The 72,089-nt window shown below is 44.8% G+C and overlaps 1 protein-coding gene across 1 annotated transcript; it reads left to right on the top strand.

The window, feature by feature from the left end:
• Positions 1-34,818: 34,818 nt before the first annotated feature.
• On the top strand, positions 34,819-71,223 carry LOC116947177 (transforming growth factor beta-2 proprotein-like). The gene is made up of 7 exons (XM_032962640.2): positions 34,819-35,951; positions 50,498-50,661; positions 51,268-51,400; positions 52,944-53,054; positions 55,250-55,430; positions 59,164-59,317; positions 59,910-71,223. Exons 1-7 carry the CDS (start codon positions 35,618-35,620, stop codon positions 60,066-60,068), a joined length of 1,236 nt encoding a protein of 411 aa, XP_032818531.1. The 5' UTR covers positions 34,819-35,617; the 3' UTR covers positions 60,069-71,223.
• The last annotated feature ends 866 nt before the right edge of the window (positions 71,224-72,089 follow it).

Below are 72,089 nucleotides of genomic sequence, written 5' to 3'. Positions count from 1 at the left end.
CATTGGAAGGACGTTAATAACCAGTTTAAATAATAACTGGCTGTGATGTTTCCATCCTACCTGCCGATGTTAGCAGTTATTTCCGACTCTCTGAGTTACATTACCAGGTTAAATGTATTTACATACATTTAACCTGGTAATGTCTCACTAACACAGCCACCTTTGCAGTGGTTTTCTTACATTGACGTGCTAATCTTTCATTTACAGATTGACATGCTAATCTCTCACAATACAATGGCCACCTCTACAGCTTCGTAGTCGTGGAGGTATATCAGCTCTCCGATCTTACATTTACACGCAAATTCCATCTCTAGCCCTGCCCATTTACCCTTGGGCTACACCCATCTCTAGCCCCGCCCACTTACCCTTGGGCTACACCCATCTCAAACCTATATAACATCCTGCTTCAGCAGCTCTCCGATCTCACATTGACATGCAAATTCCATCTCTAGCCACGCCCACTTACCCTTGGGCTACACCCATCTCTAGCCCCGCCCACTTACCCTTGGGCTACACCCATCTCTAGCCCCGCCCACTTACCCTTGGGCTACACCCATCTCAAACCTATATAACATCCTGCCTCCGCAGCTCTCCCACTATATTTTTTCACCTGTTGACGATTGCTAGTGTTGCGATTGAAACGTCGTAATATTCATAATTTTATTTATTATTTTTCTATCTACGTGGCTTCACCAAAATACCCAAAGAATATGAATTTCTGCAGTCACGAAAGCTTTAAGTCACAATTTAACTGAACTGGTGCATGTTCCTTCCTCACAGCTTACAATAGTGCTGCTGTCATCGTTATTACTATCAGAAGCTTTTTGAAAGAAGTTGGCAATGAGTGGTACACTTTTAAGCAAAACTGCCTCTCTTTCCTCCTTTTCTTTTTCGGATTTCCTTTTGGAAACACCACTATTACAACGTTTGTGGTCCATATTTCAGAACTAGTATGCTATTATTTCGGTCCTTCAGTAAAGTCACGTCGATCGGTTCAAAAATTTATAAAAATAAACCAAAAAGATTTGAAACACGGGAGGACCAATACTTCAGCCTCGGCTGATCATTGTTTTCATCTGGTTGGCTCACGCGAAATTAATTTCGCTAAGACCAAGGTACTTTACAAGCCCACTGGCTATCAACAAAGATTCGTTCTTGAAGCCATCCATATATACAGACACAATTTCAACTGAGAGGATAGGTACAAACTCAGCAATCATTGGAAGGAAGTCATCACCCAGTTTAAGTCATAACTGGCTGTGATGTTTCCATCTTGTCACCTTCCAATGTTAGATTTATTCTACCAATGATGGGTCGTGCAATTCCAGTTAGAAAGGCTGTTAGAAATAGCCGTTAGGAAGGACTGTTAAAATAGCCTTTATCAAAAAAATGAAAGAAAGTATCTGAATATATAACTGTGGCGAACCAAGCAAGAAAACTGGTTGTGGCTTTTCCTACCAAGAAATGTGTTACGTACCTGCCTGACAAAGAGAGAATTATGTTGCTTGAAATTCAAAATATAACCTTTTTTTAATTGGCTGAGCAACCAACAAAGGTTTCTGATAAGTCAGTGAAATTACTTGGTGGAGACGATGCACATAGGCCACACCCCATCGATGGGATGGGGAAACAAGACCTCGTAAGAGCAACCGACAATTTGCATGTCAACGTTAGCATTTTCTTCTTCTGTGGATCTAAAAACAAATGGTCTATGGAAAAAATGAAATGGGGGTTTCCTTAATCTTTAAGTATGGATTGGGTCCCTTATATATGCGTTAGTGTACGACAAAATATAGCTTTTGGCATATTTTTTCAATGTTTTACAAAATCGCGGTGTATTTTTAATAATTTATTTGTCAACGGCTAACTAAGCTCTCATCAAACGATGAGCCCTCGGTCTCACTAGCTGGCTTTTTAGTGCAGATTATTTGGTTGTGAGGGCAGCTAGCTGGCAAAAATGGCAGCTAGCTGACTAATTTCTGTTAACAAGATGAATAATATGAGCAACTAGCAAGGGAAAATGGGCAGCTAGCTAAAATAAAGGGATAACTAGTTACGGTAAGTCAAATAACGAATGGCTTGCCATAATGACGCTCTTCAAACATTCCTCTTATGCAGAATGAACTGACTTGTTGGTGAATATTGTATCATGTCACAGCGTATTGTAGCATGCCAAATATTGGCTCAGTTGTACAGAAGCACTGCACTCTCCGAGAGGCTCTCGTTTGACGCTCGATGTATGCACCGAGGGGCCTGGGGTCCCTAGTGGTAATCTCACGCTTTAAGCACCGAAGGGCCCTAGTGGTCAGCTTATGTTTTAAACACCGAAGGGGTCTGGGGGCCCTAGTGGTGAGCTCACATTTTAAACACCAAGGGGCACCGGGGGCCTTCATATTGTAAACACTGAGGGGTCTGGGGGGCCCTAGTGGTGAGCTCACGCTATAAGCACCCAGGGACCTAGTGGTCAGCTTGCGCTGTGCCCGCTGAGGGCCCTGGTGTTCAACTTCCTTCGGAAGTCTTGGGCCACGCACCGTGCACAGCCCGAGGCTTGGAGGCCCCCTGGCAGTCCGAGGGCCTGGGGCTCTGGCCCTACTGGCCCGGTCCATAATCCAGCCTTGCCTGCAGTGGAACAACAACTGGCTGGCTTGGCATGGTTCTGGCGCCACTCAGTTGCACAGTAGAAAAGAGGTCTAAGTTGTGGGCCAGCCATCGCCGTTTCTCAAGTGCGTGGGAACGGAGCATTAATGTCTACTTCACAAATAGATAACACGTTTTAGTAACTCCACGCAGCATTTGCGGAGTAGCGATAGGAATGTAACCTTTGAGCGTGATCAAACAGATGCATTGGACGCTACTCTACCTGGCAACAGGATTCAAGCTGTTGTTGTAGCCACATGCTGCGTTGTGCCATTATGAAAGCGTGTAATGAGGCCACGTGCTTTTTTTGGGCCAAACGTAAATGACCGGCATAAATATTTATAAGTTCCTTTTCGTGGCAATGTGTTAATTTGACATGATTAATGCTCGCATTGACATCATTATTGCAAGTGAAATGTGTTCATATGCAATCTGTTAATATGAATACTGCATCAAGGTGACGGAAGTGGTCAAAACATTGAGTAAGCAGCTTCATCCACTCTTGTCACTTCTCATAATAGCACTATTGCCACTCATCATAACAGCACTATTACCATGCATCACAACTGCACTATTACCACTCATCATAACAGCACTATAGCCACTCATCATAACAGCACTCTTCTTACTCATAATAACAGCACTATTGCCACTCATTATAACAGCACAATTCTCACTCATAATAACAGCACTATTACCACTCATCATAACAGCACTATTGCCACGCATCACAAGTGCACTATTGCCACTCATCATAACAGCACTATTACAATGCATCACAACTGCACTATTACCACTCATCATAACAGCACTATAGCCACTCATCATAACAGCACTCTTCTCACTCATAATAACAGCACTATTGCCACTCATCATAACAGCACAATTCTCACTCATAATAACAGCACTATTGCCACTCATCATAACAGCACTATTGCCACGCATCACAAGTGCACTATTGCCACTCATCATAACAGCACATTAGCCACTCATCGTAATAGCACTATTGCCACTAATCATAACAGCACCATTGCCACGCATCACAACAGCACTTTTGCCACCCATCATAACAGCACTATAGCCATTTATCATAACCGCACTATTGCCACTCATTATGACAGTACTATTGCCACTCATCATAACAGTAAGGTGCCTTCTCTGCATTAGGGCAATTAGTGAGGTTGTTTTGGTGGGTTAAAGTGTGGCTATGCTACCCTCATCACTTGCAAATTAATTTGGTCTTCTTGGAAGAACAAGGTCAAATGACCTATGAAGGTTTAGTGAGTCATTCTGAGACACTATTTAGGAGGCAACAACATTTATTTCACAGTTACGTAACACCGTTACACACCGGTCTAAATACACCTATTCTCGCTCTTGTAACGCATAGGACTACAACACACCTATTGGGTTCCTCTTCACACTAGACAGCCCGGATCTGTGATCGGAACTTCCCTTTATCCCTCTCGGCGCGGCCTGGCTCCACCCTCGGCTGCACCCTAGGTCTAGAATCTTCTCGACGGTTCCAGGCTACACCGCACCTGTTCCCTCTCTGGCTCCACCTCCAACCACGCCTCTATAGATAACTATCTAGACGTACTCAGCTACTCCCCCCCGTGCCCCCTCGTTCATATTTGGCCCACATTACACGTCCTCACTCAGCCCCTACGACCAGCCGCCCCCCACTACACTCTTACAGTGGCGCACTCTGTGGTGATTTCTTGCGCGCTGGTGGAGGCTGCAATCCCCTACTCTGTCGGTAGGACTCGTCAGGCTTCCTCCTGCTAGCACCCAGTACCATGCCTCTAGTAGCCTACTGCGTGGTACTGTGTTAGCCTCTGCACTTGTTTCACGCCACTTGGCGCTATGCGCCATAGTGATCCATTTAATATCACTACAAAGGGAACAAATCCTCTGCTTGCAGTGTTGTGAAAACTCTGCAGAGAATCGACACCGAAATGTCTAAAATGTATTGGTGCACTAAGAATAACCGAAAGACCCACGTTTTACTTTGCACTTGGGTCACTGTTACTTAAGCCGGTTAATTGTGTCATGACGTCCACTTTCAGCCTGCGAGGTTCATTCAAATATTGGTTCTCAACCTCAAAACCAAAGCTCGAGTGCTCAGCTCGTGCTGTCAGAATGACCACAGGTCAAGGGTTAACTCAGACCATTATGCTTATGGAATAGATAAATGAGCACCAATAGTGGTTGGCCTGTGAGAGGTTTGTTTACCCCTGTCATGGGGATGTGGAATTCCCACTTGTCTATGGTCAGTACCATAATTAGGGAAATACTGACCTTTTTGGCATTATATACGTAACAGTTTAATATATTTTCTACTTGGATTAATATTTATCTTACCAATGTATTTCTCTCATCACAAGTAATTTTTGGGGGGGTTCCCCCCCCTCCCCCCCAGAATATTGCAAAGTGCAGTGATACAATTTTTTGTTAAATCTACAATTGTATTGATTTTCTCTCTGTGCTGTAACGATAATATTCCTGGAAATATTTCAGACAACATACTGAGAGACCAGTCACTCTTCGAAAACATCATAGTTTGGTTTTGCCTTTTCAGAAAGGTTACGGGGAAAAAAGAGTACATTTCAATAAACGTCTTATCAATCACTTATCAAAAATAAACATCACAAAAAACACGTGGTTACATATTATTTTCGGGACATTTCGTGAAAAGTAAGCCTTTTGAGTCGCAACGACTTTTAAGCTTCAGAGCCAATGTTTGCATTTCAAGCTGGCGGGTTGAAAGTTCAGGAGAGAGGAGCGCTGACATTAATAATGTGTGACCGGCTCCCCCTTGTGGCTAAACGTTGAGGCAACAGCTCTAGCGAGGACGCGAACAGCAACACTGCCAGTGAATATTCGCGGAGTGTGAGCGCTCCAGCAATATCAACTAACATGAGCACATGGACAGTTACACGGAGATAGAACATCGTCGGTGAAATGCCACGTGACCCTCGTTGGCTCTTTCAGGTGCAATAGAGGAATTGCCCCTCAATTACCCCTCAATTAACCCCTCAATTACCCCTCACATCCAATGTCCCTTCACACACACACACTGCGTAAAGTTGAGCTGCTGCCGTTTCTTCTATTAACCGTGGCGATCAACCGCCCTGTCAACTTGATCGGGCTTTTGGAGGTCAAATCTCCTCATTTTGTTACGACCACAGCAGCGCTGTCAGAAATTCGAGGTGGGGCCCATTGGGTGTTTTGACTTCTTCCGCACGTGAAAAGGATATGTCCAGAACGTGTAATCAGATCGTGCCGTGTGTTGGATCATCTGGACTAGCGGTTCCCAACCACTTCGAGGGTGCGGATCCATTTTCAGCCTTCAAAGAGGTCACAGGCCACCACACGCGACTACTAGTTATTTGAAATTGTACACAGTTTCAGTTTCATTTTATTTGGAATAACCCTGTGAGCCATTCGGCTCTTGAGGATGTTATCATTGTTTTCTTAATCTTTTCCACGGACCCCCCCCCCTCCCCCCCTGTAGTAGCGTCGTGAACCACCAGGGGTCTGCCGACCACAGGTTGGGAACAGCTCATCGAGATGTAAAGCTACATCATGGGACCTCCTTTGCCAGTACCAAAAAATGAGAATAGATTTTCCCATTTTTTCTGAATGACGACCGCTTGTATTGCGATCGAAACGTCGTGGTTTTTGGTTATTTTCTTTGAACCTATCGAAGTGAAATTTCGATTTAAAGCTTTCGTGACTGCAAGGATTCATCTTCTTTGTGTTATTTTATTTTATCAATTTATTATTTTATTCTCATTCTACGTGACTATCGAAGTGACTTTACCGAAAGGCCCAAAGAATAACAAAACAGGTGTTAAGATCTACATCATTAGACCTCCTTTGCCAGTGCCAAAATATAATTATAGGGTTTTTCCCCTTTTATTGGCTGAGAGTTCAGGCCCGAGTCACGTGTCACACGAGTTCAATATAACTTCGACATGGACGTCTTCAAACAAAATTGCCAGAAAGTTGTGGAGGGCAGCGTGGATGTGACGTGGCCACGTTCATTACATGTGCAGCTGCTGCTGCTGCCCATCGTGAGCTGTGTCTGTGTTCACCTCACTTTTATGTTCATTTCCACTCTTGTCCCTCACAATCCCGCGGGTCACGAGGGCCACGTGAAATTTCACAAATCCTGTAACTGTGGATGTAAAAATCTTTAAATCGGACCGTCACATTCATGTCAGGGTATGTCTAGTGTCTCCGGGTTGTACGCATATTTTTTTGGGTGTAATATTTCACGTCTTTGTTTCCACGTGCTTTAGAGAGTATTATTTTCAGGCAAACCATGGGAGAGCCGTACGGCCCAACTGAGAGCACCTACGCTGAGGGGATCCACTCGGTCTACGCTGTGGAGTAATTTACGTTTGCAAAGACCGCAATGCATTTCAATAGACAGGAATGTCTTCATTTCCACGAGGTAGGAGTCAATTTATGTACGCACCCTTGCATGAAATTCAAACACAAAATGTAAATAATGAACACATATACAATAAAACAATCATCTCATCACAAACAGCAAACCAATGATACCCTTCTTAAATTTTGATTTAAAGCTTTCGTGACTGCAGTAATTCATATTCTTAGCTCTTTCGGTAAAGTCACGTTGAAGGGAAACAATAAAATAATAAAATATATATGTTATGTGTTATGGTAGAAACGTCGTGAGAATTTTTATTGTTTTATATATACTTTATTGTTTCCCTTCAACGTGACTTTACCGAAAGAGCTAAGAATATGATACCCTTCTTGTCATAATTCGCCATGTACAAACATTTACCAATGTTGTCCTATACGAGTTATTAAGCGTAACAAAAAAATACTATCTAAAATGTAAACTTTTTTAAAAAACAAAATTCCCAGATTTTCTATGGAGCCACAGTGCAATGTCAAATTATAATATCCAACTATAATCATCATCGGCCGTGATCTTTCCGCTGCTGCTTAAAGGCCTCCCCAAGTTGTTGGAATCTCTCTCGATCATGATCCTGCGATGTAAAAATCCACCTATAGCACCTCCACACGAGCTGATAGCAATCGCTCCATCGAGTTAACTGCATCTCTCGCTTTCAGATGCGCTTCTGGAGCGATCGGGACCACTCTCCCTTCCAATATTAGGGATCCACCGGAGCTATGCACTTTTAAATCTAGATTGAAATCGTTTTTTTTCTTTCGAACTGATTTTCGTCTTTTGTTTGTTGTCCTTGCCCTGCGCCTCCGGTTAGTACGGTTGGCTGTGTACGGTGCGAACAAAGTTTCAACATGCATGCATACATATCCTCGGTGGTACGCCCTCTCAGACACGTTCCATTCTTTATATATGTAATTATAGGTATGTCGATCTCTCTCTCTTCTCATCCTCGTATCTGAATTATATAAATCGATTAATCTGTGTTTCACGTGCCAACATCGCCCTCTAGGCATCAGTGCACATTACAGAAGCACGGGAACATAGAGGGGCACATTTAATGTATACATTTATATTATAAGGCACTGTTAATGATAAATATAGAAACTTGTTTGAACGTGCTCAGTTTTATGTATGGAAACTCCTACGTAGAATTGCCATCCTGTAAACTTCAGTGATCCAACTTAACCATGAGATGGCAGTGTTGATTTTGAAATAACAAAAATTGCTTCACATTGAAACCGGATTATTTTATGCAAATTGTACTATGCATTACAATAAATGAGCGTCTCTGTGCTCAAATAATGGGAGGTCCCTGATCTCTGTTAATAGCCAACCTAAAGCCCTCTATAGTTGTGGCTAACAGACCTCAACATTGGCCTTTAGCTCATAACATATTGGCATACGTAATAATACAATGCATTGTTTTCGTTCATTGAAGGAACCTTATACAGGTTCTGGTCTCTGCTTTCTGTGAGAGTACAGTCATTACAAATGGAAGTGTGTTTGTCTTACGACACTGATAAGCACCGCAATATTCTATTCTGCACGGAGGGCCCAGGATGAATACCGTTCTAAATGATGTCGTGATGACGACGATGGTGGTGGTAACAATAAAACATACAATTGTTGAAAAAAGTCATTTAAGAAGTTATTTGGTAAGGAAGTCCTTTGCCGTTCCGGAAATGCAAATTTTCAAAACGATGTTTCATGATATACTGCAGCAGTGGCCAATACACCAAGCACTGTGATCCGTGGATCACATAATCAGAATGTTAATTTAGAATCCCATGAGCTTTCAAGCTCGTTTTCACAGATGTCCAGTGTTGGCGGGTTAGCAAATCACAGCAGTAAAAAAATAAAAATTAAAACGATAGGATTGCAAAATAGAGACAATGTAAGCAAGTCGCTCAATATAAATAAACGATAAATGCCCCATTATATAAGTCCAAATTAGCAATCTTGGACGAGGCAGCAAAAACAACAACAAAACAGTCCTAGACCACACCAAGATAACACCACACAGTCGTAGTACCTCAATAAAATGTCAAGGTCCACCGTGCTTCAAGATCCACCATCAAACTGACCGACAACTATTCGGAGAGAACCATGTGGTATATACTTCAGACGTCAAGAACTAGCGACGTCTGCTCGCAGAGGTGATTTTGTTAACGCGAATGCTTAGTCAGGGACATTTATTTGCCATCACTCATGACGACAATTGTCGTCTGCTCATGTTGAGTGAACACGTAGGCTTTTGCCACCAATATTATCCATCATAAAGTTGTTCTTGTTAGATCGCGTAAATATAAATGTGTCGTGAGCCCACCACCACCCCACACAGCCAAATTAGTGCGGTTTGTCACGTAAACAACACGTGTCAATGAATGAATACTTCAGCACGCCGGTGCGTTGGTGTGAAAACCCACAACAGGTTGGTTGTTTATTCTGATTTGTCCTGAGATTCACGACGAAATATTGTCCGATCCGTCCCTGGATTGACATCCGGGTATTGGCCACCGATGACGAATTGCAATAACAGTGCACGAGTTACGTTTGACAGAGGACGCTAGAAGGGAGATTTTTTGCGGCAGTTTTTGTTTGCTCAAAACATGTTCCTTACTTGGATACTCGGGCAGATTCAGATGGGGACATGCAGGCCAGGTGAGTGGCGAGATGTCAGGACATTCTGGTAGTAGAGGGGGAGACCGAGGATGAAGAGGAAGGATGTGGTGGAACGAAAAATGAGGACAGTGGATGCGACTCGAGATAGAATCGCACGGTATAAAGCCAATCCGACTTGTGGTTCATACGAATCTGAGTCGCATATACACTATTCAGGCTCTTATGCGAAATAGATCAAATTCTACTGGATACTCAGACGTGGCTTGAATACCATTGACTCAGATATAAAATATTATGGGTTTGTGGATGCCTCGTGAATGTCAAAATAGAACTTAGTCACTAACAGGTCCCTACAGGGTGGGCTGGTAGGAACATTGGAATTTTGCGCAATTTTATTACACCCAACAGCACGAGATTTCACTTCGTTAAAGTATTGAAAGGGGACGGACGGACGGACACATTAATCTATTGCAGGCTGGTACACTCAGTTACAACTTCGTTCCTACCAGTATAATTCAATAGGAATAGATGTATCGTTGATAGGTTAAGCAATCTGTCTACTATAATAATAATAATAATAATAGGGTTTTCCCCCTTTTTTCTGGCAACAAACCTGAAACCTTTTTACACGGAATCATGTCTGCATTAACCACAATACTTGTGGTCAAAATGCAAACAAAAAAACACACTGATAATATATGCATTGTCCTTGAAACTGATTGGTCCACACCAGAGACGGCTTTCTTTTGAGCCTCGTCTCAATTGGTGCTAGACCAGAGGACGCCAAAAGGCGTACAAGATCAAAGACAATACATGATCAAAGTAATGAGGACTCGGGGTAAGCATCTACATCATTAGACCTCCTTTGCCAGTACCAAAATATAATAAAAGTTTTTTTCCCCTTTTTATGGCAACAAAACTGAAACCTTTTTACAATGAATAATGTGTGCATTAACCACAGTACTTGTGGTAAAAATGCAAACAAAAAAACTCCACTCTGATGCATATATTATCAGGTGTAAGACCTGAAGACGACCGTTTGTGTTATGGTCGAAACGTCGTGAGAATTTTTATTGTTTTATATATATATTTTATTATTTTGTTGTTTCCCTTCAACGTGACTTTACCGAAAGAACTAAGAATATGAAATGCGATCATTGTTTAAAGCACAGCTTAGCGATTCGATCTTGTTTATTTGTTAAGTATTGTCTTTAAACATCGTACTTGATCTGCGCTCGTGTTCTCACTGAGCGATTGTCTCAAATGCCACTTTGTGCTTGCACCTCGAGACTTACTGCATGGGAGGTGCGGCATAAAACACAAAACGATGATGATGATGATGGAAGCCAACATAAGTTCTCTGATGAGTCTGGTCATCGCCACAGGACCGTGGAACTCCACCAACGGACTAAGGACCCCAACCTGTTGTGAGCAGCTCCGATTACTCGCTTGAGCAGGGAGTCACCTTTTATTTGATTTTTAAGCAAATCTGACGTGACTTTGATGCACCAGTATTTCGGCGCACGGTGGAAAATGCAACACAAGGCAAAATACTTCGAGGGCGTTATGTATCTAAAAGAAAAGTCCTGTTGATGTAATAAAACCCTCGTTGTTGAGCGCCGCTTTTCTCTTTGTTGAATTGAACACACGGTGCAATATTTCGGCTGAAAGTCTTGAAAGGTTAAGTCGGTTTTTTTTTTGGTCGTTGCGTGACTTGTAAATTTAATCAAATTCCGTTCGCAAAACCTCATGCCGCCACCCCCCCCCCCCCACTTCATACGTCCCTTTGACGGTTTCCCCTGTAACGCACACACACACACACACATGCAAAAGTGCTTCTTCCACACGTGGAAAAATACACCCGCACGCACGTGTTGCACATTCGCCGGATAGTGTCCACACATCAGCTGCACCACTGTTAAGCCGACACCGTTGGCACGTGCAAAAAGGCACGCCCGCACGTCTTGAGCATTCGCCCGATAGTGTCCGCGAAACCACTTGCCTATATGATGCATGCATTTTAAAATATATATATAGCCCACCTGAAATGGCTACAGGTTGGCCAGTTAGGCGGTTTGTCTGTCCATTTTTTATATGAAAGGATATGGTGCTTATTGCCCTTTTCGCTCGTATCATTGTCAAATAAACACGTCAGATCTTGTTCAGATTGTATGCAGCTGATATTGAGATGAAAACACACCGTCATTATTAACATATTGATGTACACAGAGTAATTAAAATGTATAATCTTCACGTGCAAAGTAATGAACAGAAAGGTGCAGGTACATTCCAACCAAATAAGGTGACCGGTGGTGCAGTGGTGACCTAAGATTGAGTCCCGGCCATGGCTAAAATCAGTGACAAGTGATGGCTGAACCGGTCCTGGCCCCAATTTGACCAGCACAGTGAAGTATTGTCAAACAGACCATCCTTGATTGACATGGCATGATACTAGACAGGCCGAGCTAAGGGGCCGTCCATAAATGACGTCACGCGATTTTGGACGATTTTTGACCCCCCCCCCTCCTCGTCACACGGCGTCACAAAAAGTCAGACCCCCCCTCAAATATGACGTCACAAAGCTCTGCCCCCCAAAAAAAATATATATGTATGAAACATGCTTCAAATCGCTTTAAACTATTGTCATTGTTGTGCGTATTTAATGTGGCGCTGCACTCTGATCTTGTAGCAGAAAACATTTATTAAAAAGTCTATTTAATGAAGTAGAACGTGTTGTCTACATTTATTTAAAGTTGCGCATTTTGATGTGACGTCACATTTCTCAACCCCCCCCCCCTCGTCACACATCGTCACAAATATCTGACCCCCCCCCTCCCCCAGGTGCGTGACGTCATTTATGAACGGCCCTAAAGGGCCAACCTTCTTGCCTGAAGGGGCGTCGTGGTGGCGAAATGTTAACTACCTCGCCTTGCGTTCAGGAGGGCGTAGGTTCGATCCCTGTATATATTTGGAGTTCGCGTGTTCTCTCCGTGGTCGTGCGGATTTTTCTCTGGGTCCTCCAAGTTTTTTTTTCCCATACACATTTTGAAACGTGCATTTCGAGTATTTGGCGTCTATGAAGTTCCACACGATAAGCGACTTCGTTGAGCTATCATTTGTGGCCACGTTGCTTCTGAAAAAAGAGCTACAAAGCTCAAGAGGGCCTTACCTGGTGAAATAAAAATTAGTCCAAGATAGTGTAGTAGCCTGCACGCCATACGGGGCTCCGTGGAGCCATCTCCTACCACGCGTCCACGATTCTATGATCCCCCAAGTAACTGGAATCACATCCAAAAAAGAAAGCCCGATTCCAGATTTGGAATTGTTATAATCACCCGGTTCTAGTTCCTATCATGCGTTTAGCTTGTTGTCCTTCACCCGATTAGCACAATTGGCTATGTATTGTGCGAAATAATTTCAACATACATAGATCACAAGAATGTAGATTTGCTACTATAGACATGCAACTGTCAGTGAAACACAGCAGACCTCATACTAGTTTGAGAAAGGAATGGCTTTGACTTACCATACCAGCAAGGATCCTATTACATAGGCTTCTCACAGTTGTCCTCAATAGCTGCAATGTGCTTTCTGAATTCCTGAAGAAGCTCCCAAAAACGTGGGGTGAAACGTCGGACAAGACGCCGAACAATATGCGGAGCAAAGCCGCAAGCACTACGGCGAAGTGATCCTGCAGGATATTCGAACGGCAAGTCGGTGCCCTGTGCCGGTGGAGGAAATTCTGAATTCCCGTCATGGGACCGTTTTCTCTCTCTGGTGCGACAGCCGTTGACTTCCCGTCATGTGGCACAGCTGCACCCCACGGTTTATGTCGGGGATGCGTTCCTGAAAGGTGCGACGACGAATATTTCGAAACGACGTCAATCAAAGCGACGTACAGTGGTGGGTGTGTGGAAGCAAAAGACTTCGAGGCGACGGATACGAGGATGGATGATGCTGCCAGCCACGTGTCGGTTGAGGCGACGCAAATCGCGTCGTGGTGTTAATAAAGTGACGACCTATTTATTGAAAAAAAAACATAAAACGAGGAGACGTAAATTGGGTATTTTCCAGCATAATGGTTTCTCGGGTTAGATCACGTAAAAATATAAATCTGTCGCTAAAACCAGCCACCAGCCGACACAGCCAATTAGTGAGGATTGTCACGTAAACAGAACATGGAAATTCATCACTAGAACAGCACACCGGTGTGTTGGAGAGCCAAGCCACAACATTCACAATCTGAGTACAACGTTTCGCCAGTAATTACAACTAGCTTCATCAGTTGATAGCCAGATTTGTGGAGAAGTTCTCCTGTTTCGTTCCTTATATAGAGGCGTAGATGTGGTGACCAAACTGCTGTACTCTTGCGCGAAGTGGGGGGGGGGGGGGGGGGGCAGGGATTTATGAATCATCGTACATTATGCATGTGTATTATGTGAGTCCATTTATCTTGTATTTCCTGTCCAATGTGTGTACTAAAATAGCCGCATCAACGGTAATCCCTATTGAAGAATGGTGGCCTGTATAGGTATGCATGTAAACCATGTATTATTTGATGATTCGCTTTACAAGCAACACTAAGTCGGTAGCTATCCGAACGGTAAAAAAAAAATCAATTTAAATAGATTCTCTAATTAGTCTTGGCCAGTAGTAACTAGTTTTGCACAGAACGTCAACATCAAAATCAATTGAGTGTCCTTGTTGGCACGTATGTTCTGCTCCTGCTGACAGTTGTATTTGGGAGTTTTTAATATTTCTTTGGTGTTCTTTTAGTCGTACTCAGATTGTAAATGTTGTGGTTTTGCTCACCAACACACCGGTGTGCTGTACTAGTGACGAATTTGCATGTTCTGTTTACATGACAACCCTTTCTAGTTGGCTGTGTCAGGTGGTGGCGGGTTTTAAGACACATTTATTTATTTACGCGATCGAACCCAAAAAAACCTTTATTATGGATAATATCGATCGCGAAAGCCTACGCCTAAAACCAAATTAGATATTACCCTACTAATTTAATCTGACTTGGAAATGTCATGGGCTGAGGTGAACCCCAACCATGATTTGAACTTACAAACTGGTCATAACAGAGATTGCTCTGCAGTCCTTTAATGATCATTGTGTGGAATAGGGGACAAAACAAACAGAAAAGTACTCTTTGGTTTCGTTCGGTAAAGTCACGTAGATAAAATAAAACAAAATAACAGAAAATAATTAAATCACGACGTTTCGGAGGCAACACAAGCTTCCGTCTTCAGGTGGAAAAGTCAACGCAGAATATCTGTGTCAGGAGCACACTCCCGTGCAGTGCAAAGTGGTTGTTACCCGCAGCAGCCTATCAAAAGGCTGCTTAACCCAGCCCTCACACCCACCCACGCCCCCTTACTGACTCCTCCCCCCTCCCTTAACCTGTATATAATCCCGGTTGTCTCTGAACTGTGCTCCTGACACAGATATTCTGCGTTGACTTTTCCACCTAAAGACGAAAAAGCTTGTGTTGCCTCCGAAACGTCGTGATTTAATTATTTTCTTTTATTTTGTTTTATTTTATCTACGTGACTTTACCGACTCAAACCAAAGAGTATGAATCCTTGCAGTCACGAACGCTTCAAATCTAAAACCAAAAAGTAACTTGCAATTTGTTTTTCCTGTCAGTTCAGATGTCCACACCTTCAATGCGATTCGTAGAACTTACTCACAATTACACGAGGAAATGTTAGCATGCGAGATATCGGCTTACATCTGCCCGTGGAATTACGGGAGTAATTTGTAACGCAAACAGCGTTTAACTTCCATAGTGCTTCAGCACTGCCCGCTGATTTAGTTGGGAAATTTGCAGGTCCCAGCGAGTTGCTATAGATGTACATGGTTTATATACAGAGGTCAAAGTAAAAATTTACTATTTGACCAAATGAGCATGCCGCAATGCCCATCTCCATTTGTAGCTACGAGCCTGTTGTTTAAAAGTCCACATTCCCATGGCATGGGGTTGTTCTTATCATTAGACAAACTACTGTTGTGTTCTTACAACTGTTAATTCATTTGCCTCGGATGGATGATGGGCAGAGTCATCTCGTGACTGGAATTTGAACTCGCAAACCTTTTAACAATGAGCTGGACAATCTTCCACGATACCACCCAGCACGAACACCCAAAGTTGGCGGGGTTTACACCCTCTGTTGCATTATTCATAACATCTGTCACACCTTCCCCCTGTATATATTTATGAATCTCTCCTACTCTTTGAAACTAAACCTATCTTTCTTTTTGCACATAAATCATGAGTATAAGTTCAACATCGCTGTTGTCTAAGCTGTTTTACGGTCATCATCGTAGCGGCTTTTGGCTAGCCATCAAGCAAAGAAGGTGACTGCATCGCTCGCTTTCAGACGCGCCTCTGCGGCCGTCTGGAACGCTCTTCCTTCAAATATTACGAAGCCACTGGAGCTATGCACTTTGAAATCTAGATCGAAAACTCATTTATTTAGAACTGCTTGTTGTTGCGTTTAGTTTGGTGGTTACATACCGTGCAAATGCAGTTCAACATATATACAATACATACATATAAACCTCCCTTCATATAGAAATGAATGTGTTTGGCTTTTTTGGTGTCATCGGAATCAGAATAATATTTTTATTCATATAGGGCAACGGAACAGCTTGGTTTCGAGGTGTAGTGAGTCACTCAGAGACACTAATAGTAGGAGGCACTCTATTTATTATAGCCATCACAGGTACAAGGAGTAACTACACTATGGTGAGGACAGTTAACAGGCTGCCTGACTAACAACGCCGAGGAGGTGAAAATGGTGGCGAAGACTCCAGCAGCATGACGGGTTCCACTCCAAACAACAGCCCCAAACCTTGCTAGGGGTCCCCCTTTTAGCCACCCAGCGTGGCCTCGCTCCGCCTTCGGCCACGCCCCCCTGCTAGAACCTACTAGAACGTTCCCGGGCTTGACCTCACATGCCCCCTCTATCACCTTTGCCCCACATCCCTTTCTCCGGCTTATCACGTGACCTATTGGCAGACCGGGCTGCTGCAACAGCAGATTCCCTTATCTGCCAACAACCAGTGCTATGCGCCATACTAACCCATTCCATGTCACTACAGAGGTATATAAATATCCGTATGAAAATTAGCAAATAAAATCTACATATTTTGTAAAAAGAAAAGAAGCCAGTTTTCCTCCATTGCCAAGAGTTCTCAATAAAATGAAAGTTACATTTCAGGGGTCATTATCTGCCCGGTTTAATTGCTTGTAGCTGCATCACCAGAAGTCGTTTTTGTATTCAAACGATGGATCTAAGCAGTGCTGGCTAAGTGATATAATACCGTACAGTAGCAGCGAATATAAGCGAAGAAAAATAAAAATTCAAATAATCTCCCTGCTCGAACATTCACTTTACGACTGAATTATATTCAACTAATCGTATCTGATTTGCTTCAATAAGGACCACACGTTGCCTTGGAAACTGTTGGTGGGATGTGTTTTTAGCAAGCACCAATCGTAGCCACCACAGTGAGCACATTGGCAAGTATAGGAAGCGGTAGTGTAGCGGTTTGCGCGTTGCTCTACAAACCCGGCTACCCAAGTTCGATTCCCGCTCGTGGCCAAAACGTGTGACGATTATCTGAACCGGTCCTGAGCCTCCCCTAGGTCGACTCAGCCTCAAATGAGTACCTCGTGCGGTGTGTAAACATTGCCGCTCCCGAGACAACGGCTCGCTAACAACTCTTGCCCTAAGAGACTGCTCAAGGCTACAAGGGGGATATTTGCCTTTGTTGTTTTGTGTGACGAGTATCCATGCCCGATCATCTTTGTCTTGCAAGTGCTGACGTTTACTCACTGTACCATTACTTATGTGTGGCTAGGGCAGCCTCGGGTAAGGCCAGGACCAGCTCTGATACCTCCTGCTACTAATATTGGCAGTAGCCGAGAACTGGGTTCGTAGAATAGTGGATTAATCAATGTGCCACCGCTCCGCTCATGAAACACACACACACGCGCATACACGCGTTCTGTTCGTGAGCACCTATTAAGACCACCGTGCATGGCACCCAAGAGGTTTGATGCCCAAGATACGTTTGTCTATCCACTTCCAATGTCCACACACACACACAGTGCACTGCCTTCATCGTTGCTTTTACAAACAAAATAGATTTCGGCTCACGATTGGACTTTTCTTTCTATCCCCGCTCGCATCCACTGCACAGTTGTGCAGGCCGCTTGTTGAAAAACAAATCGCGCCGTTTGTTTTAGCCACAGAGTCGTGCTAAAGTGCTTGCGCGTTCATACAAAAGTCTCGAAAACATTCTGTCTCGAAGAAGAAAGGAGAGAGAGAGAGAGTCTTAGTCAGACAATGTAAACAGTTATTTGCCATGGGAAGGGCTTACAAGTGGAAAGAAGTCCCCTTTCGAATCGACTTGTACTCGCACTCGACCGTGTTTCCAACACAAAAAATATCGCGCTTTTTTTTTCTCTCTCACAGATTAATTACGAGCGTTCCACAAAAAATGCACGGCAAATAACAATAAATCAAAAACTGACCCCCCCCCCCCGCAAACACCACGAAGACCCCCACACTTGGCTTGTAATTGTAAAGCGATTCTGGGTTTTTTTGTCCCTTGCCGCAGGGTCACTGGAACAATCTTCCTCCACGCCCCTTCCCCCCAACCACACACCCACACAGCCTTCTGGCCACACGGCTGTTGTGGAGAGAACCACCAGTTTTTGGGAACACGGTTGTTGATCCCCGAAACGGAGTAAGTGGTCATGCCGTGTCACTTCCTGTCATTTTCATTTAAACGATCCCAGGACAACTGCTAATTGACTGCCCCCCTCCCCCTCACACGCGCCCACCCCCCCTCTCCCCTTTACAACTGCTCTGCGTTGTTGCATCAGTGGCACACATGACCAATTCCATCGATCAGACCCCAGCGAGGTCAACGCTCCCGATGCCGCTGTATCTCACCGTGAATCGCCTTCCCCGTGCCAGGTCTTGCAACTGTTCCACGGTCGACACCGCACACCCAAGTGTCTGTTCTTACAGAGCTGCGCGTGACCCCGGTCAACGTGGGCAACGCCTGATCCGCCACGGGACAAAAAAAATAATAATTATCAGAGCTCGTGTCACGCCCGGTGGTGGTTTGGTGGCTGCTGGATGCTGAGCGGTAGCCTCTTCTCTCCCAGTGGTGGTTGCAGCCTTCGCCTCCTGCTGGCCCATCGGCGATTTGTGTTATTGTTATCCGGGGTTTCGCTACCTAGTTGCTGACACCACTGACCTCTGGGGTCTTCGTGTTGTACGACTGTAAGTTCCTATAAATGTGGACAAGAGCCCGATTGGGCACCGCTTTCAGATGGCTCTGACTCGCGATGTTGTCCCACAATGAGGCCAGTGAGTTCGATTTAGAGAGAGACATTGCATTTAAAATCCCGTAATTGCCTCTCCAAACGTTTAACTCCATCCCGTTATCTGCATACACAGGATAGCTAATTTGTATGCCGTGGTAAAAAAAAAAAAATGCCGATGTAAGCGAGATAGGCTTGCGTTTGGAAGATATAGCGAGCGAGATATAGGCAACAAGTGGCGCTCCATTTTGTCGGAAGGCGAGCCTAAAAAGTGCTTGCTTCCTGGCCAGAAAACTTAGCAACCCTCCCCCGCCAAAACACCACCCCAGCAATTACATACTCGAGCCTGTTTGTTGTTTTTTGATTCATAGTCTCGGCTGAGAACACGGACCCTTGTCCACAGCTACGCCACACACAACCAGGGCTCACTGTAAACAGCCGCATTTTTGCATCCTTGCGTGATTCCGGAGGCTCGCCATGAGAAGTGAAATATTCGTGTCACGGTTAATAATACTGCGGTTACTATTCGTGAGAGCATCTCTGCATGGTGAGGCCAACGCGCATCTACCGTCACCGTAGGTTTGCGCAGTCGGTGTCGGAATTTTCCTTGAATGCGTTGACGCAATTGTCTGAAAACAACAAAAAAAATATCGCTATAAAAATAATTCCCAGCCTTGCTTATGAAACATTGGTATCTTGGCTGTACAAATACACTATGTTTAAGGACTCTTAACGTAACAGTCAAGATAAATTGTCTCCCTGATCAAACGAATTTCGGGGGAAATGCCTGTCTCGCTTGCTGACCCTTAGCCAAGGGTGGAATTTCCACATTTCTATGGTAGCTTCCATATGATGTTTGCCAAAGGAATGCAACAACATTTTCATTATCATGGTATTATTTTCTTTGGCAACTTTAGAAACACAACAATGCACCTTTATCTTTGCCAAACTCATAACCAAAGCCTCCAATTGCATATGCGGTGACCAAATCGGCGGTGTGCATTGAAGAGAAGAGATCAGACACTAAGCTGCGTGTTGTTCAAAACAGAACGCATTACTGTAAATGTTCAAAGGACACCTGTGCACGAACTATCCTCTGACACAATGCAGGTGAATGACAGCATCCGAGCAGTTCGTGATTTTACAACGACTGTTTAAAAAAAAAAAACGTCTGTTGTGAATTCCCCCCTCTTACTAAAGAGTTTCCTCGCAGCCGTCATGCAGTCACGTTAGATTCCAGGAAGCCAAACGCGCACCTCCAACTCGGGCGTTTGAACTTGTTCCAATAGACGTTTTAGTGCTGGCTAAAGGGGCGGCTTGGACTCAATGGTGGGCGTGCACCCGTGTGGTCGCATCAATGCGCTTAGAAAATCCCTCATGCAGGTGTTAGATTTCCCATTGGCCCGGTGTCCCATTCTTTTCGGGAGAGCAATGGGATCTCACACAGACACACACACACACACAAATAAGGATACAACGATTACCTATCCATTTAGGCTTACAGACTGTTTGGTGCAAGTGCTGTTAGCAGCCGACTGATGATAGCGGTGGGGCACGTACGGGGACGCAAGCCATGCAGCATCAGTGCCGGCCGCATTCACCTCCTGAGAACTGATTGATATTCGCAGACTCTAGAATGTATTCTACAGCTTGACAATAGGCAGGCGGATGGGTAAAGCGTGGGTACTGCCACTTCTTCCAAGAGGGCCTGTATATATATATCACACAGTGGAGGCCTTTCCATCAGCTGTGCCGCGAGCAAGTAATTGCAGGGCTGCACCTTTATCATTCGACTATTTCGCATAACATGCATGTCGTGGATCGTGCTTGTAATTATACACTTTGGACGTGGAGTTTGTGGGTGATGCAGAGAGCATCATGTTCTCTGTGAGATTTCGTACGTCTGCTCCTATACTTGCTGTGCACGACACGATCACTGAGCTAACAAACAAGACAAAGATCCACCCTTGAGCCCCATACACTTGTAGGGACTGTTCGAGAGCACCTAACACAGCACGCAACGGAGTGATATGGTCAGCACAATGCCCAGCCACCCTCATCTCTCTCCATTGCTGATGATTACTGCACCAAGTACATTCGTGAAAGGCTGAGTTGACCAATGGAATGCCCAAGACTTGTAAAATACCACTTGGCACTGTTGTGGAATGACTGCGGATCGAATCCAGGCCACTGAGACTCTTAGTGCAGCAGATATGTGAATACACTGTGAGCGTGGTGACACAAGCATCGCATTTGACACAGAGATGGGGTATTTCCTCAGAAGGATGTACAGTTAAGAGGGCCATGGCAGATTTTGCCGGGGGCAGGTATGGCAGCTATTTTTTCAAGAGGGCCACCATCCGTGTAATTGTTTCCCTTAATCTGGTAGACTCGGTCCACTTGTGGGGTTGAAAACTTCATTAAATTGTATTTTTTAAATAATACCGTAATTGTACAAGGATGATATGAGATAATATCATTGATACATTTCGTATTCTATGGCAAGGCCGTAGTCATGGAGTCAACATTGGGGAGGACCAAATCTTCCAGGAGGTTTGGGGGTCCCCCCCCCCCCCCAGAAAAAAAATATATAAATTTGAAAACGAATTTCCTGCCATTTCCTGCCTAAAATATATTTTAAAAAATCACTAACCCATAGGATGGACTTTTTTTTTTTACAATGTCTAATAGTGTATTGTATTACATTGCTGTTTATTTTCTTTTTTATATTTTCTTGTTTCATTGTATGTAATGGCAGAGATTAGGGATTAATAAAGTACAACCATAACCACAATAATATAAACAGAATCTATTTTATAACAATATATTTGGGGGGACATTTTGAGCATATTTGAATATTGGGGGGGGGATGTGTCCCCCCCCCAATATATATTATAATTACGGCCTTGTTATATGGTTTAAACATATGAAATTTGATAATGTATGGAACAAAAGCACACGTGATTAAACAGTATATCGATCAATTACAAAAGTATTATGGGACCTTTTTGCCAGTATCAAAGTTTGAAAAATAAGAATAGAACACGTGCATTATCTTTGTACGGTTCGCCTTTTGGCATTCTATGGTCTGACACCAGTGAGACTAGGCCATAAAGCATGCTGTCTCTAGTGTAGGCCAATCAATTGCAAGGACAATGCATATATTATTAGAGCATATTTGTTTACATGTTCACCACAACGTACGTATGGTCAATGCAGATTTGATTCCTTGCAAAAAGTTTCTACTTGGTGTTTGAACATCTTAACACCTGTTTTATTGCCAGAAAGGGCAAAAACCTATTCTTCTTTTTCAATTACAATAGTTTGACATACTATTAAATGCATTGTTTCTGTAACAGGACATAAGTCCAACTTTACTCCTGTCGATTCCAAACATGTTGTATGGCATGTACACTCAACACGGGGAATAGCTTTAAAAGTTGTATCATCTCCTGTCGATGCCACTGGTTCTTCATATTCTACAGATATTAATGCCACCACCGCCATCTATTGCGCGGCGATTGAACTTACGACAATCAGTCCGAACAGGCATCTGGACATATGGACAGGTTTATTCGTATCTCTGAAAGTTCGTTGGTCGAATGTTCATAAGCAGAGGAGTCCCTGTACAATGACCACTGGGCAGTGGCAATGGAGAGCTCAATTACGTCAGATGCACTCTTCCCTGCAACAGTCCTTCTCGCAATTGCAGGGCATTAAGTCGCCGGCAAACTTTCGCACCTCCCGGAGGGAGTTGTCCAGCTTATTTCTCAGGAGACACTCTGTTATTCTCGTTCCGTGGCCACTCAGCTTGGAAGATGTAAGCTCAGCACCCGCGATCATTACCTGGGACCAGCAGCAGCGACCGGCTTGACACGCAAAACTCTCTTCGTGTGCTCGATGAGTTTGCTCCATTTGTCGGTAGAAGGTTGCCAAGTGCTCCTACTCTTCTGAGTGAAGAGCTCTCTGCGAGCCTGGTTTACACACTCCTGCCTGTCATACAGCAAGACCACAACCAGTCTTACGTGGACTCTGGCGAAGCTACCGAAAGCACAGAATGCTGGAGTTCCTTTGCTAAGTGTGCAGAGGTTGATCCACAGTGATTATTGGCACCTATCCAGGTGTCTATTGTCACTGTTTGGCGTGCGAATGGCCAACTCTTCAATTTGTCTAACGGTGTCTTTACCGTGGTCGTCACATTAATTCTCTGACCACAAAAACATCGGTCGGTTGACACCACCTCTGCTGCCTGTTTTTTGGCCAGCTTTTCGACTTGTCTAACTGTGCTTTGAAGTCAACATTTCAACGGATGAAGGACATCTTAAAAAAAATGGTTGCCACTTCCGCTCCAAGAAAAATCTGTGATGGCCCAATAGATAAAAAAAAATCGTTGGCCATATCCTAGCTGCATGCCACATTTCATGCTTGTATCCCCAAACCCACAATACCCCCTGGTATTTCACATATGTGCTGCACGAAGTAGCACAGAGTACAAGCCATTATTCTTAAGCTATCCACACACAGGGCAGCCTTGGCACACAAAGACAAAGATCCCCCCGTATTACCTTCATAGACTGTTGGGTTAAGTGCTGTTAGCGAGCACCTACGAATGCCGACACGGCACACGAGGAGGTGGGTGACCAGCACCACACACGTGCACATATACACACATCTGCACACGTATCCCCACGGGGCAGTCTTTGCACACAAATGGAGATGCACGCGTGCACGTGCACATACATGGCTGCCTGTATGTGGACGGTGGTTATCCGTCACAAGGCAGATAGCATGCGCCAAAATACAACATCATCTTGAGACATTTCACACAATCGTGATGGGAAACATATGCGAAGAAGCAAAACAATAAGCACTGGGAATTTGGTGTTGGGACAATACTGCAGAGGCTTACACAACACGATCAGCGTGTGGGGATTACATTGGACAGGGCGTTGCGGTTGGCAAAACAATGGAAGCGTTCCCCATCGAAAGGTTGCATTCTTTATTTTAAAGACCAATAAATGGCAATGTGGTCACGACAAAAAAAACGATTAAAGTTACGCCACTTTTAAATGTTTACAATTAACTTTTTGAGGGAATTAAGCAACCTCCAAATGCCTGTATCGCCACAAAAAACACATTTTGTATGCTTCGCAAGCAGTGTTTACACATGCAGTATGTAAGCATGCTGTAAAATCCTGTGAGGCGGACGGGAGGGGGAAACACAGCACACACGTGTTGGTAATTAGCTTCGGAACCTACCATTTTATTTCGGTATAATTTCGCTTTTGGAATCCAACCCTTACCCACATCCCACTCACCCCCTCCGCCTCTCCTTTCCCTCCTCTCAGCTCCGGTCATATCCCCACCCCAATGGTTTGTGTTGTTCAAGCACAACGCCGATGTCATAATATACAGTGCTGCCTGGCACGTGTGTTTTTTCGGGTCGTGGAACCATCCCAAGACTATTCGAGGCTGGGGCTGACACAGTGGGTGCACTTTTATCCCCCTCTCTCCAAAAGTATTTTAATCTCAAAACGATTCAGGTATACAACACATAGGATACCAAAGGGGGGTTGACATCGGCACAACCCACACATTACGGATGAGCGTGCAATGGAAAAAGCTTTCTGAACCGCACGTTGCAATAAACAGTGTCAATAAACTCTACGATCCTCTGGTGTTTTCCAAAGCTCTGATAAACCCCTGTAATCGTGCGTGCATTTACGTGCACCCAAACAAGTTCAATCCTTTCTGTTCGCACACCTGCCAATGGATAATAGGTTTAAAAAGTAGAGACATTACTCTGCAGGGCTATGCGGAGTCTAATAACCGGCCTAATTTGAAAGCATGGCATAACAAGGAAGGGTGTTCTTTCATAGCGGGTTTATTTTTCGGTTAATTTCCGCTGGAAGAGTGGGAGTGTGTGTGTTAGCAGGGCACATGAGCTGGGGGTGTATCGAGAACCAAGCTGATTCCTGGAAGGCACGGAGGAAGAGGAGGGGGGGCTGGGAAGGTTATTTAAAGAAATAAGAGCTAGGAAACAAATTGTAACATTAAAAAAAAACGAATGGAATAACGTTTGCCCAATTACTGCATGTACAATAATACATCCGTCCGCACGACGCTGTTGGTAACATCGCTCGATTCGCAATCGGGAGGTTGAGAGTTCAAATCATTGTCAGGGGTTCATGCAGCACGATTAATTCCTCCACGGGGTGAGTGCAAAAAAAAATAGCTGAAAGTTGTCAGAAATCAACAATGGCTGTCCTGTGGAGCCAATTGGCCCTGGATTTTCTTCAGCTGTCTCAAAGATGAGCGCTGCACTAATGTCCATTTGAACAGGAAGACAATTTGATGATCATAGTGTTGTTGTAAGCACGTATTATTTATCAACAGAACTGTAATGTGCAAACATATCGTCTTCTTTCCTATGGCTGCTGATGTAGATGCAGAGCAACAACTAGAATTTTAACATTTAGGTGGTGAAGCCCAGACAATCCGCGTCAGGAGCAGGCCCAGTGTATCACTACGATGCCTCCGTCGAATTCGTGGATCTGGGCATCTGCCGTTTGCAAACAAATCTACGTATTATAATTGCGAATTAGGTCATTATGATCCAGTATTGTCTGTCTTTTAAACACATGTATCACTGCTGCACTACTGCTATTACTCTACTGTCTGCTATTATCATCAGCAACAGTGGATCCAATAATTGCTGGATGATAAAAAAAAAATCCAGGAAAGCATTGTTGGGTTTTAATCAACTTTCGTGTGGGTGCTACATTTCGATATTTGATCAATTGCATATTTAAGGAGTGTGTTGCATGTGGAAGGAAACTTGAGTATATGGAGAAAACCCGTGAGGGATTATCGCTCAGAGGTCTGCACAGACAGGTTCACTAGGAATCCATTTGCTGTACTGCCTACTCATTGCCACTTGGCATGTCAGCATGTTTTTTTTGGACTTTCACAAATACATCTGTTCCGGCATCGCCTGGTTTTCCAAGCGCTGGAAAACTGGGCGTGACTTTTTCGAAGTCTCTCACATTACTCCACGCACGTGTCCGTCGACCCAATCATGATATTCGTCTTTATCCATCTTTCCATGCAGAAACTGTGTTTCACTGCTGACTTGCCACACGCAGCGCTTTTACTCATCTGACACCCCCCCCCCCTTGTGCTGCTAAACTCTGAAACTCATCACCCTCCGCTGTCCTCGAAAACTGATTACGACTTGCAGTCTTTCACGCCTGCGGTCAATCGCTTCCCATTTTTGGATCAGTGCACCTCGAGGCGGCGATTGTGTTCGCAATGGGTCTAGACGTTTCGTCAGCGACTTTTAATATAAATAAATGAAAGGCGTTGTGGGTCGGGGATTATGGGACTTTGCCGCAACTCCTACCGAAATCTAACTCTATCTCTCGCTGTATTCTTTTAACGGTTGCCATAGCCCTTTGCTGATGGAGAACGATGTTAATGGGCCTTCAAGCCGAACACTAAATTTGTTGGCAACGAACTAGGCTTTTTTTGCCTTTGATTCCTCTGGGTTGAACGAAAGAGTGGTGGGTTTACGAGTACAGACCTCGCAATTCCGCTTAAAACAAATTTCCCTGAATTGCCAAACTGATATCCCCTTTGGGTCCGCATACACATAGAGCCGTACGTAATGTTCACGCGCGCAGACTCCGTCGCCCGCTGAAAGGGGGCTCAAGCTTTTTTTTTTGCAGAGATAAAGTGATGTTGAATATGTACTGACAGCGACATCTATACAGTAGCCCGTGGAATGAGCGTTGAACAGGCAGCGCCTAACCAGCAAGGGAGCACTTTCACAACGAGGTTTCTGCAACGAAGCCCGCTTGAATCGTTTAGCCTGGCAGAGACCAACCTAATAACTCACACGTGGGCTCCCCTGCTCTTTCCTCCATAAAAAAAAACCCGCACCACAAACAAGCGCTAACAATTGCATTGATGAATTGCAAGGGCTTAAAATGTTTTGCAGCCTGAAGTGTGCGGTCTGCAGAGTGTCATCAGAGAGTACACTGGGGTACAGGACTCTGTTACAGGCTCAGGAACTTCATCTCTTCGAGGCTTTTCAGACTCCAAAATGTAACCTCTTAAAAGGCGTTTCACAATTCACTTTTCAGAGAATGCCACGCTTTATTCTCGAGAACATAGACAACGCTGCAATTAAGTCAAAATGTATCGCCGTTCCCATCAGCAATGGGGTAGTGTTCATGTCTGCAGTTGCCTGGCGTGTGTTCGTGCTGCACTACCAATGAGCAGCCACTCTAGCTGACCATTGGTAGACTTGTAATATTCCCAAGTCATAGTCCAGGGTAGATTTGCAGCACTAGAAGACGATTCCTGCATGAATCACCCGGGCTATAAATACACACAAATACGCAACATTGCATACAGTGAGGGAAAAAAAGTATTTGATCCCCTGCTGATTTTGTACGTTTGCCCACTGACAAAAGAAATGATCAGTCTATAATTTTAAAGGTAGGTTTATTTGAACAGTGAGAGACAGAATAACAACAACAAAAAATCCAGAAAAACGCATGTCAAAAATGTTATAAATTGATTTGCATTTTAATGAGGGAAATAAGTATTTGACCCCTCTGCAAAACATGACTTAGTACTTGGTGGCAAAACCCTTGTTGGTAATCACAGAGGTCAGACGTTTCTTGTAGTTGGCCACCAAGTTTGCACACATCTCAGGAGGGATTTTGTCCCACTCCTCTTTGCAGATCTTCTCCAAGTTATTAAGGTTTCGAGGCTGACGTATGGCAACTCCAACCTTCAGCTCCCTCCACATATTTTCTATGGGATTAAGGTCTGGAGACTACCTAGGCCACTCCAGGACCTTAATGTGCTTATTCTTGAGCAACTCCTCTGGTGCCTTGGCTGTGTGTTTTGGGTCATTGTCATGCTGGAATACCCATCCACGACCCATTTTCAATGCCCTGGCTGAGGGAAGGAGGTTCTCATCCAAGATTTGACGGTACATGGCCTCGTCCATCGTCCCTTTGATGCGGTGACGTTGTCCTGTCCCCTTAGCAGAAAAACACCCCCAAAGCATAATGTTTCCACCTCCATGTTTGACGGTGGGGATGGTGTTCTTGGGGTCATAGGCAGCATTCCTCTTCCAAACACGGCGAGTCGAGTTGATGCCAAAGAGCTCCATTTTGGTCTCATCTGACCACAACACTTTCACCCAGTTGTCCTCTGAATGATTCAGATGTTCATTGGCAAACGTCAGACGGGCATGTATATGTGCTTTCTTGAGCAGGGGGACCTTGCGGGCGCTGCAGGATTCCAGTCCTTCACGGCGTAGTGTGTTACCAATTGTTTTCTTGGTGACTATGGTCCCAGCTGCCTTGAGATCATTGACAAGATCCTCCCGTGTAGTTCTGGGCTGATTCCTCACCGTTCTCATGATCATTGCAACTCCACGAGGTAAGATCTTGAATGGAGCCCCAGGCCGAGGGAGATTGACAGTTCTTTTGTGTTTCTTCCATTTGCGAATAATCGCACCAACTGTTGTCACCTTCTCACCAAGCTGCTTGGCAATGGTCTTGTAGCCCATTCCAGCCTTGTGTAGGTCTACAATCTTGTCCCTGACATCCTTGGAGAGCTCTTTGGTCTTGGCCATGGTGGAGAGTTTGGAATCTGATTGATTGATTGCTTCTGTGGACAGGTGTCTTTTATACAGGTAACAAGCTGAGATTCGGAGCACTCCCTTTAAGAGTGTGCTCCTAATCTCAGCTCGTTACCTATATAAAAGACACCTGGGAGCCAGACATATTTCTGATTAAGAGGGGGTCAAATACTTATTTCCCTCATTAAAATGCAAATCAATTTATAACATTTTTGACATGCGTTTTTCTGGATTTTTTTGTTGTTATTCTGTCTCTCACTGTTCAAATAAACCTACCATTAAAATTATAGACTGATCATTTCTTTGTCAGTGGGCAAACGTACAAAATCAGCAGGGGATCAAATACTTTTTTCCCTCACTGTATGTATGATCGTTCAGTAGAAATGCCAAGGCAATCTATTGCACAGTTATTAAAACAATTACCTATTAAAAGAATCAACGGACTAAAAGTTCACGATGTCATAGCTTCTCACGTGAGACTATAGCGTGGCAGAACATCGGATGATGCAAGTTTGTGAAATACAGCCTACAGCCCCCATCACATTGCGGGCAAATGTGTGTTGAAGCTGGTGGGAGCGGTGTCAATGATCAGCCTCGTTGGAGGAGGCTTATCAAGGGTGCTGCTGGTCAGTTGGAGGCGTTCTTACTCCAACAAGGGAGTGGTAGAGGAGTGACGCTCACAACAATGAGCAGAAGAGCCTGGCATAAACATTAAAAATAATTGGGACAGTGCGGCGCACAGGTGGTGGTGGTGCATCTGCCATTCATCTGAGTCCGTTAACCCGGACCATCTGCTGTGTCTGTCCCATGACTTTCCGCCACTGAGCCTTCGACACTTCACGTTGGCCTCAAAGTGCACTTAGCCTGTCGCAAGCGCCGTGGTGACATCACTGCCGTTAAGTGGCAAGCGGCGGATGTTTGTTGTTGTTGTTTGACCTTTAACAATGCTCAAAACCATTCGCACATACAATGCACAAATCCCCCTCATGTGACCGTAGCATACTGTAAGGGGACGTGCTGTATGCAAGCACCTATTGATGTTAGCACTGCACCAGACTGGTGATGTGGCCGGCACCGCTCTTGGCCGTCTTTGTCTCCCCAACGCTGATGCTTGCACTGTGCATCGAGGTTGAGTTATTTTCAGGTTGAGTCTACCTAGGCGGGGCTCAGGGCAGGTTCGGGTAGAACGTGCCAGCGGTGCGCATGGCGAGGAATCGCAATCAAGATCACCAATATCAGTGCAATCCCACGAAAAAGTGTTATGTGTTTGGCCCGTGTGTGGAGGGAAACTGAAGAACACGGATACAACACATGCGCATGAGAGGGCAACGCTCAAAGCTCCACAGGGATACGTTCAATGCACAGGCACCTCCGATTGGCACGGTTTGCTGCGTGCAGCGGGAAAGAAGTTCAGCATCGATACGGTACATACAAAGCAGTCGGTCCCATCAAGGAACACGAGCTCTCGTCGATGAGCAAGAACGATCGCACGAACTCCGGTCATCCTCGCAGTTTTTCGCTGCTGGCCATCGAACAAAGACGGTCACCGCACCGCGCACTATCAAATGTGCTTCTGTGGCCGTCTGGAACGCTCTCCCTTCCGATATTGGGAAGCCGCTGAAGCTATGCACTTGTAAATCTACACTGACAACGCATTGCTTTTTGGTGTTTAGTTTGTTGTCCTTCCCCCACACTTTTGATGAGCACACTTGGCTACGTACGGTGCGAAAGAAGTTCAACATGCATACATGCAGTGGACTAAATGTGTCTGTGGACTGCATGCATCACTTTCCCGCTGTCTTCTATCGCAGCCACCGGAGCTCCGATGTCACCAACACGTGGTGTGGCACCGGTGGTAACTCACCCAAGAAATAGTAAACCAGGCTCGACCCTCATTAGCTTTGAGATGCAACGAGATCGGGCACATTCAGAGTTGCTGTATTTGGCCAAAAAGGCAATTATGCGTGTGGGAAGCAGCTGTACATTGAATTTCACACCGTACTACGATCTCGATGAACCGTGTTTGATTCCTAGCCAAGCACAACACGAGTGGCAAGCAGTATTTGAACCTGTCAAGAACTCCAGCTCCCCTCAGTCAACTCAGCATAAAATGCGGGGGCCTGGTACAGTGTGTGCATTTCAGCAATAGGGATGCTGCTGCCGTGGTCGGGAATGTTATGGTCACACTGCCTCTTTGTGTGTGCTGTGCTGGCCTTAATAGGTGCTCGCTAAATATTCCTACGTATTGCCTCACAGTTAGCTACGTACGGTGCGTATAAGTTCAACATTGATACATTTACCTTTCCAAACGTATGTTTGTTGTCTAAAGCGAGTCTCCTCTCATCCTCAGACCTGTGACTCCTATTATACATGGCTCTAATTATTCCACATAATATCCTATTAGACTTAGGTAAAAAATATTATTTCACAGTTTATATTTGCAAATAAAAATCCTATTATCCACAGAAAACAGCGCGTTAAATGCATGCATGCATGTTGAACTTCTTTCGCACCGTACGTAACCAACCATGCTAATCGGAGGTGCGGAGGAACGATAACAAACTGAACACAAAAAAGCAGTTGTCAAGAAATGAGTTGAGGAGCGGACAAGAGGATCTCACAATAGTGGCACTCATATCCGCGTTTCTAATTCACACGCAACATTTGAATTATTAAAGCTCTCTTTCTCTCTCTCTATGTGCCACAGCCTTTCTCAAATACGTTGGCGGTCATGGCTTTTTATTCAGCTCTGTTCTTGATATTAGTCAGTTTTATCCGATTATTCAAATTTCTTATATGTCCTTAATTTATAGTCTTCCCCTGTTTCGTGTACCTCTTCAAGCACGATGCTGTTTCCAGTTTGGGCGTTGCCATTTGGCCAATTGAGAATGCTGGATGGCATCACAGCATCTCCGATTAGCACGGGTGGCCACGGTACGGCGCAAAAGAAGTTGACTCAAACTGTGATACGCTAGGGCTCACGGGGCACATGCAACTGTCTCGAAGCCAAGTGCATTGTGGGGACACAGCGTGACCACGTTACCTACACGAGCCTTGCGGTGTTGGTGCACGCGCCCGCGATCCAGCATTGTGGAGGTAAGGGTTGGTGGATCACACAAAAATAAAAAAAACGTTGCGGAACTCCCTTCTAGTGGGCATTGAGGTGCCACACCCTGGCTTGCCAGCAGAAGACAGTGCAACACAATTTGGACGAAGTATAATCATATGAATAAACCAAAGCTTGTTATTGATGTGCATTCATTAATCCCCCCCCCCCCCCTTTACGCACAAGAAGGGCTCACAAGTGACAACATCACATCTAGCCCTCTATTTAGGAAACAGGAGGATTTCTCCACAAATCTGGCTGTCGCTTGATGAAGCTCGTTGCAATTGCTGGCGAAACGTCGTACTCAGATTGTAAATGTTGTGGATTTGCTCTCCAACACACCGGTGTGCTGTACTGGTAATGAATTGGCCACGTTCTGTTTACGTGACAAACCTCACGAGTTGGCTGTGTCGGGTGGTGGCGGGTTCAACGACACAATTATATTTATTCGATCTAACCCAAAAACCTATAGTATGGATGATATTGGTCGCGAAAGCCTCCTACGTGTCAAACGGGATCTCATCTCATTGGGATAGATTGGTGCCCCGTTGCAAGCGTGCGTGGGTTTTCTCCGGGTGCTCCAGTCTTCCTTCCACGTGAATGCATGTTGACATATCGAGGACCACAGCTGGAGCAATAAATTGTTGGCACTGTTTTCCTCGCACCTCCGAGTCGCCCTCGGTCTTCAAGAGTGAGATAATGCGGTGCACGTTGCAAGTTGAATTTAACGTAAAACGCGCCCCGACTCGATCATTGTGTGCCACGTCCGCGGCACGGGTCGGATTCTGCAGTGGAAAAACAACCTGACGCCTGGTGTGCCGCAGCCCGGCTGGCTCGCCACGGCCACGACATGGCTCGGTTATGCAGTTGAAAAGAGGTGTATGTGTCTCGCACGTGGGGGCGCTGTGGCTCATGGGATGGGACACAAGGTGGGTTAAATTAACATTTTAAAAAAATCACTCACAGGCTCGACCTCTGTTTGAGGGATGCTGTTTGCAACGCAAGTAATGTAAGTTTATTTTAAGTGGTACTGTGTGCAAAGCACATACACATACTAACATTGCTTTTGTATTTACTACCACTGAACGGGGTTGTAAATGTGTGCTACTTTACCTAATTTGCATTATGTTACAGCTAAACAACTATTCTTCAGCTCGATCTCTTCCGGTTTGTTAAAATGAATATGAGGTAATAGCAATGTTTTGAGATCCATTACAGAATGTTGAAGCAAATATGTTTTAACACAACTTATTTTTATCATCTAAAAATTGTAGAATGACCCGTTTGTATTCGGGTTATGGTGGTATACAAACGGGCCATTATACATGTGCGGCTGTAAGCACAACCCCTGTCCCATCTGTGGTATGGCACATGGTTTCAAAATATATATGGGTGATCCATTTACAGATAGTGAGAAATTATGAAGAAAACAACAGTATATTTAAATTTCTACATGCGTCGCATCACCAATCTTAGCATGCGTAGTAGATCATTTTACACTGCCCTCTGCAAGATTCGGAGCTGTCTCATTTCACAATATTCAATCGGCTGTTGTGAAGAAAGTAAGGGGCCGTCCATAAATGACGTCACGCGATTTTGGACGATTTTTTTACCCCCCCCCCCCCTCGTCACACGGCGTCACAAAAAGTCAGACCCCCCCCCTCAAATATGACGTCATAAAGCTCTGCCCCCCCCCAAAAAAAAAACATGCTTCAAATCGCTTTAAACTATTGTCATTGTAGTGCATATTTAATGTGGCGCTGCACTCTGATGTTGTAGGATAAAACATTTATTTAAAAAAGTCAAGATAATCAAGTAGAACGTGTTGTCTATATGTATTTAAAGTTGCGCATTTTGATGTGACGTCACATTTCTCAAACCCCCCCCTCCACCCCCCCTGGTCACACATCGTCACAAATGTCTGACCCCCCCCCGCGCCCCCTAGGTGCGTGACGTCATTCATGGACGGCCCCTAGGAGGGGAATTTAGCCCAGCAGTGTGAAGGCGACGGCAGGCGAATCGCACAAACGCTGTGAAACTCCCTCCCCACAAGCGTCGAGGCTGCTATACCCTGACAAGTCAGGAGACGGCGGTACAGCAAATGTTGACTCCACCTGTGTGGCATAAAGTGTTGCCCCACTCGCTCACGCGCATGGGTTTTCTCTGGGTTCTTCGGTTTCCTCCCATATGTAAACACTCATTTTTATATATAGAGAGAGAGGACAGCAGAGCTTGGGCGATTGTGTGGTAGCGTCGGCTCACTGCCTGGCTGCTGCCTTGTCCCGCTCGCTCGTCTGTGGTTCAGAATCAGAAGAGTTTGTATTTAGGCTGGAGGAATTCGATGAGCTATGAGGCTCTTTTTCAAAGATGTCCATGCCTCTGATTCTTTCTCTCTTTCTCTCTCTGCAAGCGCCTGGGAACATTGCGCGTCACATTACATGGTGAAATTATTATAAATTCAGTGGCGTAGTTATAAATGGATCACCCTGTATATTAAACATACTGGTATCCGTGCGTGTTTGTGCTGGGCTCAACGGTTGGATTTATTCCAACGCTCTTAAGTGTATCTGCTCTGTGAGTTATTCGATGCCAGTTACACTGAATCAAATCCTCTGGATTAAGTAAACAAAAAACTTTTATTGAGTGAAAATGTGAAACTAAAACTTCGGGGAAAATCCCTATGCATCTTCAAAACATCTTTCAAAGTGACAATTGATCACCAAAACCACCCAGACCAGCAAAACCCTGTGTGAAACTCACTTAACAGATTGGTACAAAAATCCTGAAAGTCAAAAAGCCCATCCAAAATCTCAAGTTCCCCGAATGAAGTTTCTAGATTCACAGGCTAGCCTCTGATCTGGCAACAACTGGCGAGACCACGCGATTTAAAAAAAAAGCCTATACACGCTCTCTCCCTCCGAAAGCTCAACTCTGCCACCACCCCATCCACGCACGACTACAGCATAAAACCCAGCCCCTGCGAGCCTTCTCCTCTGAGTGAAGCGCCACCTTCCTGCAGTCTTCACCCAGCCCCGACAGCCCAAACAAACCCAGGCGCCTCCTCTCTCTCTCTCTGCTGCTGCTGCTGCGGCTGCTCAGCACCCCGGTCAAAAGGAGAAATATTCCATTGCCTGGGACCACCGCTGCTCAAGCTGCTAAGCAAGGCGGCCGCACACAATGAGTCGCACTGTGGCTCAAACCCATGCCTCGAAGACTTAAGCTGCCGATCAGGGCAAAACAGCGACTTGTATTTATTATTTTCATTATTATCATATCTTAAAAGTGTGGCGTTATTTTAGGGGTTTTTTTTTTCCTTTGGAAGTGTTGGATATCTCTCGAGCGTTAGGTTTAACATTAATAAGTTATCCCAACTGAGCCGTTAACTTTTATGGAAGTACAAATCAGTAGCTTATACACTAGTCACTCTGGCATTTGAAACCTTCACAGATATCGCCGTACATATACTGTAGCACATTATAGACCTAACAATTTGTGAAACTTTACGGCTGATCCACTAAGTTATTTCAAATACTTTTTTTCTGGCATGACATAGCACCGCAGCCAGCCAGTGGTAATTACCTCTACTGTGATAAAGCCTGACGTATAATTGCAGCAATATATTTAGCAGTGTTAGCGAGTCGCCTTTCCAGCCCAGTTGTGTAGGGGCCCACTGCATTTTCTGCTGCCTCTATATGATACAACAAACACTCCACGGAATTTAAATAGAACAGCAGCATCAACCGCCACGCGAATATAACAAACCGGACCACCGTTTTCGAGGAGACCATGCATTGTCGCAGCCTCCTCTGCATTGTCCTCATGGATTACGTGCTGCGTTGCCTGTGCCTCTCCTACTGCTCCTCGATGGACATGGACCTGCTCAAGCGCAAGAGGATCGAGGCCATCCGTGGCCAAATCCTGAGCAAGCTCAAGATGACGAGTCCTCCGGACCTGCCGGGCTCGGAGGAGCCGGCCAGCCCCGAGGTGCTGGCGCTCTTCAACAGCACCCGAGACCTCCTGGTGGAGCAGGCGAATGCCCGGGCAGCCACGTGCGAGCGGGAGCGCAGCGAGGAGGAGTACTACGCCAAGGAGGTCCACATGATAAGTTTGCGTCCCGACAGTGAGTAACACACCCAATGGGGTTCCCATTCATTCGTCTCGGCGCCGCGACAGGGTGGCGACGCGTGCGTGAGAGATGATGATGATGATGGGCTCTCGCGGGCTCTTCTCGGGTGCGTGATAGACGCCAAAGTCAAAGAGTGGCAGTGTCTCTGTCCCTGCTCGTACGAGCACTGAGCCAACACCGTCGCGGAAACTTTCCCATGGCAGCAGGCGCGAGCCTCTCCATGCCATGGCCGCTCTTGGCTTCCTACAATTTATGGCGTTTAGGTTTTTTTTTTATCAACACCGCGGGAACTTTTTGCTGAGTTGACTCCAGACTGAGGTTTGATTTTGTAACGTTCTGACTGTGAGTCATGGCGTTCATTCTGTAGAGTCTGTGCTAATTGTGGCATAAAGCCCTCATTTAGATCAGTCTAGATCAGTAGCAGCACTGTGGTTATAGCTCTGTGCTTACAGAAGCTTACAAGTTCAAATCGTTGGCGGGGGTTGACGCAGTCCATCATTCTTAAAGAATCTGATACAATTATTGATATATTTTGTACAGCTTGGGTTCTCAAGATAAAAAAATCTTGAATTTAGACCATCTACCTAGCCGGCTGTTAATGGAAATGAGGACAAATCCACCCTTATTAGGAGCTGGGAAAGACTTTGATCTTAAACCAACAAGATGATTATTTAACCTTCAATGTCTTTGGCAATTAAGGATTCCCTGAGTTTCGCTGTGTTTCTGTGTGTTGGTGTGTGGGGAGCACTTGCCCCAACATCCAGCTGAAGGCTGTATGGGGGATCTTTGTATTTGTTTGGGGAGCGATGGTGTAGCGGTGAGTGTACTGTCATCCCAGTGATCTGCGTTGAGTTCCTGGCTATTCGCAGCATCAGCAGTATGTAGTCATTGTATACGGACCTATCTTTGGACTCCTGTGGATTAACTCAGCCTTAAATGACCACTTGTGCTGGGTGTGAAAATCAACACTCGGGAGACAGAGACGGCTATGTTTGTGTGATGACTCCCCTTGTACCTCTAATGCAGCATATTCATCTTTAATTGACATATAGAGTGCTCACAGAACTTCCTTCTGATACAAATGACTGCAGTGACGTTAAGATGGACTGTAACGCCATAATATCGCCGCTGGAATAAACACAATAACTGAGTAATGTGTACGTACGCGATGTGGGAAAATAGCCACAGGCGTCATTCGTCTCGTGCATGACAGATTGATAGGTGGTCATGTAGCAGGCAGCAGATGGCAGTGTAGCAACATCTATTGTACAGTACTTCTGTGTGCTCCTCAAATCTGTTCCACGCCTTCAAACCCCCCCCCCACCCCCCTCACTGACCAGTGTGGTGAAGTATGGTCAAGTAACCCACATAGAGTCTGCACTGTTTTGAGGGGAGTCCATCATCCAGCAGTGGATTTACATCTACGCTGGACGTGTGATGCACATGCCACGGTACACAAAGTGAGTTTTCAGACTTTTTAAAATCAACTCGATAAGCCGCACAACTTTGATCATCTCCCGCAGAAATGTCTGTCCACAATGTGGACTCGAACTGGTGTTAACTGTAGTTAACGGCGCCAAATTGTAACAAAAACAAAACACACTGACCACTAATCTACTGCAGCACTTAGCCCTCCTCTATTGTTACAAGGGGATGAATATCCCTTACTCCGTACATCACTTCATATTCACCTCTCCTAAATCCATAATATATATATATTTTTAAGACGGGTGTGTAAATTCCCACCCACTCTATACACCAGGATCGGGGTACAGCACATACAGTGGTTTATATTCGGAATATGGGACAACTACAGCAGCCTTCGCCTGTTGAAACTGGACATGTCATTCGTTTAAACCCGGGGCCGACTTTGACCGGCGATCATTTGACACGTAACACAAAATATCGTTAAAATGGTTCGTTGGTTTGAAAAGTAAAAAAAAAACATCTGGTGCAGGGCTAAAAACAATATTTGTTTAAAGCGACTTCTATTCTCGCAGCGCATATGTGACTGCGTAATTTGAATTGTGGTCAATATAGTGCAGCGTTTCTGTGCACGTGTGTGTTTCTGCGTAAACACAAAAAAAACATGCACAGCGATATATATTTGTACATTGTTTAATATCAATTTTATATATATACTGTATAAGTGTACATACGGCCGAGTATTGTATTCCATTGGAATGCTGCCTTGGTGCAATGGGTTAGCACACTGGACTTGCAATCCAAGATAGTTGGACGTTCGATCTCTCGACACGGGACGTTTCTTAAACTCCCCCGTGCCTGTCCATCCAGCGATACAAATGGGTACACGACAGATTGCGTGTGGAGTAAAGCGTAAATACTCCCAATCTTTCCAAGATGTATTGCCAGTAGGGCGGGGTAGTTCAACAGTACTCTCGAGAGGGCTCTGTAGATCGCCCTCTAGTGGACGCCCTTCTACAAGCAATGGCGCGAACAAGAAATTGCAGGGCTGCATCTCTGCATATGTTTGTGTGTCTGTGTATCCATTCTTACACGCGCCCTCTTGTGGCGACAAGAGTTACACAGGTAGCTTTTAAATGCCGTGGTATCGATTCCACACCACGGTTTACAAACCATGGTATCGGGGTTACACTACTGCATTAGCATGAGAGTCGTTGTGTTCGCTTGAGTCACACAATGAATAATGATAAAACTACGTTTTTTGCTAAAATGTAATTACCAAAGTAAAACGCGTTTTCAAGTGAAACAAAATATGTCTAATGTGCAGAAAAAAAACCCCATTTATCTCACATTCTGAAATGAGCAATTGGAATGGAATTCCACATTTCATTGCAAGGCCAAGTACGTTCATAGAACGACCACTGCCGACTTTGCACAACGTGGTTGGTGCTCACTTTATAGACACCTATCAGTGATGGGTGTAGTCAAATCCCACTGGCATTGTGAATGGAGGGCTTTAGCTCGCGTTCCAGTTAACTGGATGATTATCACCTGTTTTCTTATTCATTACGAAGCAGAGAAGTATATTTCCAGAGGTTGGGCCTTTCATTTTCGTGTCTAGGGGGAGGGGGGGGGGATTGTGGGTGAGTGATTAGGTAAGAAAGCGTTCTGCCAAGATAGGCAAAGTAGGGCAAAGAGGCATAGTGAAGAGGTAATGTGTAAAGCCGATACTCTAACTGGTTTACTTCATAGTACATATTGCCTGTAAATGTTGTAATTAAGTATCAGCCAACATTAATTTGCTCTTGCAAATAATGCCACTGCAACTATAACATCACTGTTGAATGTATATGACTTGCTTTTGAAATGTGATACAGGAACTACAGTATTAGAGAGAGGCTTTGGAAATTGGTTCTATCCAGCCCATGCAAGCTTAACCCGACTGGCAGATGTACTAACAATTAGGCTAGCCACGTAGTGATTTTATCGCAGTTAGAGTGTATTCATGTGGACATATGCCATATATTGCAGGCATCATATATATGTTCATATATATGTACCTTGTATAAGACTTCAAAGTGGAAAGTTGATTCAATTATCGTCTTTAAAAAAATTCCAAAATGATTTATTACTGAAACATTGCAGACATTCATATCTGTGACATCTATTCGGGTCCTTTTGATGTATTCAGGAAGACATTCATGCGCGGCTTGCAAAGGCGCGTCCTGCAATTTGCTGACAAAACCACCAAAGTTAACATTTCAACCGCTAGTAAAGAGGGTCACCGGAAAGCATTCTCTCGGCAGAGAAGGAACATTCCATCATGCACGCACAAAAATAAAAATAAAAATTCCCCTTCTATGTTCTGTTAAGGCCAGCGCCGTTAACAAGTGCCGATTAACGCTGGCACGGCACATGCTGGAGGGGGTGGGGAGCGGTGTGGGTAAGGGCACTTACTCTGCCTGGCCACATTTGTCTCCCTCCATTTGCCGATGATGCCTGCCCCGAAACTAGGTGGTAATTTTAAGCAGTCAAGCTATGGAGCGGTACGGCCAACGATCAGACACTATTTCCCACCAGTGTTGTGCGCAGCCAAGAATCAAACGGTGGTTCCTGGGATTGTAATGCGGTGTTCTAACCGCGAAGGAAATTCTCTCCGCATGTGATTTCTTTTCTCTCGTATTTTTTTCCCCGAGCATCTCAATTGCAACTGGGATACACAGGCCATCTACATGCAGCCAGTTCTCACTATGCTGTACAAAACAGTGGAGCATGTGGGTCACGGAGTAAAAATAGGAGCTTTTAAAATATATATTTAAATTTAAAATCGGCACTCGTAAGCAACACTAAATTGAAGGACTTGAGCTTGGATTCTAGAATGAAGCATGAGGTCGTGCAGTTTTTTTTTGTAATGATAAATTATTTTTTAAAAAAGTCTAATGGACTAGACACGAATGAACTTTCGCTAATGTTAGCCGTGACAGCGGCTGACAGGCACTATGCCACCCAACGTGACCGTCTTGATGATGAATTTGCAATCCAGAGGTTGCCGCTTGAACCGATGTCCCAGTGCAGCAACGGACACGTTTATTGAATGGACACGTTTCTAAAAATTCACCTCCCCTTACCAAGCTCACCACCACCACCGCCACCTCTGTCCACCCAGCAGGAATAGAAAGGCAGGTGGCGTGTGGTGGGGTAAAGTGTGGGCACCTCCACCTCTTGCAAGACACTTTGTCAGCGTGAAGGAGTAGGCCAAAATACCTTCTCCTGGAGGGGCACTCGACACCTCCACTTAGCGGAGGCCTCTCCGCCAGCAGAGTGCGTGTGAGTGAGAAATTGCATCGCTGCACCTTTACCGTGTATCTATTGCTCTGCTCTATGCCCAGCCTGCTGATTGCGTAACTTTATTTTTATTTGCGTGTTTATTTTCATATATATAAAAAAAAATCTCTGCTTGTCAAATGTTCAAGAACAAAAAAAAACACTGGGGAGTTACAATGGATACTGGTTGAGCCACTCAACGACAGGATTAATAATGTGGAGCAGGTTATGTAATGCGTGTGGGAATACACTGTAGTATACGTTGCGTGTGTGTGTGTGTGTCTGAGAACAATGTCAATGTTAACACTGGGTTCGCTGAACGTTGAGCCCGGCGACCCGAGTTCAATTCCCGCTCACGGTCAACAGCAGTGACGATTATCTGAACCGCTCCTGGCCCTCCCCAAAGTCGACTCAGCCTCAAGTGAGTACCTGGTGCGATGTGTTATCATCGCTACTCGCGAAACAAAAGGCCCGCCGGGCGGTGTGCTGGCCTCCCACCCCATCGTGTGCCGTGCCAGCTTTCATAGGTGCTCGCTAACAGCACTTGCCCCAAAGGTATGTTACAGGCTATGTGGGATATCTTTCGTGGGATATTTTTTTTACCGTTTTTACACATTGCTGATTGGCCATGCTGATTGGCCGTGTCGAGTGGTGGAGGGTTACGACACATTTATGAATAACGCGATCCAACCCAAAAACCTTTATTATAATTATGGGATATCTTTGTCTGGTTTATCTGTTTGCATTAGGGCAGTGCTGCGAACAGCTAGATCAGTGCAGTATAATCCCAGTGAGCCAAGTTCAATTTCAGGCCATGCACAATAGCAGTGGAAAATGTTATCTCAGTCTTGGCGGAGGTTTCACACTAGTGGAGCCAGCCAAAAAAATGAAACACCACCAAGAAATGACACATCGCTCATTCACGCGATAATACTGGCCTTAATACTGTATAGGTGCTCGCTAACGACACAAATTCCCTCCAGTTTATGAAAGCTAAAAGTCGCACACCTATATAGTGTATACACAATAAAATGTACGTGCAGTCCAGTATTTGTGTATGCGCAAATATAATAAAAACGATTTACCTGCAAAGACCAATAGGGGCAGGTTCTGTTCGCGAACACGCATGGTGATGACATGACAGCACATACAAGGATGGTGTTGTCAGAAGCAGGATTTAGCCCGCATTGCCTCTCCAGCCACGATATCAACGCACCGTAATCGTGTACCGATTTAAGGGTTGAGTCAACCAGGGGGAAACACAAGGCAATTTTAGTCACCATTTGCCACTGACGTTGCAAATGGTCGGGAATCAATGCCAGTTTGCCTGGGTTATAATACAGTCGATGAACCACCAATGAGACACGTGGTATCGGTGAGCACCTATTAAGACCTGGCATTGGTACAACAACACTACCTTTTGTCTACCCATTGCTGGTACAGTTTTTTACACATTGCACCAGGTGTTTATTTGAGTGTGAGTGAGCCAAGGGACTTTTCACTGATGTTATCAATCGCCAATAATTAAATCCAGGTCACCGGGTTCATAACAGAGTTGCGTGAGCCACACTGCATCACCGCTCGCCATATGCGTCTTCTTTTCCACACACACAAACACACATATTGTTAACATATGTAAGCTGGTGTTGAGATCAGCTGTTATTGCTATAAATCAATCACGAAGCGTTTCTCTTGCCTCCAAACATAACAAAGGCCTGCATGCACACTTCCATGTACAGTAAAGTTCCTCTTACGCGCGAGAATGAAGGATGTGGACATTACAGATCCTCGTATCCGTGAGATTATCCAAAACATTTCCCCCCCACTTAATTCCGTGAAAAAATTGGATAATAGGAGTTTTCGTGGAACTTACGCATGCATGTATGTATCACGTTGAACTTCTTTCGCACCGTACGTAGCCAACCGTGCTAATTGGAGGTGCAGGGGAAGGACAACAAAACTAAACACCAAAAGGCAGTTCTAAAGAAATAAGTTTTAAATCTAGATATCAAAGTGCATTGCTCCGGTGGCTTCCTAATATCGGAAGGAAGAGCGCTCCAGATGGTGGCAGAAGCGCGAAAGTTTCTGCTTGCGAGGATGACCGGAGCTCGCGTGGGGGTTCATGCTCCTTGACGAGATCAGCAACGTGTTGTGATTCATTCCGTGGCAAGCACCTTGCGTGCAATGAGCGCGACCTTACAGAGTGTTCCTTCGGCAAAGAACTCCTGCCGATAGTTACATGGCGCCGCGGGTAATTGGGTCACGGGTGAGAAGAGTCCTACTGTACGGTAGTCAATGAACACCCAGGGCAATGCACCGCACAGCACAGAGGTCCCATTCTCCCCAGGCTCCGGACTCTCAATGCCACAGCCTGGCACCACTTCAGTCAGCTGCACGCAGAGAGACCATTTATAGCATCTGCATGAGCCCCGGCAGATTTTTTTAATCGCTGCCCTTTGAGGTGTGCCGGAATTCCTCTATTTTACCGGTAAAGTCACTTCAGTGAAATGGAAAGTATGTTTTCTATTTAAAAATGGATTTTTTAAATATAACAAATATGAAAAACACAGTTACGTGAAATGGTATATTTAGCAGTTAATAGGAAAATATCTACACATTAAGGTATTCATTGTGATGGCTGCCAAGGCTGCTGGTTAATCCAAAAGTAAAAAAAGTGGATAGAGTAAAGTGACTTTTGTGCCCATTTTATTGACTGCGGGCTTCTGGAAAATGAGTCAGCCTTGACTTGGATTAGAATTCATAGACGCATTACCGTGAGCCCATTGATTTACCATTATATAATGCACAATACACAGCTGGATGAAGACCTCCCCGACGCCGCGTCGATCGATTATGGGGGATCTACGACCAGACTTCAACAGGCTGGTCAGTGCGAATTGGTGTTGGACATGGCCAGAAACCAACCTCGGGGTCGCTGGATTTGTCGAGCGGTGTGCTAACCTCTGGGCAACCGTCGCTCCAGCTGGTCTACGATAGCAGTGCACATAAAGAAAATACGTACATTTAAACTAAAACTAGTTTTAGCTCAACGAAGTGGCTTATCGCGTGGTTATTTATATCAGCCGATTTCTACCAAGCGTGCAATGAAACGTATAAAGCAGGTTGTTGTGTAAGCCGTGGCTTGTCGTGAAACGGAGCAAGGTAAACATGATCAATAAAGGTCAATATGCAAAGATACTGTCGGATTGTGTAGGTATTTAGTCAGGATGTAAACAGTTTTGGGGAGGTGGAGGTATGAAGAGGAAGAGAAAAAGTTATTCCAGAAGTACAATACGTCTGTGCAGTATACGCGCGTATGTGCTTACTTGCACACTTGCATGATTTGCGTCATTCGATGTGAGTCCGCATGCGTTACGTTATTGCATTTCAACGTGTTCATGCTCGCGTTAATGCCCCGTAAATCCACATGTGTATTGCTTCGTGGTGTCGTTCTGCGGGGGTGGATGGACTGGTGGCACTGTGAATTTAGTTCATGGCCATAGCTAGCACATGGTGTCAGGGTACCCCCAATCACTAACCTGCATCAGCCAATGTGGTGAAATATGGTCAATCAACTTTCACGTTTGATATGGGCACAATATATTATTTCTGCATTAATGCGTCGTTACGGGTGTATAGACTTGTGTGCCAAGTGGGTGATTGAGATGCATTAACACTGCACGTCGTCGTGTTTGGTCGTGTGGCGCGTATTTTCGAACATGTGCCTAGACATGAAACGAAAAGTAAGCGGACGCGTATATTGTGTGTGCACGTGATTGGATCTCAAGATGCTGAGTTAAGAGGCTAGATGAGATATACCTACAATGTCATGCAATAGCGCATTCACATGCATAGAGGCACGATCTATCCACCATGTTATCCTAATCTGACCTCATGCCAGGGCTTGGTTATACCACACTCAGTTATTATTTCATTTCACTAAGTCCAAAGGCAAATGTTCCTCCATGTCAAAACCAAGCATTCTGGCGGTGCTCATCTGTGGTGAACCAACAAAAGTAAATTATCAGTCCCTCCACACGACAACCAATGTCGCCTTACTCCAACAATGTGGTATTCTATGTTATTGAGTTTACTCCCTGGGACTCCCTCACATCCGTACGAGTGAGGCACGCGCTCTGCCTGCAGCTACCACCTGGCCAAAATTGAGAGTGTTACGTGCACGTGGAATGATTTGTTGATGGGGAAAGAAATGTGGAGACACCAATACGGTCCTGTGCAGGTTGTCGAGGGGTACAGCGGGTGCTATATGCTGCCGCGGGTCTGCGTTGCCATCAGGGGGCGAGTGCGGAAGAAAACAATAATTGTTGTACTATACCACCGTCCAACATCTATGCTACCCGCCGACACCAACACTCATGGGATCAGCGCGGTGAAGTGTGGTCAAATAGCCCCAACAATCCGTGTGGCGTGTGAGGGCCCTCATCCGGTGGTGAATTGACCAAATGAAAACAATATTTTTTTAAAATAACTTAATTAATTCAAAGTAATTGATATACTATAACAAAAAAATGTATATACGCATGTTTAAAGATGCTTGGCAGTGATACTCGATAAAAATGTTTTGAGCTTAACATTTGTTATGTAAGCGTTATTAGACTGCTATGTGGCATGGTGCTGCATACACGAGTCTATTGTACTATTTTTTTTTTCACAGCGCACATTAAAATGCTCTGTGATCTGCACGTACAGCACTCAAAGTCTATTCACAGGACTGTGTACATGAGTGCACAATAAATCTGCCATTGGAAACTCGGTGGTCATCGGTAAATGATCTGACACTTTCACGGAATTAACACGGCTATTGCTTTGGCCGTTCCAAGTACGTACCATTATTATTATTAGTCACACACCACAGTTCTCGTGGTTTTCTTTCCAGATTATATTTTTTCCGACGGACGGCAGAACATCAAATCACATTCTGTGATTTAAAAAAAACAGCTCTTAAAACAATGATTTTAGAGCCCTGCGTCAACCCGTTTGGCCGTAGACATTTGATTTAAGCTGGAATAACTCAATGAGCCGTGAAGCTCTTTTTTTCACGGGTGCCCAGCCTAAGCCAGGGCCGGCACTGGTGGAATATCGCACAGGAAGTTATGTGGAAGGATAATTCGAACAAAAGCTAAAATGTTACAAAGTAGACATCAATTAGACTTGCAAATTGCTGGATAAGTTCCCCCCCCCACCCTCATGTTGCCGTATTGCTTCGCCATACTTCACCACACTTGTCAGGGCGGGTTGGTGAAGGACGAGCCTGGGGCCGATTCAGAACACCACTCCCCGCTGATTTTAGCCATAAAACTCAGGTCACTGTGCTCGTAGTGCTAACCACTGCTCCGCCACACTCCACCCCAACGGTGGGAAATGGCCCAGGAGTGTGGGATATGCTACCGAACCGTAACTGTGTCTCTTCACGACGACCCTGATCTACAACAACGAATAATGAGCCTTGTATAATAATGAGCCTTGTATAATAAAATACTGTTAAACAGGACCCCACAGTCCCGATGGGGTGCTCTTGCCAATAACGTCTGGTAGCCAGCAACAATTTGTTAAAAAAAAGCCTGACGCTGCTGATGAGACCCAGAAAGTCGAAACTACTGCAGTCCAGACTGTGTTTGCTTACAACAATTATGCTGGCTAATAATGGTCTGCATAGCCAACAGGCTGAGTGACTAAAACACATTTTATTCACAGAATGGAGTACTACTCTTAGACGTACCCTGCAGGTAAGTGGCTTCAATGAACTAGGTTTACAATTCACTTCGCTGTGAAAATCGCACCTCCGATTAGCAAAATAAGTTAAGAACACTGTACATACATACAGTCCAACGTACATATTTGTATCTGCAACGAGGCGACGTGATGAGTGAGCGAGCTGGGCAATGGAAAGTTGTGAGCTGGGAATTATGGGTATCACCTGAGCGAATGCCACCCCCAGTACGTGCATCAGTGGCAGCCTCAATTCTCACGAGGGAGAGGGGGGTTGTGGGTGGGGGGATGAGAGCAGGGGGATAGCAAACCCCCACCCCCTACGTTGTAAAAAAAAAATGAGCCTTGTTACGCAAGTGACATTGTCCTCGATTTTACTTCTGTCTCTGCAGTCGCAGAAATGTACAAAAAAATACTCTAACGTACCATAGCACACGTCATAAAAATGCTTTAAACAAGGGTGTTAAACGTACAGTCTTTTTTTTTAGGGGTGGCGGGGGGGGCAGGGGTAGTGCTCATTTCCAGGAGGCAAGTTTTCCACCACAACCCGCCAGGGCGGTGCAAGCTGTGATTTGAGTAATGCACTTGCCGGGAAACTTTACCGTCATCAGCACGTACGCACGCATAGCGCCCGCCTATCCAGCACCCTCTCTCAAAACCCATAACTTTTATGGCGTATTTCTTAAGCCAACGTTTGCGTAAGGGAATGCCTCCTTGCAAACACGTATTCATTGTGCGTTTCCGGTCCTGCACGGGAGTGAATTCAGATAGTTTCTGTTGAACTCGGAGTGCGCACTACGGGTTAGCGATGTATTTAATAGTTTAGACACGATCCCTTTTCTAATAATGCATGGATCTGAAGTGCTGTGCGGTAGTTTAGCGGTTAGCGCTACGCTGCGCAATGAACCCGGCGATCCGGATTCGATTCCCGCTCATGGCCAACACCAGTGACGATGATCTAAACTGGTCTTGGGCCTCCCCTAGGTCGACTAAGCCTCAAATGAGTACCTGGTGCGATGTGTAAACATCGCCACTGAGGAGACAAAGGCGGTCGGGCGTGGTGCTGGCCACCCACCCACCCCCTCGTGTACTCTTCCGGCTTTCATAGGTGCTCGCTAACAGCACTTGCCCATACAGTCTGTTCAGGCTATATGGGGGATCTCTGGTTTTTTTAAAATTATTTTTGAGTAGACTTGGTGGAGATTATGAAGGTGTTCTGGGAGGGTTGAGTGCAGTATTGTGGGTGCTGGATTTGAAACGAGCCACTACTCCACAAGCAAAACGGATTCATATGAATATGTTGAACTTCTTTCGCACCAGAGGTAGCCAACTGTGCTAATCAGGGGTGTGGGGGAAGGACAACAAACTGAAGACAAAAAGCAGTTATAAAGAAAATTTGTTTTCAATCTAGATTTTAAAGCGCATAGCTCCAGTGGCTTTCTAATAACGGAAGAGCGTTTTCGTACAGGCACAGAAGCACATCTGAAAGCGTGCGATGCAGTGCTCGCTAAAAACTGAAAGCGTGCGATGCAGTGACCGTCTTTGTTTGATGGGCAGCCAAATGCCACTGTCGTGTGATGGATTTATTCCCTGCAAGTGTCATCTTGGATAATTTACTCTTCCTGCACCCTGCATTTTAGGTATTGAGGTTTCTCTGTGAATGTCACGTGACGTATTGTATTCTGAAATATATAGAGAGCAACGTTTGCAAATCTCACCGTCGCATATCTGACTGTCCCGTGGTTTCAGCATTTAACCGACCACAGCCAGTGGCAGTGTTTGTGGATGGTTTAACGGTCATTTTCTATAGATGTTAACATGTAGAACGATTTCATATATCCGTGTTCGTGTGGGATTTTTTACCACAAGCTCAGAGGCATCAATGGAGAATGACAGCCGCCCTGTCCTCTATTGAAGAAGAAGAAGAAGAGGAAGAGGAAGAGGAAGAAGAAGAAGAAGAAGAAGAAGAAGAAGAAGAAGAAGAAGAAGAAGAAGAAGAAGAAGAAGAAGAAGAAGAAGAAGAAGAAGAAGAAGAAGAAGAAGAAGAAGAAGAAGAAGAAGAAGAAGAAGAAGAAGAGGAAGAAGAAGAAGAAGACACGACATTTTAAACTGTCAAATGGTTTCCGGATAGTCTGCCTTTATATTCACATGCTACTCAGCCAGATTTCATGAATACATTTAATTGATTCTCACTGTTTTTAAAATTTTGTAGGCAGACCCCGACTGGCCATAGGGGAGCAGTCCGGGCAAATGGTCGGTGGGCAGGTCCATTCCGAGGGCAGGTGGGCCGGTCTGTGTGGGGAAATTGAAAAATGTGATCAGAGGGAAACAAAAATGATATTAAAATATTTTAGTGCCTCGAATGCGTACACTTCATTGATAATTTATTCTTTCAGTTGGCATTAAGTCCCATATATTCGGCAGTCCCGAAGATTCTTCATCACCGGCCCATTTGTTTTTTGGACCCAGCGCAAATGGGCCAATTGTGTGCCAGTGGCTTCACCAAAATCCCGAATGTGAAATTTTTGTCTCAAATGAATTTAAATATAATTATATATGTAACTGTGGTTCCCTTGGTTTCAATTAACGATGGAGATAATGTATCCCGATGGACTCACATTTGATTAAGTAAAGGGCATTGGACTGCATTGTTTCACATTTCAAAATTATAGCGCACCACTTATTACATAAGGCTTGCCAAGCAAGAGTTATGTTCATTCTTTAATAACAACCTGATACATGTTGGCAAATAAGAAGGCAGCTTGCATTGCCATGTGTTTTTACTCATGTGTATAATACAATTTGCAATTAAACTTGAATATGGAAATAGCTCTATAGCTGTTATACATTACTTATCCTGGGGCAAGCTGCAGCGCTGTTAACATGACACATTCAAACTGAAAATAATAGTGTTTTGGGTTGTGTTATACGACCCTGGTAATTTTCAAGCAGCTGTGGTTGTAAGCCACTCGCCAAATTGTAAAAAAAATAAAAACAACACCGGCTCCCATTAATGACAACAGGAGCACGTGGTAAACCGTGCGTAACCTCAACGATTCTTTGTGTTCAAATCGTCTCCCTGCGTATGCACGATGAACGCATTTTGCCCGACAGTCGCAAAGCCGAGTCACTTCGCGTCGTTCGTAGACTGGACCCCACCAAAGTGTTGTGGAATTTTTTTTTTTTACAATTGGCCCAGAGCCGCGTGTGTTTGACCACGGAAATCCCTTTGACCTGCAGTAATTATCGTAAATTGTGCGTGGCGAGTCAACATTGGCCATCCATGGAGAGGCTGGATACTTCAATAAAATACGTGGCATTTCCACTACTGTCTCAGTAAGATATGATTGCTGTGCCATTGCTTCATTGGAACAAAACAGACTCTTTGAATGCTTAATTTAAAATTGACCCAGGGAATTCTGAATGAGTCCCCAATCCTTTTAGGAAGGTCCCGCTTGGGATAATTTACCAATTTCATATTAACGCGTTTCCCTCAGTTACCTATGATCTCATCAGACCTCAGACTTTAAGCAGAGTTGAGTTTGGATAGCATTTGGATGAGAGACTACTGCAGCGATGTTGACATAGGCAGCGGCTACACTGTGTTACGCGCGGATCAGCACAGGGCAGTGCTGGAAAATATATTGTTGTACTGTACCTAAATGCTCCCGCATCTATGTTCAATCACGTTCACGCACCAGCATGGTAAAGTATGGTCAAACAATCTCCATAACCGACGTGGTAGGGAGAAGGCTGTTATCCAGCATTTGATTGAAAATAAAGTACGTGTACGTTTTTATTATTATTATTATTTGGGACCATTGTGTGTGTGTGTAGGCGTCTCTTGATTATTTGTGCAATCCTGACATGGTTCTTGCGGGGTTTTTCGAAACGTAATGTATTACTTCCGTGATGAGTTGTTGTCACCACAGTGTAGTCACCCTTCGTTTCATTTTGAATATCATTGCCGTGACGTGTGATTTGAGCTGTGAAAACGCAGAGTAAGGGGTGCAAATGAGAAAATTAATCGACGATTCATGTTTTTGTTTCATGCCTTGCAGATAAGGTGCGGCGAAATCCTTACAACGACTACTTCCGAATCTTCAACTTTGATGTGACATCAATGGAAAAGAATGCCTCCAATCTGGTCAAGGCGGAATTTAGGATTCTACGCATTCCCAATTACCAAGCCAAGCAGAATGAACAGAGGATAGAGCTGTACCAGGTATGCCTTTGTCTCCACAAATGGACAAACGAATGAATGTGGAGATTCGTTTACAACAATGAAATAGCGAACGGGACATGGTGGAGGGGGTGTGCAGAACGACGATGCATTGCGCTACACTCCTTTAGACTCCTCCAAATTGTTGGTTACAGCACAATGGTAAAACACAAAATTACGGTTCACAACGACTATGACGAGGATAATTGATGGTCGTGATTCATGATGATTGTTTATAATGATGATAGCGATGATGGTGATTTATCACGATGTTGATGGCGTTTTACAATGGTTTACAATGACGATGGTGGTGATGATGACTATGACGATGGTGATTCATTATGGCGGTAATGTATGATGATTATTATAATGACGGCAATGATTTATGATGATATCTAATGAAAATCATGACGGTGATTTATGATGATGGTGAATTATGATAGTGGTATTTTATAATTATGCTTATAATGATTATTACTTTTTGAAACGACAACAATGATGATTTATAATGATTCACGATGACAAGTGATGATGAAGATTTACGATGATGATGATGATGATGATAATGATGATGACAATGATCCTGCCGATGATTATTGTACCGTACAGCTGCTGGAGTTCAAGGACCCGGGGGCCCCTTCTCAGCGGTACATCGACAGCAAGGTGGTGCGGCCCAAGTCAGAGGAAGAGTGGCTCTCCTTTGACATCACCGACACCGTCTCTGAGTGGCTTCAGCACCGAGGTAAGAACCTTTGGTTCCTATTCTTGGTTCTTTCGGTAAAGTCACCACGTAGAAGGGAAACAACAAAATAATAACAAAAAAATATATATAAAACGATGAAAAGTCTCACGACGTTTCGACCGCAACACAAGCAATCATCATCAGGTGTGAAAACCACACCTGATGATGATGATTGCTTGTGTTGTGTTATTGTTTCCCTTTTACGTGACTTTACCGAAAGAGCCAAGAATATGAATTCCTGCAGTCACGAAAGCTTTAAATCAAAACCTTGGTTCCCATGCGGTCGATCACCGCGCGTGTTCTCCTCTGCCCAAGCTGTGACACGGAGGATATCCCGCACGTGTTTTCTGTTTGTGCCTCACGCTGATTGGGCACGCGCCGGGAGATTGTTGAAATGCGACAAGTGCAATGATTCACGATATTTTTTGTTTGTTTTAGGGGCCGTCCGTAAATGACGTCACGCACCGGGGGGTGGGGGGGGAGCGGTCAGACATTTGTGACGATGTGTGACGAGGTGGGGGGGGGGGTTAGAAATGTGACGTCACATCAAAATGCGCAACTTTAAATAAATATAGACAACAACATGTTCTACTTAATTAAATAGACTTTTAATGTTTTCTCATACAACATCAGAGTGCAGCGCCACATTAAATACGCACTACAATGACAATAGTTTAAAGCGATTTGAAGAATTTTTTTTTGGGGGGGCTGGCAGAGCTTTGTGACGTCATATTTTAGGGGGCGGTCTGACTTTCTGTGACGCCGCGTGACGAAGGGGGGTCAAAAATTGTCCAAAATCGCGTGACGTCATTCATGGACGGCCCCTTAGGGGTCAGATCACATTAAGCGAAAGTGTCGTACACCCTTCTCCACCTGACACAGCCAATTAATAAAGTTGTTGCGTGATGAACAGTCGTGACGATGTCTGACTGTTTCAGCACCACCGGTGCAGGTGGGCTACAGGCGGTGTGAAAGAAGTTCAACATGCACACACTGAGAGCGATCCACAATGTTGTTCTTTCTTTCCACCGCACTGGTGACGCTGAAGCAGCAATGCATTGGCGCGATTGTTCACGTGACAACTATTATAATTGGCTGTATGTCTGTTTAACACGTAAGGCTTTCGCGACCAATATTATTCATAATAAACGTTTTTGGGTTAGATCGCGTTATTTATAAATGTGTCGTAACCCTCCACCACCTGACACGGCCAATCAGTAAAAAAAAAATGTCACGTTGACAAAAGACAAATAGTTCACTACTTTAGCCCACCGGTGTGTTGAAGAGTGAATCCACAACATGTTTGTATGTATGCATATTGAACTTCTTTCGCACAGTACATAGTGAACCGTGCTAATCGCAGATGACGGGGAAGGAGATAATTGGCTGTTACGGGTGGAGGAGGCTTCACGATGCACATTCTACTCTCGCGACCGGACCCGATATTTACAAAAAAATTTTTACATCACATTTGGTCACGTGTAAAAGTAAAACAAATTCAAGTCGAATGCGTTTCTTTGCTTGTTTTTTTTGCCATTGACAGTGAAAAATCAGGGACTCAAGATCAGCATCCACTGCCCATGCTGTACCTTCGTCACAGCCACAAACAACATCGTCCCCAACAAGAGTGAGGAGCTTGCCGCTCGGTTCGCAGGTAACGGTGGAACACAAGCAGCCATGGCAAATGAGACTCGTCCCTTGTCTCTTCAGTTTCCGCTCACCCAGTTACGTAACATATTACTTGGTGGCGCCGCGGTGGAGAGATGTTCACTACCTCGCCTAGTATGCAGGAGGTTCGTGGGTTCGATCCCGACCCTGACGCCCGTATATTACTCTCCCCTGACAGCACATTCTTGCCGATCTTTAAATGTTTTTTTTTTCCGTTTCTATTGCACACACACAGTGACCCATCCTCCGCACCCTCTACACAACAACATGCTGATCCCCCAGCTAATTTTCTGACTGTAACACCCTGCTGCTTCAACACTTTAACACAGCTATTTTTGATGTGTAAACTCCTTTGTCAAGGCGCCCTGCTCCTCCCACCGTCCCGACAGTTCTGTTCCTTCACCTGAAGGAGGCCACTTGTGTTGTGGCCGAAACGTCGTGATTTTTTGTTGTTTTATTTTTTTACCTACGTGACTTTACCCAATTGAACCAAAGAGTTTGTGTGTCTCTCTCAGTGGTCGCGTGTATTTTTCTCCGGGTCCTCCGGTTTTCCCCTTCACATTTTAGAATCAACATCACGCGTTTAGAGTATTTGGCTGACGTACATTTGCACGTGATAAGCGACTTTGTTGGGCTATAATTTGTGGCCAGGTCGCATTTGAAAAAGAGCTTCGTGGGAATTACCTGGTTATATATACACACATAGTTCAATCGTTTAGTTTAAACTTTCAAGTTGTTCTCCTCAATGTTTCCGAGTTTGTGGTTTCGGAGATTGTACCGTTTCGTGCTGTGTGATGTCCAACGTTTCGCTTCGCCTACGAGGGAGCTTCTGCAGGAATTGAATTAGAAGCTCCCAGCACCAGCACGTGGGACGAAACGTCGGATGTCGTGCCGAACAACACCCGCTATGAACACCGAAACACTTCGGAGAGCTGTACAGCACAACCGCAACAAAAAAAATAACCTACACGGTCACATTCAATTTGTGTATTCTTTTCACATTTTATTCATATTTACATGAGGCAAAATCAATGTCCTTCAGGGAGTCTTTTGTGGCCCAACACAGGACACCAGAATCACGCTTTCGTGCTCCGTAGAGTTGTTCTCCACATCGTTAATTCGACATAGTTGTGAATTTCATCTCTCAGAGTAATGCCAGTAGGAATTTCTCTCGAAACACCTTTTTTTATTTTTTACCGCTAATTGGCGGCCGGGTTTCCTTTATATTTTGCGCGTATATCCCAGTTTCGCCTTCAGCACCTTCGGAGTTGGTAAAATGTGTGCGTCTTTGTGGGATGTGAATAGTGGCCATCCTATGGAAAGAGACCGGCCCTCGTCATGGGAATATGGAGGGTTAATAGCTGCCAAAGAGGAATGAGTCCTGCTTTCCACAGGAAGAAACTTTGACTATGAATAACTGTGAAAAATATCTTAGGCTGATGGTATAGAGCACATGTTGATATTAAAACAATTACTATCTGCCTATTCGCTCACCCTATGTCACTTACCTGTTGCCATGTCGAGACAATTATATATATACAAGCATTGACCAGCGGCCAGCACTAATCAAACCAAATAAAGGGGCTCTCATTAAGCAAACAAATTGGGGCACGAGCAAACATCTAAAGAATTCCAGATACGGTTATATTAAAGTGCACATCACATATCCGACCCGCTGGGGACAATTGGGGTACGTGTAACATGTAAAGCACAAACTGCTTTACATGTGTAGGAAATTCTTGACGGTGCTTTATAATGTATGCAGTCACTCATTTCTCAACCCTTTAACCCTCCTTCCACTCAAATCATTATATGATCTCGCCGTTTTTGTTTTACTGTTACGCGTCTTGATTGAAGGCACTTCATAAATATGAAATCGCATGAGATTACGGTGACAACTACCGTGCACAAGCATCGCATTGGTGTGAGAAATTCATTGGCCAGGGTGAATATGTGACGTGACAGTCGGATTTCCAATGCTCCACTCTATGATATTAATGTTTTTTCATGATGATTCCGCTGTTGCTTATGTCCAGGAGCTGAATGCCAATGTCACGGTCTGATAGCCATGGACGGGAGGGCTTCACGGGAGAGCGTTTGTGCAAGTTTAATCTATTCCTCCTCCACTGCAGGAGCGCAGACTACAGTTACGATGATGATGATGAGTGTCGTACTCCTCAGGCATTGACGACGAGGTGGTGAGAGGGCCGGATGGCGGGCACCGACAGCAGCAGCAACAGCAGCAGCAGGGTCTGGTGCGGGGAGCGCACCTGTTGCTCATGATGCTGCCCTCGTATCGACTCGAGTCTCAGCCCCAGGGCAAGCGGCGCAAGCGTGCCCTCGACGCGGCCTACTGCTTCCGGTCTGTACCTGCCCGTTGCAATCACGTCACCCGTTGAGCCTCTTCCGTCCGTTGCGAGACGTCTGCAAGTTGCAAGGTGTAGCGCCGTTGTTTTTGAAGACATTGCACTCACCGCAGAGAACCGTGGTGACACGACCGGTAGCTGGTGCCAAACTGTGCCACACGCCCTCCCGCATGGTCTTGTAGAAGCCTCGGGTATCGATAAAGTTATGTTATATTAGTTTTTCCTTCGGTTCCGTTCCGATGACGTATATGTACGTACACGTACGTCATCATCATGAGAAAGGGTTAATTGACACACTCTCCTACGCCAACAACAACAACTGCCGTTCGCCACTAAATGGTGGAGTCAGCATGGTACCTGCACCTGGCTAGGTGCAACTTGAGCCCATGTGAAGTGGCAGGAAGTCACGGGGCAAACTCAGGTTTTATGGGTACCTTGGGTTGGCTAAGATGACTGGCAAATACATCACCTGTGCTCCCCACTGTGCCAATTTGCTGCGTAGTAGTCAGCTGGAACTCCGCTTGTTGTTGTGAGTGTCGCCCCTCTGCCCTCCACTGTAGCTGGAGGGTGACTGCCTCTAACTGCCCAGGAGCTTTTTTCATGAGCCTCATTCACCCACCCACCCACACGTTTGTTCACTCACTCACTCCGTGAGACAGCCTACTGCTTACAGTCTGGACCTACAACAACGATCGCTCACTCATTAATTAGTACGGTGTATTACTCACCCAAATACTCAAGTGTTCACTCAATTACTCGCTCGCTCACCCATTTATACACTCACTCGAGCAGAACCATTCAATGACACGAGTGAAGGTATGAAGGCATGAAGTGCATGGGAACACTCAATTACTGGTTCACTCATTCACACGGCAATCTATTTCTCTCGACGAGCTCTACACGATGCGCTAATCAAAGTTTCAAAGTTGCGTTTCTTCTGCGCATCCGTCCTCGCTTGGGCGACACGACAACAGAATGATCCGCGCCAGGCGAGTCGCGGCGTTTTTGTGCGCGGTGGGACGGAGTCGCCAAAAATACATTCATTTATTACGATTTTGACTTCCGTTTATGTCGGGACCCAGGCGTCCCGACATCAGGTTCATTTGTTAAAGCGAGGAAACTGTTGACTCAAACTTCCAGGCTCTCATTAGCAGAGGCGAGGCAGGCTTGTTGAACAATTGCCACTCATTGGCTGACTCTTGACCGTGTTTGGTAAACAAAGTAAAAAAAAACACAATGTTTTTTTTCGCAACAGATCTTCAAGTGTATGTCTTGTTTTTCCACCGTTATACCGGCAGCTCTGCCATTTAAACATTTTACATGATTTTTTTTGCATGCCATCGTGAACAATTTTTCCCTCACATCAAGACACGGAAATATGCAGCATTTGCAATTACTGTTGATTTTCAAGAAAACTGTTTTCTTGTGTAAATTTCCATTCTACCTACCTGTCATAAATCCACAGCAGTCATCTCATAGGTTGAATCTCTGCCATATGAATGTATAGATTCCTCCACTTTTCCTGAACCGCCGGTAATTTTGAGTACCACCCCTCCCCCCCATAGCTGCTTTGCCTGTGCCCTCTCAATTATTTACTCACACGTGGCCACGATTACAATGTGGATCAGTTGCAACCATACGTATTTTTATACCAATATCAGAGTCTTACGTTCGAGGAAAACACGATTTGCCTGGCGCAAGCCATTGGTAATTAAACGGCGGCTTCGTTTCCCAACAAGACGAGGCCCTTCTGCGTTTCCAGCTTTTATCTCACGACGAAAAGACCATGAACAACTGTACCCGGCAGCTGGCCCAGCTTGTTTCATTTGTCATAGTTGGGGGGGAGCAAAAATAACGGTGCATTTTGTGATAATACGCTCGTGCTAGGTGATTGCTACCCCCGATTAGCGTGCTCCGCACCTTCGATTAGCACGGTTGGCTATTTACGGTGCGAAAGACGTTCAACGTACATACATTACATCCTTCAATGTGGAGGGGGGTGGTGGTGGGGGGGGTGAAGGGTGATGTTGGGGTGGGGGGAAGATACCCATTCTGTCAGAGCAACGAGGAACGCAAAGCAAATACAGCTTTGAAACCTGGGGGGGGGGGAGAGGGGGGGGGACATTTTTAAATGCCACAAAACATCAGCAATCGGAAGACCTCGGCGCATTTTTTTTTAAACAAATAACGTCGGGGGGCATTCATTGTGCAGAAGCGGCGGGGTTTGAATATTTGCGCGACGGCGGTACGGGCGTGCCAGAAAGCACTTTAAACACTTCTAATGAAACAAGGATAACTTAAGGCAGATCAACGGACAGTATTCGGCTGAGTGCTCTTGACATCAAACGAGAACATTTTTTTTTGCTCGAGTAAAAAAAAAACACTTATTTTCTCACTTTCACTGCATGCACTTTTTTTTATTGGCCTTCTGGGCATTGTGTTGGTATAGGAGGCCTTTGCTTCTGTGCAAATAAAACAGCCAAAACATTCAACGGAAACGCTTTTGCTTTATTTAATTGACTGTGTTTTTTTTTCTCTCTTTCCCCCTGCTTTGTTGAGTCTCGGCATTGCTGAAATACTTTGAACTCTCCGTCACCATGCTGGGAAAATTAAACATTGCAGGAATGGAAATTTGGGGTGGTGTCGTTTACTCCGACGCGGGGCTTCTTGCCAATGCATATGAAAGCCATTCTTAAAATTGTAAAACCGTAAAAATGCGTGGAATCCTGTTGCGATTCCACACCATTACCGTAAACTGTTGAAAATTGCTTTCGCATGCCTTTAGCCGGCAATGCCTGTCTCCCTTATAGGTGCTGCTGTGAGGCTGCTTGCATTGAACACATTGTGCCCCGTTGTTATTAAGTCTTATCAACTGTTGTGTATATAGGACAACACAACCATAATAGAGGTTGTTTGTTTTAGATCGCGTAAATATATAAATGTGTCGTTAAACCCGCCACCAACCGACACAACGTGACTTTACCGGAAAAAACTAAGAATATAGTAAGGGTTGTCACGTAAACAGAACGTGGCCAATTCGTCACTAGTACAGCACACCGGTGTGTTGGAGAGCCATGCCACAACATTACCATCTGAGTACGACGTTTCTACAGTAGTTACAACCAGCTTCATCAGGCGACAACCAGATGTGTGGAGAAGTATAACTGGTTCATTGAATTATGAAGATTTTGGCACAACGATACGATTTATGTTTAGCATTTATTGGACATCCCCGTATACTCGGACAAAAACGCAGGCCAACTAACACTTTCTCAAGGTATTTTTTACCAAAGTGCAGGAGGCACAAGAAGATCCACCACAGTATGGGCATAGTACCTCTTGAAATTCGAGTGTTTACATGATGGCCAGTAACATATATTTCATGTATTGGATCATCAAAGTCCACAACTCTTGCTTGATAACTTTCCATATACTATAGTAATCTATGATGAAGTGGTTAACACTTTAAGCTTCAAACACAGTGGCCTGGCATACCCTAGGACATACATCGCTTTGTACCTTTTATCGATTGTCATAACTAATCGTGAACTTGGTTGTGGTCTGACAGTGGAATAACTGCATCTGCCAGCAAGCCAGATGTCTGGGCGGTAAACCTAGGGGGATTACAGAACACATTCGCACACGTAGCACATAACGCAAATGAATACAGAACGACCGGACGATGTCCCGAGTGAAAGTTTCTCCTGCGCTGTCAAATCGCAACCGCAGCAACGTCGAGGACAGCTGCTGTCTGCGCCAACTCTACATCGACTTCAGGAGGGACCTCGGCTGGAAGTGGATTCACGAGCCCCGCGGCTACCAGGCCAACTTCTGCGCCGGACCCTGCCCCTACCTTTGGAGCACCGACACCCAGCACAGCAAGGCAAGCAGGCGCCACGCAATCGCAGCACTGGCGCCACTTAGGTCCCTGTCTATGTTGAACTTCTTTTTCGCACCGTGCATAGCCAACCGTGCTAATCGGAGGTGTGGGAGAAAAGCAAACTAATCACAAAAGGCAGTTTTAAGGAAATTAGTTTTAAATCTAGATTTAAAAGTCCATCGTTCCAGTGGCTCCTAATATTGGAAGGAAGAGCGTTTCCAGACGGCCGCAGAAGCGCATCTGAAAGCGCACGATGCGGCAACCGTCTTTGTTCGATGGCTGAGCCAAAAGCCGCTGCGAGGATGACCGCAGTTCGCGTGATGCTTTATGCTCCTTGACAAGATCAGCAAGGTGTTGTGATTCAAAATTGTGGTACAAATCCTTGCCGTGCACGATGGCATCTTCACCCGTGATATATTCTGGTTTGTTCAACGTGTAGACTTTCGCGACCAAAACGATCCACAATCGAGGTGTTTTTTGGGGTTGAATATTTACGCGATCTAACTCCCAAAAAATGTTTGTCATAACTAATCGTGTTTTTTATATGAGTGGGGAGGAGGGGGTAACCCGAGTTTCCGGCCGTGTGGTCGCGCAGGTGCTGAGCCTGTACAACACGCTGAACCCAGAGGCGTCCGTGTCGCCGTGCTGCGTACCGCAGGACCTGGAGCCGCTGCCCATCCTCTACTACGTCAACAAGACGCCCAAGGTGGAGCACCTCTCCAACATGGTGGTCAAGTCCTGCAAGTGCAGCTAGGCCACCGACCGAACCGACCGAGAAGCTTGCCGGGGCGAAAGGGGTTAAAGGTTGACTCAGGATGCCGACCTCACTTTGCCCGAGATAAGGCGCGGGTTGGAGGCCTTGGTGCGGGTTGAACAAAGACTTGCCACGTGTTCTGTATGTGGCGCGTAACAAAACAAAAAAAATATTATTATTATATGAAAAAAAAAGTAGATATTAAACAAAACAAAAAAACTTGTGGCATCACCAAACGAGGTGCCGGTCTGCCCGCCACATTTGTGGGTGGACACAGTGTGCGTCGGCGATATCGTGTGAGCTCCCGTGTGTGCACGCGCGTGCTCTGAGCGTGCCTCGGTGGCGTTTCCACTTCGAGGTTAGCCGTATTTGTTTCGTGCGTGCGTGTGCTTTTAGTTTATGATCCTCTGGTCTTGGAACAATGCTTCTGAAAGCAGACATGATTGTTTATTAAACGCTCGGAGAGCGCTAGATTGTGGTAATCAATAAGGCCGTCTTCATCCGGCGTCGTGTGCTAAGCCAATTATTGCAGATGTTCACTTAAATTTTTTGCCGTATGACGATTCGGCCCGATCTTGCATGGGGACATCCATCATCTGCTTTTTTGTGTTCTGTGTCTACCTACGTTGTGATTGAGCGTACAGCAGCAGTTTTTCAAATCTGGTACTTGTTTGTACTTCTCTGAATCCCAATGCGATTTATTCAATAATCAGACAAAACTAATGCCCGGTAAACATTTCTCAGATAATTTTGAGCCTAAACGTCAGCAGTGCACGTATCGTAGGGAGTTGCTTGAATCTACCATTCACATCACACGTGTGAGTGCACCTCTAATTACCCTGGTTAGCTACATATGGTGCATCTGACGAGGCTTCTCCGTGACGTATAAAATGGCTTAAGTATCTTGGGATTTTGCGAACCCTGAATAAATGCACAACCACAACACATTGAAAACAAGACCCATCCATTTCTGCTGTGTCCAATAGCAGCAAATGCGTCTAAGATATATTTACACCTTTGGCCTCTTGAGGTTACTGCCTGCATGATCCTATGTGGATCATAATTGTCCTTTAAATCCATTCAGTGAGTCTTTGAAATCCCCACAATCCGCTTCACCAGCTAGCAGTCGTCTTTACGCCTCTAAGCAGACACAAACAATCACTGACAATTGAGTGTAATCGTCTGTGCGTGAATCTAGATGCGTTTACGAAGCTAATGTTCACGTGGCAGTGACTGTTGATGGGTGTGTTGCCATCTTCGTTTATGAAAGAATCATGTCCCTAATTGCGAGCCAGCTTTGCGGTGGTTATAATGAAATCCCCTTACATCATCATTACTTTACACGTTTTTATTCCCGACACAGAGATACAATGTCTCAAACCGCAGGCAAAGTGCCGCAAAACGCAAATTTTGACTCCACTCTGTGGCATCGTCGCATTAGCTGTGCTCTAATGCTCCGGTTCAGTTTGGCTGCATCTGTCTGCCCCGCTTGAATCGCACAGCACAAGGTCATTGAACTACGGCGCGTTGAAATGTTCCTTGTTGTTGTTGTTGTTCGTGGCTATCTATCGTCAGCGCGCTCCCCTCGTGTTCCAATTTGAAGCGCGCCATTTGCTCATGTAGAGCCGTGTGGACGTAGATCGGTGCGGTCCGTGGCAGGGTTTTTGACATGCCACAGCCGAATCTGCACAGAGGCTGGTTTTGTAAGTCGCCCGCCGTTGCGAGAGCACGCAAGCCGTTCGTTCATTTGACCGGATAACCTGCACATTATTAATGCAGAGCAATCACAAACTGTGTAACATCTGCCAGTCTCCAATGTGGGAAATACACCCGTGATTCAGGAACTCTTGCCAAAGGTTGTAGCAGTAATAGAGTGCAGATTGTTGTTGTTTTGTATAGAAACTGGATGGCTTTATTTTATGCTGGAGGAATATTGTTTCATTTTTCCTTCTGTGGGTAACTCTGGGATCGAATGAATACCAGACCCTTTCGTTGTTTTAATAACATTTACATGAAGCAACCTTGATATTGCGGCAGTTTAGCACACACTTTTAAGATGTTTCTGAGAGATGGGACTGTCTAATCATTTACTTTTCTGTGCATTAGCTTTAAACCTTGAGGGATGTTTTTTTTTTGTAAATATATTTACTTTAAGTGTTTTTAGTTTAGTTTTTTCGTGGCTTTTTTTACACTGTACCTTTTCGGATTATATACAGTGTTGTAATATCTTTGGGAAACTCTGACTTAACATTTGTAACGTCTAGGGATATAATGATTTACCCCCTCGACTCGGAGGTGAATTATCATGATTCAGAATCACAATTTATTTGACCAATCTTTTTGTTTGCCTTTGCTATGCAAGTGAAATCTATAGTTATATGTATCTATAGACAATATAGTGGTATGGAAACTATACGCAAAAAAAAATTCTTATTTGATTATTGAATAACTATATGCATACATTATAAGCATAGAATTTACATTGAATTTGATTCTAATTTAATTTGATGTCTGATTAAGCGTCGATTGTGATTAATGAATCACTATCGCTGATAATGTCAATTCAAAGGTACAGGTGCTGGGGTTAAGCTCATCGACGTCAATGCTTGCCATGCAATTAATCCATCTGTGCTGCCTGGTATGAAATAAATGCCCGCTTGATGAATATAATTGCAACGGTCTCACCCCCATTGGCCTGATGAGTTGCAGTGTATGGAGCAGCTGTTACAGAAGGAACTAGCATGAGTCGGACCGAACGGGAGGGGGGGGGGTCCCAGTATAGCTGACATGGCGCAATAAACATTGCAGTCGCGTTCCGAAGAGACAATAGCAACAACTCACGTATTGTTCGCGCGAAATTGTAAAACTCGATGTAAACCGGAGAGTTCACGACAGCTGAAACCACGCAGCGCCCCACTCACTGCTTGCCTGCGGCTGTGGCCGTTAAGAGGGAGCCGTTGTTAGGGTTATTGAGGCCGAAATGATTTGCTGGGAATATATATATATTTTTTCTCTCAGTGTGCATTGTGCATAAGCTGTGTTTAACCTTGGCTTCTAATAATAGCTGACAGTTGTTTAAAAAAATAAAAACTTTTGAAAAATAAACTAAAAAACTAATTCAAATGCCTGCAAGGAGATGTGGCCTTAATCAAGTGAAATGGTAATAGTTGCTTAACAAATTACGTCCGTGTAATGTTTTACACGTAAAGTTAAGAGTGTGACGTTATAGTTGTTGGATAAGGGTTTTTTTATGCTGAAATACGTTCAAGTACGTACGTATTTTGAACTTCATTTGCACCGTACGTAGCCAACCGTGATAATCGGAGGTGCGGTGGAAGGACAACAAACTAAACACAAAAAGCAGTTCTAAAGAAATGAGTTTTCAATCTAGCGCATAGCTCCAGTGGCTTCCTAATATCGGATAGAAGAGCGTTCCAGACGGCCGCAGGAGCGCATCAGAAAGCGCGCGACGCAGCGACATTCTTCGTTCGATGGCGGTCGCTGCATCGTGCGCTTTCAGATGCGCTTCTGTGGCCGTCTGGAATGCGCAAAAACGTTGTTCCAACTCGCGCTTGAATGCAGGGAGGTGAGCGTTTCTCCGCGTCCGTCCAGAACACGGGCGAATTCCATTCAACAAGAGACCGAATGTGCGAGTAGGTCAACACTCTTTAGAACGGGGAAGTGAAAGTAGGCATAGATTTGCACTATTATTTTTTGTTCGTTTAAGAAATCAATCTCGAGCATTGTGTTACATTTACGCTGTTTTTTAAGTGCTATACTATAACTCATGAATAAAAACCAAAACGGTATAAGCATCTCCATGCTGAAATAAGCGTGGGGACATTTTTTTTTCTTCTGTTGACAGTCCTGAGCTAAAGTGGTGGAAAATCCACATTCGTATGGCAGGGTCAGTCTCGTACTGTACACGCAAAATTGGGCTTCTCGACAATGACACCGCAAGGTCGACGCGAGAGCGTTGATGTCTTTGTCGGATTGTTACTGAGTGTTGTTCGGCACCATGTCCGACGTTTCGCTGCACGTGGTTTGCTGGAACCTTTTTCAGGCGCATCATGCAGAACACGACACGTGGTGCAACCAAAACACACACCGGATGGCTATCTTTAACCAGCGCAACCATGTTGCGCAACAACACACACAGTTGGGACAATACAAATAGTTGTACACGCACACAAATTCCTCCTGTTGTTGTGACAAAAATGAACAAATTTGCCATGATATATTTACTTGATCTCATAATTTCACCTGCCCAGGTGAAGACAATTATTGCCCAGGTTAACTGCTTGCCCCAGCAGGTCAGGTATTAACCAAATGGAACTTTTGGCACGCTGCCCATGACAATTAAGCATCTCTGAAGGACTGAATACACGGTCTCAAAATCCCTTCAACCTTACGGGCAAATGTTAGTGCAGATAAAGGGTTATGCATTTGCGAGGGGGCATTTAAGATGCTCTTGCCACACTGAGACAACTGCCACTTCACAATCGACCCATCCGTGTGCTGTAATTGTAATTAGATTATCAAGGCAGATATTAGTAATTCAATTTCACTCGATGTTTAACACTTGTATTCGGGGTTTAACAATTGCTCTGAAAAAAGCAGCTTATTATTTTTTTTTCGGAAAATCATACGATGACATTTAAATTGGAATGCAAGGGCAATTAGTCGTTAATGCGTATGAATAATGCGACAAGTACTGCAGGCTGCGCACCACACTGTGGTTATTTTCCAACAGTCGACACACGTTTTTTTTTTAAAGCAATCGTTAACAGTTATCAGATTCCTTTGAACGTACAAAATACAGGATTAAAATGTGTAATAATTGAGTAACCAGTGACCAAGTAATTCTCTCCAGCAATTTGCTACTGCGGCTTACCCGATTTGTATCAGTGAAGGCAACGCCTGCTCCAACTGTTTGATCAATTAATTTTCACATCGTTGTATTCTTGTACCATGTATAATCGGGTGTAATTTTGAAGGGAGCGATAAGGAAACTGGGGTCGGGGGTGGGGGAAGGATTTTAGAAGTTCGGCAGTTGTCAGCACTGAGGTGCTGACAACTGCCGAATGGCTCACAGGGCTACACCAAATAAATTGAACTATGAAAATAAATGGAACTATGAGGTATTCGTTGAAAAGTTTAAGACATCCGTCCGATTGCGAATGACGATCTGTTTGGAGCAGGTTCTGGAGGTCAATGTGTGTCTACTGCGCAGCAGCTGCACGACCCGGTGGAGGGCAGGGAGCGTTGGGCAGTGACGAGGAGATGGTGGTGTTGGTGGCATCATTAGCTTTGGCCTACCAATGACATCTTCATCTCTGAATATGCTATGTTGGCAGTTGTCCGTTATGCTGCGTTGTAAGCTTTAGATGTGTCAACCTATCACCGCGTGCCTTAAATGTCAAACCCATTGTCGTTTTTCAATATGCATTTATCTTTTAAGAGTACCATTGTGGTGCATTGCACTGCCCATGGTATTAAAAGTTAAATGTTGAGCCTAGGGATATGCCAGGCTATGTTTAGAGGTGTTTATCTAAATCTTATGTATCCGTACCACTGCAGTAATGTTAATGAGCTATAGGTCGTTTGAAGGGTGTATATCCTATTGTAATACAGAGCTGTCGTAAAAGTTTGACGCAATTTTGGCTTCACGTGAACATTTTAACATCGCTTGACCTGGTGTTTTGTCGAGGTGACGGTTTTAGTTTGACTGCAGCTCAGTTTTACTGGCATTGCTGCCACAATGAAAAATCAATTAGAGTGCAGGTATAAAGAGTTGCTTCAACATCACAGTACAATCTGGTCGCCACAAGTTTAGGTTTGACCCAGTAGATTAATGTCCTGCATGCGAGAATTAAAGCCAGACAACAATATGTCTCTGTGTGGAAATATAACTCGGTTTAACTGAAATATAAAACAACGTATTTGATTTCACACAGTGTCTGTACGTGTGTGTGAGCTACAAACCCTGCGACCCGAGTTCTATTCCTGCTGACGGCCAACACCAGTGACGAATATCTGAACCGGTCCTGGGCCTCCCCTAGGTCGACTCAGCCTCACATGAGTATCCGGTGAGATGTGCAAACATCGCCACTCGGGAAACAAAGGCAGCCGGGTGTAGTGTTGACCACTCACCACCTTGTGTGCCATGCCGACCTTCATAGATGGTCACTAACAGCACTTGCCCCAACAGTCTGTAAATGCTATATGGGGGAATTCCTGTCTTTGTGTGTGATACATACAATTTGCGTGTAGTTGCATTTGTATTTTATTTGTGATTGCACAGTGAAGTATTTTACAGCTGTTGTGGAACAGAGGTAGATAGAATATGTGATGACATCAGACAGAAAGACAAGAAGATTTGAAACATCTGTAGCAAGTGTCGAGTGCTGATTGCGACCATGTTTTGCATGTGCATGGCAACTTGCAGTTGTCCTTTTGGGAGTTTTCTGCATGGGTGGCTTAGTAATCACTGTATTGATTTGACAATTCATTTCATATCCTTATGATAATGCAATTCTTTATGCATCGTTTAGGATCGCATGGACAAAGGGCAATGCTTCTTCGACATTTTTTTTTACAAATAAGAGCTTGAAGAAAGAAGGTTTAGTGAGAATGGAGGCTTTTAGTTGGTGCCACGGTGGCGAGATGTTAACTACCTCGCCTGATATGCGGGAGCTCGTGGGCTCGATCCCGACCCTGATGCCTACATATTTGGAGTTTACGTTTTCTCCCCGTGGTCGTGTGGATTTTTCTCCAGGTCCTCCGGTTTTTCCCTCCACATTTAAAAGCATGCGTTTCGAGTATTTGTCTGCTATACATGTCCACGTGATAAGCCACCATTTGTGGTCAGGTCGCTTCTGAAAACGAGCTACATATCTGAGTGGGCCTTACCTGGTAAAATATAATAGTGTACAAAGTTTCGGAAACCATGCTCATATAGACCAGGCTGTCGGTCACTTGTATAATACATTTTTTTGCATCAACTTACACAGACGTGTGAACAAATTCCGACACCTAATAGAATTAAACTAGATTGAAAAAAAAATACAACTGTTAAAAATAGCACGCCAATTTAATGTTCGTTAATTGCTTATTTTTTTGGTTAATTTACATGTTTTTTTACATGTGAAGTATTGGTTTTATATTTGTTACACTGCATTGGGATTTCAGTCACAAAACGTGCTTATAGACCGATCAGATTTAACAGTCCTATATACGCTTAAGCCATTTATAAAACAAAAAATATGCCTGGATGTGTTGTGCCTGTGTATGGAGATAACCGAGTCCTCTGCAATAGAAATGTGGAATTTTCACACTCATTTGAGCAGGGAGATACTTTCGACAATTCGCATTATACCTGGTATATATCCTTCGAGCAATCATTGTAAAAATTCATGACAGGTCACATCACGAATTATAGATTAAAAATTAAGAGTACATTTTTGATCACTGAATTACATCACGCGGTAACAACTGTACGGCTGTAGCATGCAGCCAGACACGGTAAATAAATAGTCCCCGTTCATTTTATGTTGACTTTTTTTCACTTTAAAACATAGTCCCGACATCTTAGCGGTCTTAAGTCTCGTACACCAAATTCTAAACCTACCTCTAAATCCTGCCATTCGCCCGGCAGCAGCTTAAATAACTCAGCCCTGCTGAACACATCTTAACAATTACGCAGTTATTGTGTACAGAACGACGTCATATATCCGACCATCGCGTATCTGGCCTTACCACTTAACCGCCAACACCCAGCGTCGTAATTTTTTTTGCGTGGTGTAACTAATTTTCTGCAGATGTTCACAACTCTCACCTCTTTCACACACAGTAATTCATTCTTAATATCACATACATTTGCCTTACTTATAAAGCACAGTCAATGATTTCAACGGATTTAAAGTGTGTACCGAAATTGGTATGGGGGGGGGGGCAGGAAAATAATTTAAATAAAACATTTTTTTTTACGTTTACTACCTAATTATTTTGGTGGGGTACCTATAAATGGATCACCCTATAGACATACGTATAGATCGCCTTACTGATGAGCATGCTTACGGCTGCCCAGATCGGATGTGGGATCAGACACCCAAGAACGGGCCCGTCCAGAGTGGCATGTTGACGCTGCCTTTCGTCGGCAGTTGGCGTTTGAGAAGCCAGGCCTCGCTCGCAACATCACATCATATCAAATCAATTCAATCATTCCGGAGTCCATCGAGATACATTTTCTCTTCCGCGAGGGAGAAGGGAAGAGTATTTGTTGCTTAACTTAAGACGCATTTGTTTTCGTGTTCGGCCGAATTCTTGGCGTGCACTTGTACGCTTACACGAAAAGGCTGGCCCAATTGATATTGTTTCGTCTTAACACGTGGAAAATGTCACACGTTGTCAATCAAATCGGAGTTCCCTGCGCCAACAGCAGCTGTGTTTAACACGCCAGGACTGATGCGATCCAACTCGACTCTAACTGGATCTTGTCTGTTCTCACGACACAACGGAATGTCCCACAACCAGGGGCGGAGCCAGGATTTTGACTTTGGGGGGGGGCTGACTTCAATGTTCTGAGATACCCAGTGTAATGTTTTCCGATGGGCACCACAAATGTATAAAACAAAGTTTATTGGATTTGAACGCGGAGTTTATTAATAGGTCGGAGCCGCTAATGTGGCTAATAAGTTCGATAAGTTCGAAAGGCTGCCGCTCAAGCAGCCTGCAGGGCAGCACACAAGGTGGCAGCCTGCAGGGCAGCACACAAGGTGGCAGCCTGCAGGGCAGCACACAAGGTGGTAGCCTGCAGGGCAGCACAAGGTGGTAGCCTGCAGGGCAGCACACAAGGTGGTAGCCTGCAGGGCAGCACAAGGTGACAGCCTGCAGGGCAGCACGAGGTGGTAGCCTGCAGGGCAGCACAAGGTGGCAGCCTGCAGGGCAGCACAAGGTGGTAGCCTGCAGGGCAGCACACAAGGTGGTAGCCTGCAGGGCAGCACACAAGGTGGCAGCCTGCAGGGCAGCACACAAGGTGGTAGCCTGCAGGGCAGCACAAGGTGGTAGCCTGCAGGGCAGCACACAAGGTGGTAGCCTGCAGGGCAGCACAAGGTGACAGCCTGCAGGGCAGCACGAGGTGGTAGCCTGCAGGGCAGCACGAGGTGGTAGCCTGCAGGGCAGCACGAGGTGGCAGCCAGCATTGTGCAGCAGCCGGATATCCGGTTATCCCTATTACCGACTTTTCCAAAATTTCAGGGGGGGCTGAGCCCCCCCCCAGCCCCCCCCCCCCCCCCGTGGCTCCGTCCCTGCCCACAACGCAGAGTCCTGCGTCGTAGACCTCACCGCTGATCGTGCGCTCACCTCTCCTCCTTACGAGTATTTTATTTTATTTTTACAAGTGGGCATCTGTTCAGAATGTGCTCCTTCAGCGTAGGCACAGCGAATGGGTTAGCTTTACAATGGTTTTACTGTAATACGGGACCGTGGGCCCTATTGCTTTCACGTACAGAGCATGCAAACATCGTATTTGCTTCCTGCACTCGTCCTTCCCAGAAGTCACTCTGAGCTCGGAAGATAAATGAACTCGTCCATGCACTAGTAAACATTTCAAACATTCCTCACAGGCGTGCGTACACACGGATGATTTGCCTCGGGTCATTGCTGTGATGCTAAACGCTGTTAATTTGGACATTTTCACTTGGGTTTCGTCGACATTTTGTCTTTTTTTAATCTCGACATCCGTTCCTCTTTTGTTCTTACCTAATGCTCCATTGTCTCGCTTCACGGGGAAGTTGAGTCATTCATAATGCCAAGCGTACACGACGTGCAGAGTGGAGAACGACCTTTGTTTGGTGACGTTGATTTGTCAACTGTGCGCCTTTCAGAGCTGAGCAGTCACAAAAGCTGCCCCATCAGCCTTCACTTGAGTTCGTAATATCCTCAGATTATGAAAGGAGAGAGCGCTTGAGGTGATCAAAAAGGGATGAAACCAAGCTTTTATAGTAGTTCATCGGAGTTTGTTTTTCTTCATAGTCCTGTGCGCGGAGAATTTCAGGAGGCGCGAGAGTAAATAAAAATAAAGATTTTTTTTTTGCTTGAAAAGACTTCAGTGCAGATCGTTGTGAGATTTAGAATGCGTTAACTTGGCCTACTTTTGTGGCTGATGTGAATTGAGGTCTTATGAGCTCAAGATTTCCTTGTTATGACAAGAGGTTGCCACACACACACACACTGTTGATTTTTTTGTTATTAAGGAAATGGCAGTTTTGTAGATGTCAGATCCAAAAACAATTTGGTAAGTCTGCACAAGTATTGATGTAAGAGAGGGCAGGGATAATGAAGTAAAAATGTTGTACCTTGCATTTTCTTTTGCCTCCTCCTTTTCAAAGCACTAAAAATTATTGCCTCTTTTTTTCCGTGCGAGCAGGATTTCGTGTGTGTGTGTGTTGGATGAAGAAGAGTGGTACGTGTAAATATTGCTGGGTCTACTTTTTGTAGTCCTCAAAAAAAATACAGTATAGCCAAAAATGTGTCCGTAGTTTGTGATTAAAAAAATGTTAAGTCTTGAAACATTAACTTATTTGTTTCAAGATATTTTTTTTTACATTGTCGTGTTATGTTTTAGTTTGTGTAGTCCGATTAAGGCGATTACGTTTGCTTAAGCAAAAAGAAGGCATCTTTTTGTTTGTCATTATTTCCATTAAATAACTATGTTGTGAAGACAAATGTCATATGAGCACCAATCAAATCTCATTTAAAGCTCCAGTTTTCAGCTTGCTTACGGTACATCCTCAATCACCCTTTGTGTTATTTAAGAAATATGATACCGTGGTTGAATTGCAGGCTACTTTGAAATGTATACAAATGAAAAACTGAAATGTGGCTTATGAAAGTCTATCTCATGTCGAATAAAACCTAAATTGCTCACTCCATCAATGTCAAATGTACTGGGGCTTTAAATGGGCATGTATTTCGCAGGACTATAGATGTTGCGTTGCTTTAAATATGCACTTGTACTGTAAAGAGCTTACCTGCTCTCTCCTATCCCCTGGCTGTTACATCCTCTGTAAATATGTAGTGTATGTTAAGGCAAACAACATTCCTTTTAGCCGTTTTGCATGTCAGTGGTACGGAATAAATCTTCTTCTTTGGAGCATTCAGTCCCAAGCGGGATTATGTCCGTGTTTTAACTGAAATGAGACATTTCCTTCCACGGGCTTCCTGCCAGAGTTTAAAACGAACGTGGCGGGCTGCGCTCCAGGTTAAAGATGAGTTCACAATACTGTCACTGGAGTGAACAACCGCACAGTTTACGTAGAAGCAAATCTTCACAACAACAAAAGAAAAGTCAACCTAATTTTAGTCCAATTGTACTCATCGGCGTCACATCAGAATCAGAAAGTTGATGTGCCCCAATGAAGCCCGTTGAGCTTCGACGCTCGTTCTCAGGGGCGAAATGGCGACGTCAAAATACCCTCTGAGAAGTCTCGCCCCAGACGAATGCCACCCTCCTTGTTGGAGAATGGCCCACGGACGTGGATATCTCAGAATCACCCTCTCTGAGGTGCCTTCCAACATTCTTTGTCCCACACAGTAGACGGGCAGCATTCATCATTTGCGCCACATACTGCATGAGATCGAGACACGTTGCACGACAGTCAAACTGACGTTTTTATTTTGACTTAAAGCTTTTGTGACTGCAGGAATACATATTCTATGGGTCTTTCTGTAAAGCAACGTAGATAGAAAAAAATCACGAAGTTTTTATCGCAACGCAGGCAATCGTCATCAGGTGAAAAATAGCGAGAGAGCTGCTGAGGCTGGATGCTATAACGGTTTGAGATGGGCGTAGCCCTAGGGTCATAAACGAAGTGGGCGGGGCTAGTGAAGAAATTTGCATGTAAATGTAAGATTGGAGAGGGCTGGGCAACCTACATGACGACGAAGCTGCGGAGGTGGCCCTTGTGTTGTGAGAGATAGCATGTCAATGTAAGATCGTAGGGCCACATCAAGGGAAAC

Source organism: Petromyzon marinus, chromosome 29 (genome assembly GCF_048934315.1).
Source record: "Petromyzon marinus isolate PM22_M1 ecotype Great Lakes invasive population chromosome 29, UKy_Petmar_22M1.pri1.0, whole genome shotgun sequence".
Lineage (NCBI taxonomy): Eukaryota > Metazoa > Chordata > Hyperoartia > Petromyzontiformes > Petromyzontidae > Petromyzon > Petromyzon marinus.
The sequence above is the reverse complement of the archived record's forward strand: the minus strand, read 5'-3'. Positions and strand labels throughout refer to the sequence as shown.

Coding starts and splice junctions, on each gene's coding strand:
- LOC116947177 (XM_032962640.2), top strand. CDS start 35,618: ATGCATTGTCGCAGCCTCCTCTGCATTGTCCTCATGGATTACGTGCTG. Junction 51,401..52,943: donor TGAGTGGCTTCAGCACCGAG/GTAAGAACCTTT, acceptor TGCCATTGACAG/TGAAAAATCAGGGACTCAAG. Junction 59,318..59,909: donor CCGACACCCAGCACAGCAAG/GCAAGCAGGCGC, acceptor GTGGTCGCGCAG/GTGCTGAGCCTGTACAACAC.